This window comes from Sphaerodactylus townsendi, linkage group LG08 (genome assembly GCF_021028975.2).
Source record: "Sphaerodactylus townsendi isolate TG3544 linkage group LG08, MPM_Stown_v2.3, whole genome shotgun sequence".
Lineage (NCBI taxonomy): Eukaryota > Metazoa > Chordata > Lepidosauria > Squamata > Sphaerodactylidae > Sphaerodactylus > Sphaerodactylus townsendi.
In genome coordinates, this window is record NC_059432.1 from 33741406 (window position 1) to 33797988 (window position 56583).

At 42.3% G+C, this 56583-nt stretch overlaps 1 protein-coding gene across 1 annotated transcript; it reads left to right on the top strand.

The window, feature by feature from the left end:
- The first annotated feature begins 15812 nt into the window (after positions 1-15812).
- LOC125438405 (lipase member M-like) lies at positions 15813-46326 on the top strand. The gene is made up of 10 exons (XM_048506851.1): positions 15813-15922; positions 20475-20565; positions 21375-21489; positions 25818-26016; positions 30461-30570; positions 33088-33224; positions 40410-40556; positions 40921-40992; positions 43190-43255; positions 44918-46326. Exons 2-10 carry the CDS (start codon positions 20482-20484, stop codon positions 45167-45169), a joined length of 1182 nt encoding a protein of 393 aa, XP_048362808.1. The 5' UTR covers positions 15813-15922; positions 20475-20481; the 3' UTR covers positions 45170-46326.
- The last annotated feature ends 10257 nt before the right edge of the window (positions 46327-56583 follow it).

Sequence of the window (56583 nt, forward strand, 5' to 3'; positions counted from 1 at the left end):
CACAGTATGAGAAACAATATTAAAATCCAATAATTCATTAGGCAGGGGATGAAGGTCATGCTAACAGTCACCTCGGTAGATGGTGAAAACCTTTACTCCCCAGAGAAAGCCCAAAGTATAAAAATGACTTAAGTAGGCATTTGTGCTGGCAGCCAGCTGTCGCAGTGCTCAGTTTCCAGCTTTCGGCACTGCATTGGCTGGTAAGTGGGGAAGGTCCCTTGATGCCAGCTTCTGCGCCACTCTACATGGTACCAGTGGCATAGCTGCCATGGGGACATTCGGGGACAAACACCCCGGACACCCCTGTGGGAGTCATGTGGGGGGCTGAAAAATTACCCCCACACTTCTGGGAAGGAGGAGAGCATGGCTGGCCTCGTTGCAACATGTGCACATTGCACTGAGACCCCTCCTCTTTTCTGGGGCATGCCCAGGGATTCCTTCTCCCCTCACCTTGCCAGGCCCGGCCACCAGATAAGGTAAGTGGGGCATGGCCAGTGGTGGGATTCAGCCATTAGCTAACCAGGGAGGGTAAGTGAGGAGCCTTTCTGAGCTCCAGAGAGATCCAGGCTCCGATGGAGGTAGGGTGGCCAGTAGCCATCCGCAGGTCAACTGGGTGCCCCTCCAGTTATGGAATGCCCAGCCAGGCCACAGAAGGTTTCTGCTGGCCCACCCCATGTCCATCAGAGCACAGGTTCTGATGTAGGTGTGGTGGCCAGCAGCTTTCCACAGGCCCGCTAGGTGCCCCTCCAGTTGAGGAGCACCCAGCCAGGCCATGGAAGGCTGCTGCTGAGCTGGCCCACCCCACCCCACCTTGCCCCACACTCCTCCCCTCCCTCCCTTCTCCCCCACTTACCTTAGTTCAACCTGAAAAAGTTCAGGTTGAAAAAGCGGCCTGTTCAGTTCAGGCTGAAAAATGGCTTGATGGCAACTACAGGAGCCCCAAGGTTTTCTGGGAGGTATTGTTCCCACCAGACCACTTTGTCAGCTTGAACTGAACAGGCCACTTTTTCAGGCTGAACTAAGGTAATTTGGGGGGGGAGGGGTTGGGGGGCACCATAGGGAGGTACTCATTTTGCCCCAGCACCATTTCCCCCCCTACGCCACTGCATGGTGCTAGTGACACAGACACTGGTTCAATTCTTCTGTAACTTCTAATGCAGCTTCAACCCCTGCCCTTTGGACTGCACAGTAAATGAGAAATACAACCATTTCTTTTTTCTTTTTTGTTCTTTTCTGTTATTTTTATCAACAGATCACTCCTCCATTTTATAAAGTAGAAGACATAACCGTGCCAACAGCTGTGTGGAGTGCTGGAAGAGACAAGATTACAAATGTGAACGATGTTGAAAAGCTTCTTCCTCGAATCACTTACTTAACTTTCTATAGGAATATTCCTGATTGGCAACATGTAGACTATGTTGTAGGCATTGATGCTCCAAAGTACTTATACCCAGATATGTTTAGATTGATGGACCAGTACAAATAAAGTCTCACTTGATAAGAGTTCATTTTTTCATTTCATAACCTTTATTGGCATAAGAAGATTGATAAGAGTTATAAATTGCATATATTCCATATTAAAAGTGAAAATGCTTCAAATATTTTCTTAGGCATATATTTTTTTTTACCCCTTATGTTTTTAGTCCTCATTTCTCATTATCAGTTTTTATTTAATTGAATGCACCAGAATTATGAACCAAAAAAATTAAAAGAAATGGAAAACATGGTTTATCATCCAGTGATGTACCTACAGAAAATGAAGCTCGGGACAAGAACTGATTTTGTGTTGCCTTCCCCCCCACAAGCATCCAGCACCCATCTTGCTGGGGGAGAGGGGCTGGGAGAGCTTGCTCTGCCTATGGATCCCATGAATGGTCTCTGTTATTAAATTTAAAAAAGAAATGTCTTAAAACTCATCAACATGCAACATAGCATAGCCTTTTGGGGTGGTCAAATGGAATCCCTCTTTTCCTTTTCAATTCACATTGTTATATGGTGGTGTCTTGTTTTTTTAGTGTAAGGTAACCCTTTCCATTCCAAAACTTGTGGACCTTGGACTCTCACATTCAATCTGTTTGTGGATTAGGGACTTCTTGTCTGGACGTTCCCAGAGGGTTAGACTGGGAAATCGGGTTTCCTCAGTTCTTACTCTAAATATGGGAACGCCACAGGGCTGTGTGTTGAGTCCTTTACTGTTCACCCTTTATACATATGATTGTACTCCTGTCTATCATAGTAACACCATTATCAAATTTGCTGATGACATTAACGGGTGGTGGGGCTTTCATCTCTGGAGGGATGAGTCTGCCTATCGGAATGAAGTGGACCGACTGCTCTCATGGTGCAGGGAAAATAACCTGGTTCTTAACACCAACAAGACAAAGGAGCTCATAGTGGACTATAGAAGGAATAGCTCAGAAATTCAGCCCTTGACTATAAATGGAGGAATCAAGTGGGAAGCCCTGGGTGGCTAGTTTTAAATTTCTACGTTATGATTAAAAAAGAGGATTTGACCTGGGGAGTACAGACTGTCAGCGGTGGTTAAGAAAGCTCCAGCAAAGACTGTACTATCTGAGACTTTTAAGGAAGCAGCAACTGGATGGAAAACTCCTGGTGTCCTTTTACCGCCTGTGCTATAGAGAGTGTCCCTAACCTACTGCATCTGTGTATGGTTCTCCAGTTGCACAGCATGGCGAATAGAAGCAAGGCGCTCCAAAGGGTGATCACCACTGCACAAAAGGGATTATCGGCCGCCCTCTCCCCTCCCTTGGAAGAAATCTATAATGCCCGAAGCCTAATTAAAGCCCAAAGAATATTCCTTGAGGGACCCGTCTCATCCCAGCACACTCTCTTTTAAACCAAGCTAATTCATCTGGCAAGATCGATACAGGGCCCTCAGAACTAGGACAAAGAGGTTTAGAGACAGCTTCTACTCTAGAGCTGTGGCTATGCTAAACTCCGCTGCTTCATATTGATGTATTTGGGGCTGTGTAGGGATGGGTGGAGGATGATGATGTATGAGTCTGAAATTGTGTGCATCGAGGAATGCTGCTGTAAATTTCGTTGTGCGTGCACAATGACAATAAAATGCTTATGCTTATGCTTATGCTTAACATCCCTGACAGAATATTATGAATTTAATAGAATACCTAAGGGATTACACATGCAAAAAGGACCTACCCTGTTTCTAGAATCAAACACCTTTAAAATCAGGTGGACCAATATTCTTAACTAGTGGGGCCCGGCCACGCATTGCTGTGGCAATTGTCCTTCTCATCACAGTCCGCAACCCACACAGATGTCCATGCAGGTCCAATGATCCGCAGCATAGCCTTTTGGGGTGGTCAAATGGAATCCCTCTTTTCCTTTTCAATTCACATTGTTATATGGTGGTGTCTTGTTTTTTTAGTGTAAGGTAACCCTTTCCATTCCACAACGGAACTGTCCAGAGTGTGAATCCCGCTGTCCATGAGGCTGGTTGACACGCACACCCCTGGCTTGGGTAAGGCAGAATGGGGCAAGGAGGCCATCCCAGTCAGGCAGCAGAGGCAGGATGGTGAGGCGCTCAGATCGAGGCCAGCTCCCTGGGTTCTTAAAGGGCCATGTGCAAATGAAGCAGAGCCAGTAGTGTTGGTTCACCCCCACCCTGTGGATTTTCTTAGAAGAAAAAGGCAACCTCCAGCTCGCTTTTAGTAAAAGAGAGCTGTGGTGAATATGGGTGAGGAAGTGAGTAAGTGGTGGTTGGATGTGAGGGAGGGCAGAGTGAGGTGTGTGAGGATGAGCTGGATGTGCATGAGAATATGTGTGTTGTAGCAGTGGGTGAGGCACAGAGAGTAAAAGTTACCCGCGTGTGAGCGGGGGGAACCCCACCTGACGTCTGACATGGCAAAGTGTGTATGTGTTTCACTTCCACTCGTATTACCTAACAGTATTACCTGTTAGGTAATACTGTTTTCAATGCTCATCTTTGGCAATCTGCGCGAACATTCTAAGAGCATAGCAACCACAGATCAGGCCACAGATATGCTGCATGAACATTCTAAGGGTGACAGTTAAACACAGCCAGCTTCATGGCCTGGTGCGCCAGGAAAAAGACATTTTACCTGGCTCAGGTATGGACTTTTGGCGATTTGAAGGTCTGATTACTTGCCCGCAACAGTGAGGAACGTCATGTGAAAATTTGGGGGCAATCCGTCCAGCCGTTTTGGCATTAGGGCATGACTAACAAAATCACTGTTAGCTTTTTATATATATATAGATAAATGCTCTATAGACCTCATGCTACTCATTATTGAGGCTGCCACAGAGGAAGGAGAACGAGTAATGAATGACATTATAACAGTAGAATCAAAACTTAAAGGAGTGTCCTCACAAACTATATTTGAGGAGAAATGATCAGAAGTGGAGAAAAAATTCAAATCGTTCAAAGACAAACTGTTAGAGTTTAAAAATAAATAAAAAATTATTAAAGATAAGAGAGACTGTGATACCAACAGAGTCTATGGATGGCAGTACGAAAATCCCCCAAAACAGAAATGGCTGATGTGGAAAGACGGGTTTAGCTCATTAGAAATTACTCATTTAGTGTAATAAGGGGGACATTGAACTTGTCTTAATCTGTTGATAGTTGTCTTGCTGGTGTATTATGGAAGGTTTACGAATCATTATAGATAGTGAATAGTAGTGGATATAGTAAATAGGAATTTTTTGTAAATATTAGTGCAATTAATAACAATATGTAAACTTTTAACATTATAATATAATAATCTATATTTAGTAAGGATTGTTAAATTGTCATATATTTATGTTGTGCAACAGCTTGATTATTGATGTATATGTCAGTGATCTTTTGTTGGAAATAAATTTATTGGGGTGGGGGGATGACCTGACAGATAAAGAGGAGGTTCATGAACTATCAGAAGAGGAGGGAAATAGTAGAGATATGAGAGATATGCCAAATAGAGGAGGCAGAAAGGGATTACGCCCAAGACAATCTACATCTTCCTCTTTTTCCCCACAAACCTGGAGAGGGAGGAAGAAGACCTAATAGTCAATCTCTCTTCCAGAACCTAGAAAGAACAAGATACCCACAGAGACCCTTCAATCGCTTTAGTTATAGGAATAAACAAATACTTGATAACCTAGTGCAGGATGAGTCTATCATCTTTAAAGAGGCAGACAGAGGAGGCGCAATTGTAATCCACGATAGCACAGATCATCTCATGGAGGTATACAGTCAATTACATAATACAACATATTATAGGAAGATCAACTCTGATCTCACAGAACAGATAGGTTCCATATAAAAATAGCAATACAAGAAGCTGTGATGATGGGATGGCTACCAGAAACAACAACTTAATTTTTAATAGAGTACCAGAGTACTGGTATTCTATAATATTACCAAAAATACACAAACCTAAAAGGCCACCTCCCAGAAGGCCAATTGTGTCAGCTTCAGCATCCACACTGGAACCCTTAGCTATTTATATTAAAGTCTTTATTTACCATCAATGACCAAATGCAGCTATCTATATTGACATCAGGAGACTGTCCTGATGATACCCCCCAGGTTTGGTGAAGTTTGGTTCAAGGTGGCCAAAGTTATGGACCCTCAAAGAATGACCCCCCTTTTGGGGGTCAATAACTTTGGTCCCCCTGAATGGAACTGCACCAAACCTGGGGGGTATCATCAGGATAGTCATTGGATGATACCCCGAAATTTTGGTGCTGATATGTCTAAATATGCACCCGCTGCAGGCCAAAACGGGAAAAAACACCAAAAAAATAAAAATGCATCTGAAATTCTCAGACGTTCCCACAGTTTTGGGGCACTCTGAATCTGCAAGGTGCGGAATTTGGACAATCCGAGCCCATTGATCTGAATCTGGTCCAAATCTAAATGAATCTGGCTGGTATCAACCAACTCTATAGTAAGTTTAATGTATTTTGTATATTGTAGAGTTTGTTATATAGCACTTTAAGCACTGTGTTCACTTTTGCATTAGTGATATGGTTATTAGGTTTTACACATGTACACATATTAAATAATTTAAGTGGCAGAGTGCAAGATGCTGTAGTTTTCATTTCCTGACTATTACGTTGCACTTATATTGAGTATTTCAAAAGACAAAGGATAGACATCAACCTTCTCATGTGAGAGAGCATTATGAAAGTTGCTTTGGAGGAAGACAAGCCAAGACACATTTTGGCACTGTGCTGCTAGGGTTGGCTTAGACATGCCACTGTGTTCCAAAGCATAATCCCTTTGGCCCACCATAGGCCAGTCTGGCAGCAGCACCTCAGTCCTTGCTGTGCATTTAGCCATTTTCTCTGATCCAGTGTCACATGGTTGAAATTAGCACTTTGAGCTGAGTTGTTGTTTATGATACTAGATAACAACAGAACTGCATGAACTCTGATAATATTTAGAAATTATCTCTTTTAGTCTCTTGTTTTCAACTGGATTACAATAAGCCAGCTGTGACTTGATGGCACTTCACACACAAAAGTAACAAATCATTCACTGGTTACAATCCACAGTATCAAGTCATAGTTAGTTATTTATATGTGCCTCCGTACTGTGGGGAACCCAAATGCTCATTGGACTGTCCCCAACTGTAGGAAGAAAAGAAGAATAGGAACATGATCTTAATGCCACAACTCACACCCTGTCTGAGTACTGGGTGGCCTGCTCATTTCAATCTCACCCAGGGCTTGGACTGCTGGTTTCCAGCAACAGCTCTCATCTGGTCTTGCATAGGGTTAGGGCCATCCCTTGCTTGACCTAGAGGGGTGGCAACACAGGATAGCAGTGATTTGAAAGCCCCATCCTGGACTTTTGCCCAGGCCTGGAATCACTAAGGCAGTTCCTGATATTAATTTTATCCCTGATCAGAGCTGTTTTAATAACCTTCTCACAGGTGATAGAAAGTACTATTGTTTATGTGGCATTGCTGAAGAGTTAAATCTCTGAGACCTATAGACTCTTTGGTTCTTCACAGCTATTTTTATATGCCTCCAGAACCACTGGCAATCTGCTTCATATGCAATAATTGTTTCTTTCTGCTGGTTACATTCCTGAAATTTAAAACTCTTAGCTGGAAGAATTCACAATTCACCTCTCCAAAGCTGCCTAAGAATTCTACTTTGAAATGATGAACGGATGCACTAATACTGCAAAAGTGACACATTCATTCAGACACAGGACAAAAAAGTAGCGATAGTGTCAAGCCTTGTCTGTATTACATGGACCGGGAGCCTACAAAAGATTGTGGCTACATAAACAGCCCAAAGGAAGACATTTTTTCTTGTCATTTTTAAACCAAATATTTATGACATCTGAAGCCAATGTTTCTGGGACATTAGCTTAAAATCAGGTGGGGTTGCTTCTACATGGGGATTCATGGAAACACCCCATTCAAATGGAAGCATTCACATGAGGTTGTATTTATTTTGAGTTGGATTGAAAGAAAATTTCCTTAGATCTGGCTCAGGCCCCTTCCGCACATGCAGAATAATGCTCTTTCAATCCACTTCCAATGCACTTTGCAGCTGTGCAGAATAGCAAAATCCACTTGCAAACAGTCGTGAAAGTGGATTGAAAGTGCATTATTCTGCATGTGGGGAAGAAGCTGTGGCTGGTGAGTTCGCTCCGCCTATAGCCAGTATGGGGAGGAATGGAGTTAAGCTCCACATTTCCTCCAGCTTTGGCTCTTAAGACAGCCAGCATGATGTAGTTATGACCAGGTTTGATTCCCCATTATTCCACATGAGCTACAGACACTTAACTGGTGAGCTGGATTTGTTTCCCCGCTGCTACACACAAAGTCTACTGGGTGACCTTGGGCTAGTCACAGTTGTCTTGGACTTCTCTCAGCTCCACCAACCTCACAAGGTGTCTATCGAGGGGAAAGGAAGGGAAAGAGTTTGTAAAGAGTTTGAGACTCATTACAAGAGAGAAAGGAAATCCAAACTTTTCTTCTTATTCAGTAGGCTCGTTCCCCAGCTGAATTGTACTGTAGCAATGCTAAGAAAAGAGAAGGTAGGTTATTGGGCTATGCGGGGCAGGATGCAGTGATCTCTGTTATGTCTATGCAGGGGAAGGAAGAAGCATCAAACATAGGGGTGGAGGTGCATAGGGGCTATACCCATGCAATTCCTATCACTTGCTACTTTTGCTGTGGTACAGGTGTAGTTTGCCCTTCTTCCATGCAAAAACAGTGAGGTATGCACCAAGGACCATTCTGCACGGGCCAAAAACACTGGTGCAGGGCTGGTAAAAATATTGGTTGGGAGGACAAATTTGCACAGCTACTGCCTCTGAAACAAGGCAGCATCATACTTTCTCCCTCCAACCGTTGGGAAAACGGTGTTTCCGTGACTCGCTAAACTAGCAAGTCTTTTCAAAAACAGCATTTTGCACCCGGTGTCGAGCGAATAGCAGTGGGTCGGAGGTGCTGCTTTTGGGCGCCCCCGTTTTGTTTGTAAACGTACCTTCCCTTCCCCTGCGGAGCTTTGCAGGGACAAGGGGACATGCCTCCTGCCTTCTAACTCACAAAGCATTGCCCTGGCCATGGGGGTGTGTCCCCTCATTGCAGCAGAGCTCCCGGTCCCGGGGCTCCACCTGTCTCATTAATAATGGTGGACTGCTGCTTCACAGGCTGGTGCGGAATGGGCCCAAAAATTTTCTCTCCATGATTTTCCAGAACTTTAATTTTGCTGTGCAGAATGTATAGTTTCCATCACTTCCAGTGTCATTAGGGAATGCTTCATCTGAATTGACAGTTTTGATGTCAATATTACTGTTACTGGTTCTTCTGTTTCTGAGATGAAACTATAGTAGTCTTTCCCTTGTTTTTGATTTTCTCCTTTTAACATGAAACCATGGCAATTTCTCCCCCCAACCACACAATGAAATTGAGGCCGATTTTTGCAACAGGCTGTACAAATATGCCAAATAATGTATAAATGGCATAAAATGGGATTAAAATAATGGTACTACAAATGAATTATGTCAGAAAATACTAGCAGTGAAAAATGAAAAAAATGGAATGATTTACAGTGATGTCTCGCAACATCGAAAGAAAAATGCTATATTTATATATTCCTCTTTTCTGTCATGGTGTGGAATTGGGGGTGAGAAATGAAGTGGTAAAATTTACTGATAACAGAAAATTATTTGGGATGATGAAAAACTGGATCAATTGTGCAAAACTCCAGGAGGATCTCTCTAAATTGGGTGTGTAAGCAACAGTGGCAAATGAATGACAGTATAGGTAGGTGTAAGATGATTCACACTGAAACAAAAAAAAAATCTGACCTAAGTAGTGAATGGAGAGAACTATCACTTCCTTTCCTATAATTGTGGAACTCAACTACACCCAGTAAAGTTGATGAGCAATAGATTCAGGTTGTACAAAATGGAGTACTTCTTTACTCAACAAGGGATTCAAATGCAAAGGTTACTGCCAGAGGATGTAATGATGGCCACAAGAAAAGAGGACTTTAAAAGAGGATTAAACAGATTCTTGGAGGGTAGTTCCAACAGTGGATACTAACCCTGGTGACTGAAAAGTATTCCCATGATCAGAAGCAGTAAATCTCTGAATGCAATGTCAGAAAATAATATTAAGAAAAGGCCTCAGTCTATTAAGAAAAGGCCTATGCTTTAGCTGAGCAGAATAACTGATTGACCAGTATGGCCCCTTCTGCACATGAAAATAATACACTTTCAATCAACTTTCACAATTGTTTTCAAGTGGATTTTGCTATTCTGCACAGTAAAATCAAGCTGCAAAGTGCATTGAAAGTGCATTGAAAGTGCATTATTCTGCATGTGCAGAAGGGGCCTATGTGAAACATACCAGTCTGTCTGATCAAACAAGGTTCTTCTTTTGTTTTTATCATCTTATGCTGTCACATGTCACCTCCATTCATTGGGTGGGGGAGCAGTAAGTTGGTAGGCAATCAGATTAGGATCAAGTCATTTGCTGGAGCTAAGTGTACTGAATATGTTGCCCCTTCAAAATTCTTGTGTGAAAGATGTGCCCTACCTTTATACAGGTAGGTTTCTCAATCAGTCTCGACTCCAGAAACAACCACACCTTGAAAAAGGATTGCAAGAGCAATAGGCATGTTGTTGGCATTTGATTCTAACAATTGGAAACTTGGATACAATTAAAAGTAGTAGAGTTTTTTTAAAAATGCAAGTATTGACTTACATGCACAGACCTATATTTTGGACAGCTGCTGTATTTTAAATGCTTGGGTGGAGAGTAGATCCTACTGCATTTTCAGCGGTAGCTAGCTCCAGATTTTAAGCTCATTGTATGCTTTGTTGTAGCTTTATACAAGGCAGAGCGAAAAGAGTTTCAGGTTTCGATACTTCCTGATAAGGTCAGGAGTTATGATTTATTGTTAGATGAATTCATTGTTGTCATATTTCTTAGATGAGTTCTCCTGACAGACTTGCATAATGAAATGTATAAATTAAGAAATGTATAAATTAAGAGAACAGCTGGTTGTTTCCAGAGGCATCAGCAAGGGGGGAAAGCGCCTGGTGCACCAATGCGTCCTCTGCCCCCGCCCCGGAACATCCCCATCCTGCCACGCCCCTGGAACACCCTCGCCATAGGGGCGTGCACAATGAGTCATCCATCAAAGGCCAAAACAGCCCTGAAAAGCAACATGGTTACTCCCACCTGCCTTTTACTGACAGAAATGGTGCATTACCTTCAGGTCAGATTCTTGATTGTACATATGTTTTCCTCACACCTGAACACACTGCACCACAGTTGAGAGAATCCCCTCAGTTTCTAACAATGGGGAAAGTGCAACTTTTCCCTGCCTTCACAGGGAAAGCTGAGGAGATGGCCCTATGTTACTCTCTCCTCTGGTTTCCTCATATCCTTCCTGCCTTCCCCTGCCCTAGTTCTACAATTTCACATTGATTTGAAGAGCTTTTTTTCATTTTCAGTATGAAATCTAGGAGTCCATCAATGGAGCAAAGGACTATGCCAGCAAAGTAAAACTGGGAAAAGTCAGCAAACAAACATGCAAACAAAAATGGCAGTGTGGAATGAAAACAGGGAAGCAGCGGGTGGGCAGTAGTTCCACTAGGTCTACCTTTACATTTAACAGCAATCTAAAGGGTGGCAATGAAGTTCTACTGCTGAAGCAATGGCCCTCTTTAATCCAGCAAAATAATGCTAGATCAAAGATGGGGAAATAAAAAAGTGCCAAAAGGGGGGCTGGAAGGAAGAAAGTAAGGCAGAAATGGACAGGCAAAATAGTGACACTGTTGGACTTGCATAGGGATGCTTTGCAGCAGGGCAATCAAATCAAAACAGAGAACCATGGGGAATGCCTTGGGGGCACACAGCTGCACTGTGTACAGTGCGCAAATCAGCTAAGTCTTGAAGTTGGTCAGTACGGTTGTGATTTCCTAGAACCCCCACAATGGGCACTGAGACAGCATTTGCAGTGGCGTAGGAGGTTAAGAGCTTGTGTATCTAATCTGGAGGAACCGGGTTTGATTCCCCGCTCTGCCGCCTGAGCTGTGGAGGCTTATCTGGGGAATTCAGATTAGCCTGTACACTCCCACACATGCCAGCTGGGTGACCTTGGGCTAGTCACAGCTTCTCAGAGCTCTCTCAGCCCCACCTACCTCACAGGGTGTTTGTTGTGAGGGGGGAAGGGCAAGGAGATTGTAAGCCCCTTTGAGTCTCCTACAAGAGAGAAAGGGGGGATATAAATCCAAACTCTTCTTCTTCTTCTTCTTAAAACTATAACTGCTTCTTCTATTATTTTAGGTGTTGTAAAAGTTCCTCATTTTTTTGAATTTCAGATTTTTCTGCAAACTTTTATCAGGTATGTAAAAACATCCATCTTGTTTGTTCTGACTCCATTCTCTAGATTTAAGAATCCATAAATTTGCCTTATTTGAAAATTGGACATAATGATAAGTGGTGCTCCATGATACTTAGGACAGGGCCAAATCCTTCACATCTACTACCATTGCCTATAGCCTCTGCTGCCAGGCCCACCACGACTCTTCTTTCCCCATCTCCCCAGCTATCATTTTGATCTCCATCAGTGATAACTTTGAGCCCAGCATGCCTCCTGGCTTCACCCTGTTTCATGTTTTCCTCTCATCACCACTGACAATGCTAGGGCTACCATGAATCCTTTCTGCCCATTTGCTGCAACCCCCACCAGCCCTGCATAGCTCCTAGCCCCAACCTGCTGCCATCCTATAACTCCAACCCCCAAGACTCCCCCCATAACTTCAGTGGGTCTAGAGCAGCTCCTGGCTTCACCATGTTGCAGCTTTTCTCCCCTCCATCACACCACTGCAGATTCTGGGGCTGACAATGGCTCCACCCCCACCCCCATCCCCATTGCCACAACCATCACTGGGCCTATATCCCAGACTCTGCTTCCTGCCTCCCTGCTGTTCCCTTCCTCTACCATGCCATAGTCATTACCAGAGCTGCTGCAGTTATTGGGCACACTCCTGTTGCTGTCACTGCTGCTCCCTGGAGCAGGTATGGGCATTGTCTGCTCAAGCACAGACAATGCTTTTTTTAATTTGAGGGGAAAATAAAATCCCTCAAATTAAAACCAGAAATCTCTCAAAGTTTAAAAAAGAATTTTCTGCAAACTTAGAGGGATCCCCAGATTTGCAGAAAAATCTGTCTAGCACAGGGGTCGGCAACCTTTACAACCCAAAGAGCCATTTGGACCTGTTTTCCACTGCCCCAAAGGTCTACTGAGCCAGAGAGGTGGCTCGGCATGGAGCCGCCTCTCCAGTTCAGCCCCTCCACTCATTTTTCCTTCCAGTGCTGGGAGGCAGAGGCGCCAGGCAGGGAAACCCCCTCTGCCCAATGGAGCAGGCAGCAGAGGGGGGATGGCAGCCACAGCCTGTCCAGTGCTGCCTCCTCTCGTGCTGCGGGAGGCAACGGCGCCAGGTAGGGAAACCCCCCTCTGTCCGATGGGTCAGAGGGGGATGGCAGCTGCAGGGATGGCAGAGGGGGGATGGTGGCTGCTCTGGAGGGAGACGCCCACGCTACCCTCCGACCTCCAGGCCATGTGGAGCCACAGTATAAGGCTGAAAGAGCCGCATGTGGCTCCAGAGCCACGGGTTGCAGACCCCTGGTCTAGCATCAATGTGGATCTAAATCTGCAGATGAGAGCTACACTTGATAAACAGATATTGAGCAAGTGTGGTTAACATTGGTGGACTCTAATCTGTTGAACTGGGTTTTCCCAACTCCTCCACATGAAGCCTGCTGGGTGATGCTGGACTAGTCCCAGTTCTCTCAGATCTCTCTCAGCCTCACCTACCTCACAAGGTGCCTGTTGTGGGGAGGGGAAAGGAAGGTGATTGTAAGCTGCTTTGAGACACATTAACATAGAGAAAAGCACTTAAAAACCATTCTCTTCTACTTCATATACAGATATTAAGCTATTGTGGTGTGTTGGGATAAGTAACGAAACACAGGTAAGAAACCAAGCTCTCCCCTCTCATGATGACATCTAAATATTCATAACTAGGTGAAGATGAAAAACCCATGATATCATATTGTCTGTCATGTACAGGGAAAGAAGACTGCAAAGTTTCCCCTGTACCCTGAAGACAGTTATAGAGAGATTGGCTCTATTATTTTTTCCTGTCCAGGCACAGCTGACTCATCAGGGCAAGAGACATTTATAGGTGGCTTGCTATTGTCTGCCTCCATGCCACAACCCTAATATTCCTTGAGGGTCTCCAATCTCCAATCCAAATACAAACCAGGGTCCGGGCTCATAGTGTATGATTGGCCCAAGGTCACCTGGAAAGCTCCCATGGTGCTAGTGGGAATTTGAATCTGGGTTTTCCAGGTCCTAGTCCAGCATCTTAACCACTATACCTTGTTGACTCCACATTTTATGTATTTATATCATGCCTAATTCCAAAGATCATGGGTGGACCGATAGGCAGTCATCCAATAGCCTCAGGGTTCCCACTGCTTATCACTGAACAATTACATATCAAATTGATTTAAATTAGATAATAGAATGTAGGTACCCACCAAATCTACATGGTCTTCCATAGGGAAGAGTAACTAAGGCATCTCAACATTATTTTTCCATGCCTGATATCCATATTGATTAACTTTCCTGTACTCTCCCAGTCTTTCTACACCCTTCAATGTTTTCTGCAATGTTGTGTCTAGAAGCAGGAATGTTAATGCCCTCTGTGTCTTTCTTCTATCTTGTGAAGTAGAAAAAAACTTGCATATTGATTCTACCCACAGGAGGAATGGAAAGGTGTGTTCCAGCTGCCGGAGGGTTAGAAACTGTATTAGTTTCCTCCATCTCTCTCTAGAAGAGATTGGAAACAAGTCTCACTTTAAGAGATTTCGAAAACTGCTTCTCTGATATAAGAGTGTGGTGAATTCCAGAGAGGGGGGAAATGTGTACATAACTGAGAATCAAACCTGAAGGGAAAGTACACTCAATGTGAAGGAGATCACAAGCGTGTAAATGGCTTTTAGGATTTTACCAGTTGTTACAATACTATTAGACAAGTGTAGTTATATAATTTTTAATTATCTGTTTTAGATCTCAGAAAAGACAACTTTCTTACTGCTAGTTGGTAAGGCCAAGGCCAGGCCTCCATTTCCATCCTTCCCCCACCACTACAAACACCAGCCACCCCAAACAACCCTATTCCCACCCTCCCTTTCACTACCCCAAACAGTCCCATTCTCCCTCACCAGCCTTCCAGACCAGACCATCATCAACAGGTAGGCAGGAGGTGGCCAAGATGGAGGGGGGGGCACATGGTGAGGTACCAGTAAACCAATTGCAGGGGAAAATGCTTGCTCACCTCCCTTTTTCTAGAGGCCATTGCATTTCCCTCCACAATGGGCTTTGCTGCTAGTCAGGAAATGCATCAGATGGAACAAAATGCATCAAGTCATAGATCAGATACTTTATCACTCACACCAGTAATTTACACACTAAAAAGGAGCCTTAGAATTTTTTTAAATGTAGAAATCTAATGGTTTTTTTAATATTGAAATCTCTCTCTCTCTCTCTCTCTCTCTCTCTCTCTCTCTCTCTCTCTCTCTCTCTCTCAGTTAGCAATGGGTATTGGTAGTTAAATCAGAATTTTTTTTGAGGAATGGAACACAGGACAGAGCTAGCCATGGAACAGTAAAACAATGGAAGTGTATGTGTTTATGTAAGCCAGCTCTTCCCTCTAATCAACTCTTCCCTCTAATGAAACCAGCTCTTCCCTCTAACTCCCTTTCCAATTAATTTCAAACAAACACCATAATTCTTCTGAACTGAAAGGTGAACAGGTTTTGTGCCTTAGTTTTGGAATAGTATGTCTTTTGTTTCCAAGGAATCTGACCTCTCCCATTAGTTTCCATGTGGTGCAATGAATTGTAGACATGGCTGGCATTGTTCTGAATGATTATTAATGACTTCTGAATGTCTCCCAAGGCAATTCAGGTAGAGTTGTTTGAATTATATCACCCTGAAAAATTTACAGGATATATAGTATTGTTCTTGCAAACAGTTCATATGGAGAACTTAAAATTGCAGCAATAAAGCTCATACCTAGAGATGTTAATAGATTCCATACTGTGTGTGGATTTGGGATTTACTAACAAATATTGAGTTAGAAAACAATGATGTCACTGGAGTGCACACCCTGGATTAAAAATGCTACCACTGCAGGGTGGAGGGGAGTGGGTGTATGAGAAAGTTAATGCAGGTATATAAAGACGGTTGATTAGGGAAGCCACATCAGTGAGGCTTTTAGAAGGTAGTTGTCACTGCCTGTTCTACTCCTGTTAACTGAGGACTGTCAACTTTTCATTCCTTCCAGCACTTGGTCTTCTTCCAGAGCAGCCAGTGTACTCCGGTAATGTCTTTTGTTTGATTGATACATACCATTTATCACATAAAAATGATGCATTATCATATTTGAATTACTGTGTATACATCTCATGGGGATCCTACTAATGGTTTGACAAGTTTAAGAATTCCACTACTGGAAATGTCTGCTTCTTTTTCAATTGGATGAAATATTTTTGTTTAATTGAGAGTTTGTGGAATAAGACTGCTTCTAGCTTAATGTCAAAGTCATTGTCTTTAGTGTACAGTAGGATGGATAATGAGATGATAACTTTTTCATAGTGCCATCTTAGGCTGAGTTAGGCTGAAGCCCATTGATTTCAGTGAGTTTAGCCTGGGGCAGGGGCATAATGCCCATTGGGCAAGGTGGGCAGCTGCCCAGGGCATCACCTTGTGGGGGGCATCAAAATGCAGGGTTCGTTTTGGGGTATTTTTAGTGGTTTTCCATTTTTTGGCCTGCAGGGGGTGCAGTTTTTAGGCTAGTGGCACCAAATTTTCAGCGTATCATCAGGAGACTGTCCTTATGCTACCCCCCAAGTATGGTGAGGTTTGGTTCAAGGGGTCCAAAGTTATGGACTCCCAAAGGGGGTGCCCCATCCCCCATTGTTTCCAATGGGAGCTAATAGGAGATGGGGGCTACACCTTTGAGGGTCCGTAACTTTGGCCTCCCTGAACCAAACTGCACCAAACCTGGGGGAGCATCATTAGGGAAGTCTCCTGATGAGACCATGAAAGTTTTGAGACTGTGCCTTCAGAAATGTGCCCCCCCAGCATGCAACCCCCATTGACAGCAATGCAGAAAACTCAATGGAGAACAAAGATTCTTGGGCAAATTTCTAGGATATTCCTGCAGGGGGTGCATTTTTGGATGTATCGGCACCAAAATTTCAGGGTATCATCTGGAGATGATGGCACCCCCCATGTTTGGTGCAGTTTGGTTCAGGGGGGCCAAAGTTATGGACCCTCAAAGGGTAGCCCCCATCTCCTTAGCAAAGAATGGGGAATGAGGCACCCCCTTTGAGGGTCCATAACTTTGGACCCCATAAACCAAACTGCACCAAACTTTGGGGGTACCATAAGGACAGTTTCCAGATTACACCCTGAAATTTTGGTGCCAATACATCCAAAACTGCGCCCCCTGCAGGAACATCCCAGAAATTTGCCCAAGAATCTTTGTTCTGCATTGAGTTTTCTGTATTGCTGTCCATGGGGGTTGCAGGCTGAGGGGGGGGTACATTTCTGAAGGCACAGTCTCAAAACTTTCAGGGTCTTATCAGGAGACTGCCCTGATGAAACCCCCCAGGTTTGGTTCAGTTTGGTTCAGGGGGGCCAAAGTTATGGACCCTCAAAACTGTAGTCCCTATCTGCTATTAGCTCCCTTTGGAAACAATGGGGGATGGGGCACCCCCTTTTGGCTCCATAACTTTGGACTCCTTGAACCAAACCTCACCAAACGTGGGGAGTAGCATAAAGACAGTCTCCTGATGATATGCTGAAATTTTGGTGCTGCTATGTCTACAAATGCACCCCCTGCAGGCACCAATGTCCTGGTGCAAAAATAATTTTGGTCATGGTGGAGTGGCCGCCCATGGGGGGAGGCATCCAACTCAGGTTTTGCCCAGGGCTACAGTTTGCCCAGGGCTGCCTCGTTACGCCCCTGGCCTGGGGTAACTCTGCTGGATCACACTGTGACTGTTAATGTATTTGAAAGACTTATATCATGACACCCATTTTAGGAGAGCAGCTAAACACAATGTAACAACACTTATTAAACTTTCTGAGCATCTTTTCTTTTTAAGAAACCTAAAGCACTGAAGATCTAAGATTAGACCAAACTCAGTGACTACTCATGGTCAGTGCAAGCAAATGGTATCATTGGGCCACTGTCAAAGCAATGGACGTAGGTAAGGGGGGGGTTCCCTCGGGTTTGAACCCCTCCCCCATTCATGTCCGAAGCTCCGCCCCTCCGTTTGTGGGTTTTAAAAACATTTTAGTGCTTTTTGGGTTTTTTGCCTGCAAGGGGAGCATTGTTTGGGCTAGCAGGACCAAACTTTCAGGAATTGTTTGGGGAACTCTCCTGATGATACTACCCGGGTTTGGTGAGGTTTGGTTCAGGGGGTCCAAAGTTATGGACTCCCAAAGAGGGTGCACCCATCCTCCATTGTTTCCAATGGGAGCTAATATAAGATGGGGGCTACACCTTTGAGGGTCCATAACTTTGGACACCCTGAACCAAACTTCACCAATCCTGGAATGTATTATCAGGAGAGTTTCTTACTGATACCACCCAGATTTTGTGAAGTTTGGTCTAGGGGGTCCAAAGCTATAGACTCCCAAAGGGAGTGCCCCATCCTCCATTGTTTTCAATGGGAGCTAATAGGAGATGGGGCTACACCATGAGGGTCCATAACTTTGGACACCCTGGACTAAACTTCACAAAACCTGGGTGGTATCATTAGGAGAGACTTCTAAAGATACCCTGAAAGTTTGGTGCTTCTAGCTTAACAATTGCACCCCTGACAGCAGGCACCCCCCAAATTTCCCCAGATTCTTCTTTTAAATCCACCCACTTCGGCATGGATTTAAAGGGAGAATCTGAGGTCCTCAGTTTAGAAGAAGAAGAAGAGTTTGGATTTATATCCCCCCTTTCTCTCCTGTAGGAGACTCAAAGGGGCTTACAATCTCCTTGCCCTTGCTCCCTCCCAACAAACACCCTGTGAGGTGGGTGGGGATAAGAGAGCTCCAAAAAGCTGTGACTAGCCCAAGGTCACCCAGCTGGCGTGTGAGGGAGTGCACAGGCTAATCTGAATTCCCCAGATAAGCCTCCACAGCTCAAGTGGCAGAGCAGGGAATCAAACCCTGTTCCTCCAGATTAGAATGCACCTGCTCTTAACCTCTTAACCTCTACACCACATTGAAAGTGATCCACCCCAAAACAGCATCACTTTTAATGTTGGATTCCAGCATCACAGTGGCTGCCCGGGGGGTCTGTGTGCAAAACTTGGATTTTGCACCAGGCTCCATTTTCCCTCTATGCCTCTGCCCAGAGGGGAGGGGCAGGGGAGGGGAGTCTGCCGTCCCTGACCTCGGAGAACTGCTTTTATCAGCGCTAGGCCAGGGGCGGGGCTTGGGGAGGCATGACCATGCCTTAGGGGTGGGTGGGGGTGTGGCCCCACCCCCGAACCCCCCCATAAAAAATCTATACCTATGTCCTTGGTCAAAGCTTTGCTGACGAGCCCACCATTCTGCAGCAACACTGAGTACAGTCTATGCTTTCTGCCTGGGTGGTGGATTAGTCCTGCTTACCCCTTACCATGCAGGCTACCATCACAGATGAAAGCAATGGTTCTTCTTTTCTTTCTATGCCAGATAGAGGTCAGATAGCTGAGGTCGATGCATGACAGTGTATATTGGTCACCCACCTACTTGAACAAGCAGTTAGGAGCAGCTGCTGCCAGTCACAGAAAGAGGGCAGGTGAAAAATGGCCCCTTCAGCTCCTATGATCAGCAGGCACTCAATTGCTCAAGCAGGTGAATGAAAAACACTAGTGAGCAGCAGCAGCATCCACCCTTTTCATGATTATGCATGCCTGGGAAGGCCCCTCAAAGCTGGCCAGGGCTGAAACAATGGGACAGGGGGCCTGTTTCTGTAACTAAAAATTCACACACACACACACCCAGGTGTTTTTAGTGCTGATAGAGAAAAAAGACAGGCAGGGGTATTGTGTTTGTCTTTTTTCCCTATTAGAGGTGCTAAAAAGCATATGGGGGTTGAGCATTTTTAATCAGGGAAAGAGCACAAGGAAAGAACTCACGCCCTGTCCAGCATTTCTCATTTCACAGTGTTTTTCATGGTAAAATTACACATTGGAACTCTGATCATAGTTCAAGTATAAATTGGACCCAAGACTTATTGGAATCACTTAGGAACAAACTAAATGTTATGACTGCAAACAGCAAAGTGAAAGCAAGTTGTTTCAATTTGCACAGAGGTCAAATGAGCAAATGAAGAAAGAGCTGTTTAATTCTTTCCTTGTTGGGATTGTGTGGTAGATATTCAGAACTGAGCTGTACATTAGCTAGTTGGGAACGCACCACTAGAACTCCCAACATATTCATTATTCCAAAATTGGGTACAAACTAGAGGTTAATGGACAGAGTGGTTAATCCTTTTCTGCACACAATTTCCCCGCTGGGCAGTTACTTCTGGAAATACGTGGGAGATCTTTATAACTGAACAGGAACCAATGGGAGAAGGCAACCCATAATGATACCGTCATCCTGGAACTGCATCCAAACTAAAAGCATGACTTTTGGCCTTTTGAGAAAATCTTTTTTTAAACTGTAATTTTTATCTAAGAAGTAGCTGCAGCTCTCTTATGGACCTGATGCATTTGATCACATTATGATGAGAAGTCATAATATTTGAATTAACTCTTTGTGTAGCCAGTATGTATATAAGGGTAGCATTCATATAATAAACATGTCTGAATGTTTGCCAGTTCCTCCCTTTAGGAAGCTGTTATGTATGAAAAACAACATATTTTTTTCAAATACAGAAACAAAATGTGGCGGTTCCTCTTGGTGTTCTATGTAGCTCAAGCAGTTGTGTCTTCAGAACCTGTGAATCCTGAAGTATACATGAATGTTGTAAGTGTTACTTATTGTGGATAAGCTAGATGCTTCCAACCACAGTAAATACAGGTGATATCACTGGACCTAACAATACCACAAATTGGGTCTTCAGTAGTAAAATGAGGGAGGTCTTTAATTCATCTGTTCAACATATAATAATGTCTTATGACTGTCAAACTTATTATACCTTACAGAAGAGTATTGCCATATTTTCTTAAAGCAATAGAAGCTCTGTATCTTTCCTTTTATGCAACAATTTAGCTGGATGTGCATATGACTTATAACAAGAGAAGTGCACAAGATTTTCAAATAAGGCAGTATATAATACAAGTTGCATGCTTCTTCACTGAATTGTTTTTTTCATCTTCTAGCTTCCAACAAATTTCTGTCTCCTGTCTTCTAACAACTTCATCTGATCCTTAATGACATATTACAGTTCTCCTTAGACTTTTAAAAAAGTTCAACCAAAGTAATTCTATAGGCATTGACTACATTATAGATAGAGGAACATCAGCTACATTGAAAAGTAGATATTGTACAGCAGCACTTTCAATGTCAACATGTAACATATTTCTGCTGCTATTAGAAAATGGTTCATTCTGTCATATTTGAAACCCATTTATTATTATTATTATTATTATTATTATTATTATTATTATTATTATTATTATTATTATTATTATTAATTGTATTTATAAACCGCCCTCCCCCAAAGGGCTCAGGTTCTTGTGGGAAAAGGGGGTAACTTTCTTAAGATTATTTAAGCATCATTTTGTGATTATTATAAAAAGTTAATGGTTTCCAACTACCTATATCAACAACAGAGTGAGATTATTCGCCACAAAGGATACCAAGCTGAAGAATACGAGGTGATAACAGATGATGGTTACATTCTCACAATAAACCGAATTCCACATGGCAAAAGACCACAGTCATCAAGTAAGGAAATATGCTTGATCTGGGGCTTTATTGATGCCGGGAATGAGCTTGAGGAAACATTTACCACAGCATTTGCATGGGGACTGTTCATAAATGTTCAGTACTGAGAACACCATGGACAAAAGGTGCTGTAGACTCACCCAGTTGTGCTCTATTCCTGTCAACCTTCTACAATAAGAATCTCATTGGGTTTTTATATGACTGTAAGTACAATTATCATGATTCTTCAGTCTCTATCAATTTAGGACTTAAAGGAATAGAGCTCAATTATGTACTCATGCACATAACACTACATATCAGAGACTATGAGGAGAATACGCCCACTATTTCATCACACCTACATCATTTTAGGGATTTAGACCCACAGCTTCACATTTAAGAAAGAGTTTTGCATAACATGATTTAGGAATTTGGAAAGAACAGGAAATTATATGGAGTGGAGGGATTAATGCATAGCAGTGCGGTACTAAGAAGAGTTACACCCTTATAAAGGGACTTTTGAAGGCTGCCACCCACTTAGGATTGCACTGTAAGTGTAAGAACATTAATTATAACCATGCTTATAAAGCAGGCTAAATATGCTTAGAAAAATCCAACTCCCTGATCCCAAGAACTAATTTGCTCTCCAACTTATTGCAAAAAACTAAGACCTTTATAGAATTTTCTTTTTCATAATGTGGATAAGCATGAGAGAAGGAAGGAAGGAAGGAAGGAAGGAAGGAAGGAAGGAAGGAAGGAAGGAAGGAAGGAAGGAAGGAAGGAAGGAAGGAAGGAAGGAAGGAAGGAAGGAAGGAAGGAAGGAAGGAAGGAAGGAAGGAAGGAAGGAAGGAAGGAAGGAAGGAAGGAAGGAAGGAAGATTTTCCTAGTGTATCAGATGCCCTGGTATATCAGATTCGTACTATGTCAAATTTTCAGGCCTGTTCAGGACAACATTAAGAATCAGAACTCCAGAGCCTCTGTTGGCAATTCTTCTGGTGTGATCATTTACATATCTGTTCAAGGGCATAAAAAACTTGAAGACTGTGGCTATGTGAATTAGCAAAAAATATAGTGATCCAGGAAAAAAATTCTGATAGAGACAATTACATTTCCCTAACTAAATCAGTGGCTGTTCTCCTAAAATATTAAGTATTAGAATTCCCATCAGTCTCTTTTCTGCATCCATGTTCCTCAAGCTTCTTTTCCATACTATTGTCTGTCCAAGAGTAGAATTGCCAACTTCCAAGTGGGATCTGGAGATCTCCCACTATTTTAGTTGATCTCCAGACAACCAAGATCAGGAAAAGTGACTAGGTGGATTCTATGGCATTATTAAGGTCTCTCCCTTCCCCAAACCCTACCCCTCCCGGGCTCCACCCCCCCCCCCACAATCTCCAGTTATTTTCAAACTAAAGTTTCAACTCTAGTTCAGGGGTGTGTTCTCAAGATGATTTCACAGGAAAGAAGAATGCATTGTGCCCACATCCAGTACATAAGAAGACAAGATACAACTATTAAGACTGAATAGCAGGCGACAGCTTTAAAATAATAAAGGACCTAGAAAAATTCCATTAATAACCAAATGCATTTTATCTTCACAACAGGCCTGTGAAATAGATTAGGCTGAGAGTGACTGACCCAGAGTCACCCAATAAGCTTCCATAAAATCGTGGAGATTCAAACCTGGGTCTCCCAGTTCAAAATCCCCTTCGGCATATGCAGAATAATGCACTTTCACAATTGTTTGCAAGTGGATTTGCTATTCCGCACAGTAAAATCCAGCTGCAAAGTTCATTGAAAGTGGATTGAAAGCGCATTATTCTGTATGTGCGGAAGGGGCCCTAGTCTGAACCTCTAACTGCTACACTTGCTATAGGTGGCTAAAGCTTAACTTTTCTACTTAATTCCTTTGAATGATTGAGCAACCTTATCGTGCTTAGGCCAGAAACAACTTTTAACTTCTCCTGGATTCTTATAGTCAGAACATAAGAACATAAGAACATAAGAACAAGCCAGCTGGATCAGACCAAAGTCCATCTAGTCCAGCTCTCTGCTACTCGCAGTGGCCCACCAGGTGCCTTTGGGAGCTCACATGTATGATGTGAACGCAATGGCCTTCTGCGGCTGTTGCTCCCGATCACCTGGTCTGTTAAGGCATTTGCAATCTCAGATCAAAGAGGATCAAGATTGGTAGCCATAAATCAGCTTCTCCTCCATAAATCTGTCCAAGCCCCTTTTAAAGCTATCCAGGTTAGTGGCCATCACCACCTCTTGTGGCAGCATATTCCAAACACCAATCACACGTTGCGTGAAGAAGTGTTTCCTTTTATTAGTCCTAATTCTTCCCCCCAGCATTTTCAATGAATGCCCCCTGGTTCTAGTATTGTGTGAGAGAAAAATTTCTCTCTGTCAACATTTTCTACCCCATACATAATTTTGTAGACTTCAATCATATCCCCCCTCAGCCGCCTCCTCTCCAAACTAAAGAGTCCCAAACGCTGCAGCCTCTCCTCATAGGGAAGGTGCTCCAGTCCCTCAATCATCCTTGTTGCCCTTCTCTGCACTTTTTCTATCTCCTCAATATCAACTCTAGTTCAGAGATTAACTGCACTGAAAAAGGTATTTCCAAGTAACCCTTATCTTTAGATAAGTGAGTCAGGCAGGCCACAAGATGGCACCAGTTCTAACTCTTCCTACTTCCAGAAGACCTGTGAGTCTAGTCTGAAGAAATGTTCACCTTCTAATAAATACCTTAGCATGTGAATATAAAGTTGGTTTAATCTCTTGCCTTCTCCACAACTGTAGCTGTGTGAAAACTTCACCACCCTGATATACAATTCAGGAAGGAAACAGTGTGGTTGGCTAAAAAAACCCCTTCCCTTTGGCATTTATAAGATAAAAAGAAGGTAAGCATCTAAAAGAAAAGAAAAAGATGAATGCATCTTTAAAAAGGGACAACTCAGGCCCATTCCGCACAGCTAGAGCCGTAGTGAGGGGGAATTTTGCCCGGGGCATGCATGCACCATGTGCCCTTGCCATGCTCCTGCCCACCCCTGCCATGCCCTGCCTGGAATGCCCCCACCATGCCCCTGCACCAGTGCGCACTTGGTGCATCGCGCACCCCCCAGTCTCCTTGGCACTACGCCATTGTGCACATCAAATGTGTAATGTTAAGTAACCAATTTTCCTATTTTTACTTTCACATACATCCATGCAGGCAGTGATTGAAGCCCATGGAAACAATCCAGGTTGCTGTTGCGCCTTCGCATGGAGACATGTCTATTTTAAAAAATTTACTTCCCACCGATGCGTAGCTACACAAACATGCACAAATGAACCCCCACAGCCATGCTGATGTCTCACAATATGACCATCTGCACCTGCATAGCTGCGCAGCTGCATAGCTACTCAGATGACAGCCACAATTTTTTGAAAAGGAAAACAGAGGCAAATAAAGCACTTCCTGCCCAGTTGTGAGCAGCTGCAACCCAGGATTTTTGAAAAGACTCGCTAGCAGCACAATTCTAAAAAAAAACAGTTTGGGGGAAATAACACAAAGCAGACACATTTTAGGAGCGGGATCTGTATGAAGTCCCCCCTCCAAGTTTTTTTGTTACTGTCCTACACCTGTGTTTATTGGACCATGTGGAAGGGGCCTCAGAAGACCAAATTCTATGCTGTGACATGAGCAGGTCTGAAAATGAGCATCAAACTGTAATGCCAAATGCAGAGAATACAGGGGGCAAAATTTATGCAAGTAATATTTCATATATCGTACAGTTAACAGCATCACAATGTAAATTAATTCATTAGTATTTAATATAAGATGCAAGCAATGAGAGATTCACTAAACTTGCAAGCTACCAATGGAGATAGATGGGTGCACCTTCTTTGGGGTCCATAACATTAGAACCCTAATTCAATCTTTGAAAAACTTTGAGGTTATTCTAAGGAGAGTCACTAGCTGCTATGCTGAAAAATTGGCGCTTCTGCCTTTAAAAAGTCCCTTAGAGCCCTGGAACAATTTTCCATAGGTTATAATGGAGCCAGGTTTTTTTTCAGATTCCTGAAACCTCCCCGTCATCCAGGAAAAAAAAAACTTCAGATAACAGTATGAAAATTTGAGAATTTTGGGGAATCCTGATTTTTTTAAAAATTTCAGTTTAGCCTTCTTTCTTTTCTTTCTTTTTTGTCTGTGGTCCACCAGCAGACTTAGTCTCTGATCTACAAACAATCTGTACTTCTAATATTCTATATTACACATGGGATAACAATTGGAGGGGGACTGTACTTGAGGTCCTGTGGTATTTTTGTTTTCAAATGATAACCTCTTTGTCCTTTTTCTCCAGATGAAAAGCCTGTTGTGCTTTTGCTGCATGGTTTTGCTTTAGAGGGCAGCAGCTGGGTTGCAAATATGCCAAACAATAGCCTTGGATTCATGCTGGCAGACGCTGGATGTGATGTTTGGATAGGGAACAACAGAGGAACCACTTGGTCACGAAAACATCAAAACCTGGCTATTAACCAAGAACAATACGCTGCTTACAGGTACTATAAATCTAAATGTATGCAAATAGTTTAAATCAAACAATTTATTTTTCATACTGTGCTTCTTCTGAATTCATACTTTATGGACCATCCCATCAGTTTTGCAGTAGAACTGAAAACATGTTCAGAAAAATGTCCTGTATCTACTTTCAAAATTTAAATGTGAAATGTGAATTTAAGTGAATTTTTACTGCAAAATTTAACATTTGAATGTTTGAATATCAAAATTAGCAGAGTATATGACACACTGAAGATTAAAATTAGTAAGAGAGAATTTTGTAATTCAGTTTGTGTTAGGTTGCATAGTGTGCCTTCTTGGTTGGCCTACTAATAATACCCTTCAGTAAGCTTCTTTCTTAAGGTGCTTTCCCCTAGTATTGTCCATACAGCAGTGGTGTACTGCCCATGAGAACATGGGGGTCACATGTCCCTGGGCACATTTCTCAAGGTAAAGCCACAAAACTTTCAGAGCATTTTCAGGAGAGTCTCCTGATGACACCAGCCAGGTTTGGTAAACTTTGCTTCAGGGGGCGGTGGGAGATGGGGCCTACCCTTTTGGGGACCTATAACATTCAACCCCCAGAATCAAAGTTTACCAAACCTGAATGGTATCATCAAGAGATTCTCCTGAAAATACCCTGAAAGTTTTGTGGCTTTACCTTGAGAAATGTGCATTCCACAGCCCTCCCCCAGAAATTTCCCATTGGCTGCAATGGAGCCACTTCAGAGCACAGAATCTCAAAGCTCTCTAGTCCTCCCACCATAGAACTTGAAAAGGCTCACTGTGTTTCACCACCACTCCTACACATGGAGCCTGCTCAGTCACTGGGCACTGTGTAGTAGATTCTCTCTGAGATATATCTCTGAAGATGCCAGCCACAGATGCAGGGAACTTGTCAAAAACAAGATCTACCAGACCATGGCCACATAGCCCGGAAAACCCTACAGAACCTCCACCTCTTAAAATGAAGCCATTCTGCAACACACTTCAAACAAGGGGCATACTTGGAGCAGAGGGAGGGAAGGTTTTTGTTGGGGACTCAGGAAGGAAGGGTTTTTTTTGTCAGAGGGCTTTAAAAAAATGAGTTGGCCATCCGAGGCCTGATTCGGTAATCGTGCTGATTGAATTGGATGCCACTGATTTGGATAGCTCTGGATTGGACCATTGATTCGGACCTGGCTCGGTCCAAATCTGCCTGAATCGGAGGCGATTTGGACTGAATCGTTTATTCGGCCAATCTGAATCAGCAACCCCAGAGGGGGCTACATTTTTCCCTCAGCCATACAGCCGCACTGAGGTCATAGGCCTTTCCATGGTGGGCCCACTCTGTTGGAATGACCTGCCAGCAGAGGTGTACAGGGGGGAAATGGCGCCCAAAGACATCCATTCTTTTGGTGCTCCCCACCACTATGCCTCCTCCCCCACCCCAAGCCCTGCCCCCTCCCTGAGCCCCACCCTTTCCCAGCTGCCATCTCCTAGATGGCAGCCAGCAATCCCTTCTGCCCTCTCCTCTGGGGAGGACAGAAGCAACTGGAAGGCTCCGTGCTGGGGCCTTTGCTTTTATAAGCTTGGAGGGTGTTTGTTTCTTTGTTTATATTTACTAAACTGCCCACCCTCAAAGAGCTCTGGGCAGTGTACAATAAAATACTTCAGCTAAAATACATCATAAAAGTTAAAAGTCACAACAACAACCAACTTAACACAGACATCAGATGGCGAACAGTCTACATCCCGAGAGCAGAAGAAAACATGATCTTTATCAGCATAGGAGATATTCCCTTATACATTTTAGACATTTTTTCGTGTTAAATACTATCTATACATCATCTTATAATAATTTTCTTTCAAGTTATAATGAGGTGTAAATTTCAAATCTTTTTACCATAATTTTCCCATTGTTCCATTTGTTACATAGTGATTTGAAATCTCACATTTCTCAGATATTTCTTTATTTACAATTATTTTGGCATTTTGTTTTGTATAAATAGCCTCTTCCCCTTTCAAAAAGTTGTTCCCAAAATCAATTTTAATACCTTTAACATAAACTTCCAAGAAACATTATCAAATGCCTTCTCTGGATCCAAAAAAACAACAACACAACTTGTTTGCATTTGTGGAAGAGGCCTTTAATTTGCAGCCAACGTTTCCTCTGGTTTGTTGGCCCATTCAAAAGTTTTCTGTTCTGCAAAACTCAAATTTCTTTCCATTTCCTTAGTAGCCAGCATTGATAGCTGGTGCTGCAGAATCTTAATGCTGTAGACAATTGCACTCTCATACAGGTATTTTTAAAGTCTTTTTCTTTTATCAAGTTCAAAACATTTTATATTTCCTGTTGTGTCAACTTATTTTTTAAATTGTTCTGCAGAATTTTTTTTAAAAAATCATAAACAGTTTACTAGCATTCCACCTTCATGTTAAGTTCTGATTGGCTTAATTGCAGAGATTGACTGAAACTGTTCAATTATCTCCATCCCAGTAGATGGCAGCAATGTATCAAAGTAAATGGGGTTTTTCAATTGCACACAAGAAGTATTAAAATTTTTAAAGTAACTACTGGAACAAATAAAAGTTATCAGCAAGACTGGAGAGAATGATTATTTACTTTTAAAGAATGGAACAAGATAATAGCTTATTTTATTCCCATGGTCAACAAGAAGTAGTTCCATTATGATGGATATGAAGATATCTTTAGCTGAATATGAATTTCAATGTAGCTTCACCCTAAGCCTCCAACAATCATTCATCTTTACAAAAATCCCTTATCTCCACATACACAGTCAAAATTTCAGGTACCTTCACTATCGAAGCAAATAAGTCAGCTTATTTTTTTACCAGCTCTCCAATTAAGTTGTCAATCTTGAATGTGTGTATGTCCAATAATCTTATATTTGCTGAATCAAAAAGTTTGTAATCCACTCAGTATGCTGAACACTTTATAACTATACAAGCCCAGTCCAAACCAAGAGAATAATAACTTTGGTCCAAAAAAGTGGAGCCAATCCTAAATAAAAGTCAGGTTTTTAGGTCAAGCTTTTGAAGTCATCCACTCAGTAACTGTAAGCCTCACAACTGTGCAAGTCCAGACCATGCAAAATGAAAGTAACTCCAATTCAAGAGACAGAATAGATCTTAAATGAAGTCTCTCACATACTTATAACTCACTCCAACAGCTTACCAATTATTGTATTCCACAGCTGAGATGAGTTCCCCATTCAAGAGAGTCAATAAATCATTTTTCATAGCATAGGTTCATTATCCTGTAAGGCAGTTTTTGACCAGGTGGAATTTGGGGGTTTTGTTTTGGACTTTCCACACCACGGAGAAGCCCTTTGGAGGCGCGGGGGTAGTACTGCAATGGTGCCGCAACCTGCCTCACGAGGGGTTTGGATTGGGCTGTTAGAGGATCACCCTAACTATTCCATAATGATCTGCAATTGCACTGCTGCAATTGTTGACTGTTATTTTGTCTGATGCTTCTCGATGGATGTTAATCAGACAGAGAGAGACACCTGAAGGTTCTATCAAGTATCCATGGGAGCTTAATAAAAGTAATCCCTGTCATTCAGTGGAAGAGAAGGTGCATGTTTGTGTATAATTAACCTAATTATAACAAACTCAAAAGCTATTATATTCACTACTATGTCACCTGGATAGTGTCGTAACAGCAGGAAACAGCTTCACAAAGCAAATCCTTTTTTGGATGATAGAGAAAGTGAAGCAGATGTTAATGATGTAGCAATTCTTGCTTGTCCAGGGAGAGCTACAAAAAAAATGATGCCAGCCCATCCACACCTCTTAGAAGATGCAAACGAAGATATCCAGGTTATGCTAATGGAATAAAAAGAGAAGGCTTAAATATGTCCGCTTAAAAAATAAATGGCAAAATTATGTATTAGCATAAAAGAATCATCCAAATTCAGATTTTAGGAAGGAAAAAAATCCTCGGGAACGACACAGGAAAACACTCAAACAACTGAGCACATATATATTTATGCATCACTAATCACAAGTGAGTGTCAGTTGGGTAGTAGTAAAGACCAACAGACTCTAATCTGGATAACCAGGTTTGATTCTTCCCTCCTCCACATGAAGCCTGCTGTGTGATCTTGGGTCAGTCAAAATCTTCTCAGAACTCTTTCAGCACACACAGAGGGAGGTAACCCCTAACCCTAACAATCACCAAATATATTTTGTTGTGAGCCCCTTATGGGGTCAGTTGTGACTTGGTGGCACTTTCCACCACCAATCATAAGTACAGTGACTATTGCACTCTTTGTGTCAACCATTCTCAAAAGAACCCTATGAGCCAGATCATAAAATCATGGTACAAATCCATCTACTTTGAATTCAGACTGATTTCAGATAAAAGTGTTCTCTGGTTACAAAGCAATAAACTGAACATCCTCACCTGTTAATTACTGTGCAATTTCATTCATACTGCAGTTTTGATGAAATGGCCACATATGACCTTCCAGCAATAATCAACTTTATCCTGGAGAAAACTGGAATGCCAAACCTGCATTTTGTTGGATTTTCCCAGGGTGCCACTGAAGGTATGTTTATTATATTATTATATTAATACAAAGCACTGCATAACATAATCACAATCACAATCACAATAACCTTTATTGGCATTAGGTATGAGACAGTGGTTATACACTATTATTAAATTATTAAATTTAAAATCCTATGTTACATCTATGGATTTTGCTTTCCAACTTGACAGTTCATTAGTAAAAATATAAAATGGATTAAAAGGGTTTAGCCATTCAATTTAAAAACAAATTTGTAAAACAGATACCATTTGACTATATTTAAGATCCAACACCAGGAAATATCTGGCACTTCCCGATTTAGTTCTATTTGCTAAAAGGATATATCCACTCCTCAGGCTCTGGAGAATTACTAATTAAAACAACAGGACAATTGAATTTTCCTAATATTAAAATAAGTAAATAAATAACATTGAGCCTATACATATGCATTTTATAATAACCCGAGGTGCCATGGCTGAAGAATATTACTCATTTATACATAGTTTATGTTTGCATGATACTGATTTCATTCAACTTCGCATTCAGTATCTTTGGCTGAAAGACTGCATAACATATATCCTTACTTATAAGTGCTCTTTGAAGAGGTTGTAATGGAAAGTCTAACATCATTCAAGTTTTCTTTTTCAGGTTACGATAAAAGATAAGACCTACTGATTTAACTCACATCAAATAATTTTATTGTTCTTGACTCAAAGTCATAGCGAACAACAAACTCAGAATCATAAAATCACAGCACAAATAGAAACAAACAGTTACATTGTGCCTTCTAATTTATGGGTTTAGTTAATTATTTATATCTTGCTTCTTTCTCCATTATATCATTTCCAACAGTTCTGTGAGATACATTGGCTGAAGATCACCAAACTTCCCTGACAGAGTACAGATTTAAGCCTGGATTTCCCAAAACCTAGTCTTACCACTGTACGCTGTGATGGCTTTTAGTGGTGTATCATTATTCAGTATTTAAAAGGAACAAGAGGCGGACCTATGAAAAAAAAAATGGAGGGAGAGAAAATCCCAATCCTCCCTCACAGCCAGCCTTATGCTACTCCCCAGTTTGTGTCTGTCTTCAGCTGCTGCCCTTTTGCTTGCTCCACTTCCTCTTTGCCAGTACCTGGTCCCAGTGGCGTAGCGCCAATGGGAAAGGGGGCACAATGCCCTGGGCAGAACTATGGCAGAGGCATGGCCGGGCCATGGTGGGGGTGTTCCAGGGTGTTCTGGGGTGGGCGTGGGCGGCACCACAGCAGGAGTGCAGGGCGTGCATGCACCCTGGGCATAGTTTCCTCTTGCTCCGCCTCTGCCTGCTCTCTTCCTCTGCCTGACTCTCCTGCATCCCTTACCTTCTCCTTCTATGCGAGTACTGACATAACTTTTTAAAAATCCCTTTTTAAAAAAAGAACAATGTTTTCCTGCAAAGAGTTGACTATGTTTTGCTACGGAAGGTGCCATAAAATCACAATCAACTTGTGGCATCACTGTTGGGTTTTCAAAGCAAGAGATGATCAGAGGTGGTTTGCCATTGTCAGCATCTGCACAGCAACTCTGGACTTCCTTGATGGTCTTCCAGCTAAATGCTAACTAGGGCCAACCCTGCTAAGCTCCCAAGATCTAATGACATGTCTGCAGAGATCTAAATTGTAACCATGGCTGTGCTTGTTGTAATGATTTGTTTATCTGTTTGTAGTTATGTGCAGATTGTAGTTTGTAGTTTGTAGTTATGTGCAGATGGTCAAATAAAATCAACTGACAACACAGAAGAAATGCACTTGTGAAGCGGAAATGATACCATTTCTTTGCTATTCTAAAGAATAATTAAATGTTGCTTCAAGTTGCTTAATGCTGAGGCTGTTTCCGCACGGCCGTTGAGGCGCCTCCACGCCGGCAAGAATTCTGCCGGCGTGGAGGCGGAGGCCGTTCGCATGCAAGCATGCGGACGGCCTCTGGAGAGGCCGGCAGGCGGCTCCGCATGGAGCCGCCTCTTCCCCCTTCCCCGTCCCACTCACCGTGTCCCCGTCGTCGGCCTGCTGGCCGTCAGAAGTACCACATTTCGCTGCCCTCCGACGGAGGACAGCGTGGGAGGCCGACGACATTGACACGGTGAGTGGGACGGAGGGGAAACAGCGTGTTCCCAGCGGTGCTGTTCGCACAGCGCCGCCGGGAACACGCTGTTGAGGGAAAAACAACCCTTTAAAGGGTTGTTTTTCAGGGCGGCTTGATGCCGCCCTGGGGGAGGGGGAGCGACGCCAGGTCGGCGCTGCTGCTTAGCAGCAGCGCCGCCTGTGCGAATGGCTCCCTGGGGACGGCGTTTATCCCGCCCCAGGGCGCCATTTACGGGCCGTGCGGAAATGGCCTGAGTTTTTACCAAAAGTTTATTAATGTTTAGCAGTTTGATGGTGCCTGTTTTTATAAAGTTGTACATTGTAAGGTAACCCAAATAGGTTTTCTGGTTTTACAGTTGAAAGTCTCAAGAAGCATGATTGCTGAAACATGTTTTCTGTGTGGGTGTTTCCTCAGGATTCATCACCTTTTCTTCTGTGCCTGATGTGGCTTCCAAGATTAAAATGTTTTATGCTCTGGCTCCATTAAGCACACTTAAGAATTCCCCAAGTCCCTACGTCAAGCTACTCTCCCTACCTGATGGAATGATCAAGGTATATGATTATTTTTCACTAAATTGTGATTTTATTTGTTTGTTTATTGAATTTGATATCCCATCCTCTCCATCTGAAGCTGGCTCATGGCAGCTAACACACACTTCAGTTATAATACATCATACGCAATAAATAGTTAAACATTTAAAACATTACAACTTTAAAACATACAATAACAATTTTACAGATGGAACTAAAACCTCACAGGATTCTTACTAGTCCATGATAGGTGTAATTCACCTTGCCTCATTATATTTCTTACTATCGGGATAGGAGAAGAACGGAATGGAAGACTCACAGGGCCAGCATGATATTCCAGAGATTGTAATTTCATGGCAGCTCAAACATATGCCTGGTGGAACATTTCAGTTTTTCAGGCCTTCAGAATTGACTAAAACCCGCAGGGCCCTAAAGTTTGCTGGTAATGAGTTTCAACAGGTGGGCTGAAAAGCCCCTGGCTCTAGTCAAGGCTAGCCAAATGCCTTTGGGGCCAGGGACCACTAAGAGGTTGCCACTAGAAGAACGAAGAGTTCATTGTGGGTAGTATGGGGAGATGCGGTTCTGATGATACGGTGGTCCCAGACCACTCAGAGCCTTAGAGGTTGATACCAAAACCTTGAAAATGATCCAAAATTCAACCACTTGTGGAAGGGAGGAGGTGAGTTCCCTCTCTCTGGCAGTCTTCAAGCAACAGCTGCTTACCAGGGATGCTCAAAGCTGATCCTGCATTGACTGGAGTTGGACTAGATGACATGTATGACCCCTTCCAACCCTATAGTACTATGATTGTTCAATAAGTGTTAGCACTTAAAAATACCCCTGGCACAGGTTTTCCCTTATGTGGCACAGGTGCTTCCTTTATTAAGAAACAGCAGTATGCGAATGGATGTACAATTAATTTATGAAATATTCTGTGTGCCCTATGATAACATCTAAGCCATATTAATTAAAATGATGAGATGAAAGCTAAATAAAACAGGATCAGAATAAGTCCTACATGCAAAATCTGAGGGAGAGTAAAAGTAACAACCATTGAAGCAGGACAAGCAGGAGTTTCAACAACTCTAGTTCTTAAAGTGGTATAGAATAACTTGATCTCATCAGATCTTGGAAGCTAAACAGAGTTGTTGCTTGAATAAAAGACCAGCAAGGAAGACTTTGCAGTGTAAGACAATGGGAAAATACATCTACTTAATCACAGAATCATAGAGTTGGAAGAGACCCCAAGGGCCATCAAGTCCAACCCCCTGCAATGCAGGAACACACAATCAAAGCATTCCCAACTGATGGTCATCCAGCCTCTCGTTAAAAACCTCCAAAGGAGAATCCACCACACTCCGAGGTAGTGCATTCTACTGTTGAACGGCCCTTACTGTCAGGATGTTTTTTTCCCTGTTGTTTAGGTAGAATCTCTTTTCCTTCACCTTGAACCCATTACTCCTGGTTCTAGCCTCTGGAGCAACAGAAAACAATCTTCCTCCCTCATCAATATGACATCCCTTCAAATACCTAAATATGGCTATCATGTCACCTCTTAACCTTCTCTTCACCAAGCTAAATATACCCAACTCCCTAAGTCTCTCCTCGTAGGGCATGGATTCCAGACCTTTTATCATTTTGGATGCCCTTTGATGGACCCATTCCAGCTTGCCAATATCCTTCTTGAATTGTGGTGCCCAGAACTATACACAATATTCTAGGTGAGGTCCAACCAATGCAGAATAGAGAAGTACAATTACGTCCCTTGACCTAGAAACTATACTCCTATTACAAATCCATCTAATAGTAGCATTGTCTAGTCCACATTTTACTAGCTGATTTGCAAGAATATTATGGGGCACCTTGTCAAAAGCTTTACTGAAATCAAGGTATGCAATGTCCACAGCATTCATCTACCAAGCTTGTCACTCTATCAAAAAAGAGACAAAATTAGTCTGGCATGACTTGTTTTTCAGAACCCATGCTGACTTTTTGTGATCACAGCATTCTTTTTTAAGTGCTGGCAGATCATCTGTTTAATGATCTGCTCCTGATTCATTTGCCTCAAAAACCTCATGGAGTCACCATAACCCCATAAGTCTGCTGTAACATGATGGCACTTTATTTACACACAGTCCTTACATTATACAAACACAAATACAAAGAGGCCCTGTCTTGCATTCCATCTGGAAAGACTTTAATTTTATTCAGAACATTTGTATAACCTATTTTTCTCTAAGACCATTGGAACTCCAGGCATATGTCAATAACAGACATAATACAAACATAATCTTCTATTGCCAGTGGAATCCTAAGAACAGTTTTTGTCTGTTGAGGTTGACTGACTTTGACTTGTATAACTTTGGTTAGGACCACACTATACATTCATTAAAGCACAATGTTAAAAACAGGTAATTAAAACAGATCCTCTTAGGTCAGCCCTGGGACTTAATAACTAAACAATGACTTATGTGGTTCAATCCTCATGGCTGTATGTGTGAGGTGAATCAACAGAAACACAGAATATGATTCTAGTCACAGATTGGAGCTTCTGACCTAGAACTCAGTGGTGAAGATGGATTACCCTCCAAAGTTCAACTTCCGGTGTATCTCAAGTTTCTAGCTTCTTTACATGCTATAGACATTATTTTAGTCATTTCTAGGCCATTTCATAGTTGTTAAGTATATGCAAATAAAAAATAACAGCAAAACAACACTACAACTGCAGGAATTAAAACAGTTAAATCATCAGATAAAAAGCATATAAACAAAGATTGACAATGCAATCCAGGGGGCTGCAAATCCCCCTCCAGATGTAGCACAGGCTTCAACCAGTGTATATGCCCTCTCCAAAGTACTTACACTAGCAGAGGGGCAAATCCATCAGCGTCCAGTTGCTGCACCGTCCTCTGCTGCGCTGCTGCAATGTCTGGCTTCACGATGGTGCTTGCATGCCTCCCGCAGCTACACCAGAGTTTCAGGCGTGGGGCTGACTTTAATCAGCCTCCAGATTCTTCTCAGCCCCCATATGCTGGCGGAACTGCCGGAGGAGATACGCCACAGTTTTCGCTGGGAGTTGGCAGACCTTGGCAGATCCCACCAGAAGCAAATTCTTCATCTATGGTGTATGATCATTTTGTGTACTTGCAAGGTCAACCAGGTTTGATGTCAGTGATCCCTATATTGGAGCACCTGAAAGAGACCCAACCACTGACCAAATATTCTTGTCACATCTAGCCTCTTATCAGACGGCAAATAACTCCGAAGGTTCCAAGCAGTGTCACAAAGATAATTTTCTAATTGAAATGATTAACACAGACTTGCTGTTTTTATTCCTTCCTCATTGATCTCAGAAAGAGTAAATGTATGTACAGTAGAGGGCACTGGAGAGCATCTTTTCCATACACATAGGCTTGGTCAATCCAGTCTTGGTGAACTTTGCTTCTGGCAGCAGTGGAAGGGGGTGTGTTGACAGAGTATTGAGAGAGCTCAACCAGCAGGATTCACAGGCAGGAGCGGGGAAACAAAATAAGCCTTCTGGGGGCCCATAAATTTGAACTCCCAGAAGCAAAGTTCACCAAGCCTGGATGCTATTACCAGGAGACCCTCCTGGAGCCACGTTGAAAGTCTGGTGCCTCTATCTTCAAAAATGTGCAGCCTGCTTACACACTCAGAAATTCCCTATTGGTTACAATGGAACCAAGGCATTGAAAAACAGAGAATCCAGGCAAATTTGTGGGGTGCCCGTCAGTGGCACCAAAATTTCAGGATCTCATTTGGAGACTGTCCTGATGATGCCACGCGAGTTTGGTGAAGTTTGGTTAAGAGGGACCAAGGTTTTGGACCCTCAAAGGGGTAGCCCCCATCTCCTGTTAGCTCCCATTGGAAACAATGGGGGATGGGGCATCCCCTTTGGGGGTCCATAACTTTGCCCCCCCAACCAAACTTCACCAATCTCAAGTGGTATAATCAGGACAGTCTCTGGATGATACCCTAAAATTTTGGTGCCACTATCTTTAAAAATATGCTCCCTGCAGGCCAAAATGTGAAAGAACACCAAAAATACAAAAAAAAAATCAGACGGACCCGAATTTTTTCGGTATACCCGAATATTCCAGTATATCTGAATATGTTATTTGTCTTATTCAGGCATACAGGTAATTTTATGCCCGAATAAATCTGAACCCAAATGTTATTGAATTTCTAGGGTATTGACCAAAGTCTATGTGTATGGAAAAGATGCTCTCCAGTGCCCTCTACTGTGCGTACATTTCTGAGACCAATGAGGAAGGAAAAAAAACAGCAAGCCTATGTTAATCATTTTAATTAGAAAATGGGAAATCAGCCAGAGATCTTTGTGACACTGCTGGGAACTTTCAGAGTTATTTGCCATCTGATAAGAGGATAGATGTGACAAGAATATGATGACGTCCTGATGATACCAACTCAGGTGGTATCATCAGGACAATCTCTGGATGATACCCTGGAATTTTGGTGCCACTAGCTTTAAAAATGCGCTCCCTGCTGACCAAAATGTGAAAAAATACCAAAAATATATTTTAAAAAGTCCGAATACCCTGCATTCAGATTCATTCATATTCGGGCCGGCCATATTTGGCCAATTTTGGCTCAAATATGCTCGCATTCGCCTGGATTCGGGCCAAATCCAGTATTTGTTCCACCCAAATCTCCAAGCCTACATACACAACCCACCAAAAAACTTGAGCCACTCTAGAAACAAACACAGACTCCAACTCTGTCACATATTCATTCATGTTTGTGACAATTAGTCCAGTAGGACCTTAGAGACCAACAATACTTTCAATTTATATAAATATTGGCTTTTGAGAGACAAAGTGCCCTTTATCCAACACCAAAGTATTAGGATTTTTTTTAGAGTATTAAGCATTTGTATTTGTTCATTTTTACAAATGGAAATCATGGAAGTCAATAGTTTCAAGTCTGAAAGGCCATAATTGAATCCCTGACATACCTTTGATGCACAGATACAAAATGCTCTCTCTCACACACAAAGAAACCTTTCACACACACATACACTGATGGTGATTCTCATTCTCACACTGAAACAGTCTTACAAATACAACCTTTCATACAGACGAAAGCATTTTCTCTTTGTACATACATCCCTTTCATAGAAATGCATTCTTTCAGTCACAGACATTTCATATTTGCACATGCAGATGACACTTCGGGAGACACTTGTTGGACAAACAAAATATAAATCCAACAAATATTATTTCACATACCCTTCCACACACAACTACACATTAACTTCCTCACTAAGCAATGGGGAGGCCAGAAACCCCAACCAGCTTGTAGTTTGTTTGTTTTTTCCCTGGCTAGTTTGTCACAGGGATTATCAAGCAACCCTGTTTCAATTTTTTAAGTATTAATTTACATTTTAGCCAGTAGCTTTGGTTCTCTGTTTTTCATTGTTAGTTTTGAAGATCTGTTTGTATTGTATACACATATTTTACAATTCTTAATCTACAACTCCTGTGACATACACACCTCATCTCTCTCTACATAACATACATATATAATAGTAATGAGTGATCCAGCATGCACATCAAACAAATCCCCATGGGAACCCCACCTAGGACTGGGTGTATTTTTCTGCAAATGTAGGCTGTGACATCTGTGCTTACACAGATATCTATATATATAAAAAGCTAACAGTGACTTTGTTAGTCATGCCCAAACACCAAAACGGCTGGACGGATCGCCCCCAAATTTTCACATGACGTTCCTCCCTGTTGCGGGCAGGTAATCGGACCTTCAAATTGCCAAAAGTCCATACCTGAGCCAGGTAAAACGTCTTTTTTTCTGGCACACCAGGCCATGAAGCTGGCTATGTTTAACTGTCACCCTTAGAATGTTCGTGCAGCCTGTCTGTGGCCTGAGGGCTTGGTAGAATGTTCGTGCAGATGAGCAGTGAAAACAGTAAATAGGTAATACTGTTAGATAATACGAGTGGAAGTGAAACACATACACACTTTGCCATGTGAGACGTCAGGTGGGGTTCCCCCCTCACATGCAAGTAACTTTCACTCTCTGTGCCTCACCCACTGCTACCACACAACACACATACTCTCATACAAATCCAGCTCATCCTCACACACCTCACTCTGCCCTCCCTCATATCCAACCACCACTTACCCACTTCCTCACCCATATTCGCCACAGCTCTCTTTTACTAAAAGCGAGCTGGAGTTTGCCTTTTTCTTCTAAGAAAATCTGCGGGGTGGGGGCGAACCAACACTACCAGCTCTGCTTCTTTTGCATGTGGCCCTTTAAGAACCCAGGGAGCTGTCCTCAATCTGAACGCCTCACCACCCTGCCTCTGCTGCCTGACTGGGATAGCCTCCTTGCCCAAGTTCTGCCTTACCCAAGCCAGGACTGTGCGTGTCAACCAGCCTCATGGACAGTGGGATTCACACTCTGGACAGTTCCGTTGTGGAATGGAAAGGGTTACCTTATACTAAAAAAACAAGACACCACCAAATAACAATGTGAATTGAAAAGGGAAAGAGGGATTCCATTTGACCACCCCAAAAGGCTATGCTGCAGATCATTGGACCTGCATGGACATCTGTGTGGGTTGTGGACTGTGATGAGAAGGACAATTGCCACAGCAACACATGGCCGGGCCCCGCTAGTTGTATATATGTGTGGAAGGAGAATGGCCACACAAATAAAGCCTTTAAAAGTAGAAATTGTCCAAGGAAACAGATGGATGAAATAAGGACGGGAAAACTAAGTAGTTGGGAAAGTTGGGGAAGAAGAGAAAATACTTGACAATTTTGTGGATTGGGGATTCTGGGACCAAAGACAGGAACCAAAGACAAGCAGAAAAGAGAAAGTGGGAGCCAGATGAATGGAATTATCCTTTTCCCATCAGTCCACACAGGTTAATATAATGCTGACTTATTGATATATCAAGAACACTGAAAAATGTGTACCACATAGGGAAGAATTTAATGCTTCAAGTCTGTTGAGATGAGGTGACATAGAAATGATTAAAATAAGTTTAAATAAAGGAAAATATGCAGGTCTAAGTTGCACAGGGAAGAAGTGAAATCAAAGTGGTGTTCTGTGTATCTGAGATACCAGGAATAAGAAATTACCTAGTTGGTGATGCTACTTACTGTCATGGCTGTAACCATTTCACTGGTATATTTGCAGATGTTTTTTGGCAAGACAGATTTCTTGCTAAGGAGTGAGATGAAGAGAAATTTCACCAGCCGTATGTGTAGATCCACAATGTGGAAGAAGTTGTGTTTTTGGACTCTTTCAATTGCCGGAGGTTCCAAAGAGAACCATCTAAACATGGTATGTATTAAAAGAAAGATGTATTGGGTACCTTTTGGACATCACTGTATATCTTTTGGGGATCATGAATTTGTAGGGTCACCTCAAGTCAGAAATGAATTGATGGTACACAACAAACACATTGGATATCTAAAATAGTTTAAAATAGTATTTCTTTTCTCACGGAGAGAAGGGGGATTAAGGTAGTGATTATGGATATAACAAATAAAAATATATGGATTCATGTGCAAAAATGGAAATGTGAACAGGGCTATGACTATTAAAACATTGTTTTTCCCAATCCCCGGAAAACAGTGATAAGGAAGCAACTAGGAAGGAACTTTATCTCTCCTTAAAAAGTAAACTTCTAGTATTTCTCTTGCAGAGTCGGATTGATGTATACAAGTCACGTTTTCCAGATTCAACATCTGTTCAAAATCTTCTCCATTGGGGACAGGTAGGTGACTGATTATTCAAAGTTGGTTACACTGAAACATAGATTTCATCTGTTTTCTTTTCCCAACATATCCATGTTGCATATTCAGACTATACAAAATGATTTCTGTGTGATGCTGGTGAGGCAAAGGAACCTAGGGAACTTTGTGTTTATACCAAGTCTTATTTAAATTGGGCTGTGACTATTCAGAAGCTACAGCTAGTATAGAATGTTGTGGCTAAACTGCTGGTCAGGGCCAGCTACCAGGAGCATATATCCACAATTTACTACAGCAATTATACTGGCTACCAATCTGCTCCTGAGCCCAATTTAAGTTGTTGTTTATACCTTTTGAATGACTAAATGTCTTGGGACCAGAGTACCTGAAGGGTTTTCTTCTCCCATATGCTTCCGCCTGGGAATTTAGATCACAGGGAGAGGCCCTCCTGACTGTCCCTCTGATCAAGGAGATATGTGGGATAGGCACATGAGAGGGGGCCTTTTTGGTAGTAGCCTCACAACTATGAAACAAACTGCCTGGGAAGGTGTGCTTGGTCCCTTTTGTCAATCTTCAGGGGGCAGTTGAAGACAGTTCTGTTTAGGACTGATTTTGTTTTTCACTAGAAGCCTCAATTAGAATTTTTAAACTGCTGACACTTTTAAATAGCTGCTGTTATACTGTGTTTTTTAAAGTTATTTTCATAATGTCTTATTATCCCCTCTATGATGCTATTTAATATCACCATGCATGCACTTGCCCATTGTCTGGAGTTTGTCTGGAGTTTTTGGCTAGGTTGGGCTGCCACCAGTATGTTAATTATACCCAGTTGTATCTGTGGATGAGCCACCAGTGTCAATTTGGATATATTAGCCAGTTTTTGGAGGTTGGGTTGGGATGGATGAAACAGAGCAGGTTGAACTTAAACCCATCTAAAACAGAGGTCTTATGACTGGGCTGTGAAAGGGCAGAAATAGAATGTCAGCTCCTGGCTCTTGATAGTGTGCAACTGACATCTAAGCCATGAGTCCGGAGCCTCGGCGTGATCCTGGATGCTTCCCTTTCCATAAAGACACAGGTCATCAATGTGGACAAGCTGATATTTTTCCAGCTGTGTTAGGTGAAGCAACTGGTGCCTTCCCTGTCCCAGCACAATCTAGTTACAGTAATCCATGCAATGGTCAGCTCCAGATTAGAGTACTGTAATTTACTTTATGCATGACTTCCCTTGAGACTGTTCCAGAAACTTCAGTTGGTCCAGAAAGCAGTTGCATGGGTCCTGACTGGGACACTGTGGAAAACCTCTTCCTTCTGTTCTTCCTCCTCCTCCTCCTCTTCTTCTTAGTGTCCTTTTTCTACGTAATCTCTGTTTTGAATTAAGTCAGTGCCCTTATTACTTCTCTTTCTGTTTTGATTTTCTTTCTTAATCTTGAAGTCACTTGAAAATAAAACATCCATTGCATTACTTTGCCTTCATATTCTTCTTTTTTTTTTTTGCTAGGACTTAATATCTCCTTGAATGTCTATCATATCTCCGTATGTTATAATGTCAGTATTCTTCATCACCTTATTACAATAGGCCTATGTAAATGACATTAAAGGATATACTGGAGGGCTAATTCTTCTTCATATAGCTTCCCAAATTTTAAATAGTCCATCTCTGATTACATGACTCCTGTTCTGCATTACATTTGTCTTCCTCGATTTTGCTGTCTGTCTAAGGCACTAATTAATGACCAAGGGAAATCAGTCTGAGGGAAATCAAGATACAAGATAAGATTCAAATTTCCCTTTTAACCCCACTCTCAGGATGACTTCTTATCTCTAATTAACTTACATCCTGGGACTGACTGCCAAATAGAGGAAGATAGCAATTGTTTCATGGTTCACACCTAGGCCCTTATCAGTCTGAGGTCTTATCAGTAGTACAAGCTACTAGCTTGGTATGCACTAGCAGATAGCACCATGACACTCCATTTGACCTTCTAACAAATCCTATTCTAAGCCATCTGTTGAAAGAAAACAGGATAGAAAACAAGAAATAGTAATAAAAGTGATTTCTTGACACTGCCCATAAATGATTATGTAATCCCTTTAGACCAAATCCTCTGATGATTTAACTATAGTTTCCCTTAGTGATACTTTGGAGTAATGAAAAAATAATAAACCAGTCATAATATTTCTGTTGCTTAGAATTCATCCTCTTCTCTTCATTTCTAGATTTACAAAACTGGACTATTCAGAAAATTCGATTATGGAAGTGAAAACCAGGATAGATACAATCAGGTGAGAACATTTGCAATATTTAAAACTGATGTCTGGATCCAGTGTTCTGTATGGGATACAAGATACCAATGGTGTATCTAGGGGGGACAAAGGGGCCAGACAACCCAGACGTCACTTTCGAATGACATGTGGAAGACTCATTTGGCTGGTCCTCCCTCCGTCCTTCCCCACAGGAGCAAACAAGGCCTGGTAAGGCAGTGGGGGCAGCAAGGCCAAGGAAGGAGTGCACCCTCCCTGGCCTTGTCCTCAACCCCAATGTCTTGCTGGACTGTCTTGGCACCACTCGGGGGAATGAAGGAAAGTTAGGTGCATTTTAAAGGATCCATTATTTTAAAAATGCAGCTAACTTTCCTCCATCCCTCTGAGCAATGCCATGGCTGCTAAAACACTGGAGGCAAAGATAAGGCCTGTGGAAGGAACCCTCCCTGGCCTTGTCCCCACCCCCAGATATTCCCAGCACTGACGGAGGGATGGAGGAAAGTTAGCTGCATTTTAAAGTCACCAGTGGTGTTTTTGCAGTGGCAAGGGGCAGCTGTGGAGGCAGGGTGTGACACCTGGGGCAAGCCCCAGGCACTTTATTTTCAGTTTCAGGCATTCTACAGGGCATGATTTTTTATTATGCTAGAATTGGAGGAGATGTTCTCATTTTTGGAATTATTTTCAGGTACAGTTTTTGGGTTCTGGAATTTTGGCACCTGAAAAATGACCTATAATTAAAAAGACCCCTCCCCCCAGCACTTTTATTTTATTTTAACAAAGGGGAAGAAGACATGACAAAGGATACTGGGGACACATCTGGCCATTCTTTCTCTGCAGGTGAACCAACCTGGGCCCAACTGCCAGATAATGACTGCGAGTTCTCTAGGCCAGTGTGCAGGCTCCTGATGGCACATTGCAGCTAGGCAAGGCTTTGTGAAGCCTTCATGAGTCTTTTCGAAGATTTACAACAGTTTCTTGCATGTTTAGCAGACCTTCAAATTCATTCAGTTAAAAAAATAACATACCAGTTATTATAATTTTGATTAACAAAGTTATTCTGCTATCCAGGACAATTTCTAGGAGGCTTAGGGTTGCCAACCTCCAGGTGGGGCCTGGTGATCTCCTGGAATTACACCTGATCTTCAGCCAACATAGATCAGTTCACCTGGGGGAAATGGCTGCTTTCCAGCCTTGTGCCAATGTGGGTGCCCACCCCGCTGGTGCAAAGGACAAATGTGCCAGTGAAGGGGCCAGATATGTGGACCCAAGAGCCACACAGGTCTGCAATGCCTGACCTTGGAAGTGGCCACCATTTCCCAGCCCTGTCAATGGAGGATACTGCGTCAACATGGCTGGGGGCATCCAAAGGCATGGATGGGGGAGGAGCCAACTTTAGTCAGCTTCCATCCTGGCTTCCCTCCCAAGATGCCAACGCCCAGGGCATGGTCTTAGTGCATTGAGCCCAATGAAGGACTTCTTGGTGGCATGGAGGGGTTTTTTGTGTGTGTGCTTTGCCTCCCTGCATGACTGAAAAGCCCTCTGGAGTGGTAGATTGACTCCAGGGCACTAGATTGGCCCAGGCTGCCAGCCATTGATCTATTTTTCCTGACTTTCTGAGTTTTCTTTTCTCTTCTTTACAATTTGCTTAGTTTAATTTACAAAATGTCTCCATATTATTTCTAGTCTGAACCTCCTGCATATAACCTGGAACCTATGAGAGTAAGAACAGCCATATGGTATGGTGAAAATGACTGGTTTGCTGACCCTGCTAATGTCGAAGGACTTGCCTGTCAACTTCATGATGTCGTTTATAAATGTAAAATACCTAACTGGACTCATTTTGATTTTATTTGGGGTCTTGACGCACCTCAGAAAGTTTACATGGACATAATAAAGCTGATCACGGAAGACCCGTTTAAGATAAAAGAACACTGATAATAAAGAAGACTTTACATGTTCTAAGATTTTCCACTATATGTTAAATTTTGTGACTGTAATATAATTTTATATCATACTGGCCAAATAGTAATCATTGTACTGGATAGGATAAGAGTATGGGGAGGTTGTTATGGGGAGGGGAATTTCTTTCCTCTAAAATTCACTTTATAAAATAGCCATCGATCCTTCTTACTCTCTTATTTCTTTTTAAAAAGTGTGACTTCTCTATCATTTGAAGAGAAATCAATGTGCTCTTTTGTAACTTCAGCTCTGGCTGTTGTTTTATGTTACAATACAAACCCTGGAATGGGTGCTCTAACAGAAATGTGGAAAGGTTCAGGAAGACATTTCCTGCTTCTAAGCATCTATGAAGTGAAATGCGGAAATTTTGCAGCCCCACCCTTCCTGCTCTTCCTCTCTTTAAATATTCGATAAAAATAGAATTGATTAGAAATCGAATTCAAATTCCTTAAAAAAAGGAAAAGAAAGGAATTGTTGGATTTAATTGAAATATCAAAAAAGGAGAAATTAAGAGAATTTTCCTTAACAGCTTTAGTGAATTACTTGTTTATTGCAAGAACATCTTGGGAAAGCACTATATCTTATTCTTTCTTTGCATGGAGACAAACTATACCATCCATGAGATCTCTGTTAATCACAGTTGGCCAGTGCTAGTATCTGGGATTGTGTCTGTCCCTTCACAGTTTTTTTATCTCGGTGTGCTCTGCTTCTATCAGTACAATACCATCACTTCATAGGCATAACCATCTGCTCTGTTCTGTGTTTTGGTTATAGTGGAGCAAAACAGAGCTAGTTGAATGCTGACACCTGTTTTTGTAATACCATGTATGTTGGGTTTTTGAAATGGCTTTTTTCTGCATATTTAAAGTATGGAGGCCACTCAACACAAGCATTGTGGTTCAGTGCTTGCTAATGTCACCTATGCCATGATGCTTTGGAATGACAGTAAGATTACATCAAGTACTTTTTGTTCTAAAGATGTAATTCTGTTTTTTTAATTAAGTAAACTAAAGAACTAATTGACAAGTCTTGTGAGAGTTTACTTGTACTCTCTATGTATTACTAAGGATGTTCATTATTCACTGTTATTTTCTTATAGTTTTTTAAAAATACAAAATAACTTGTATACCAAATTATGGTTGGTTGTTTTTAATGACACATTGTATCAATGACTGGAACAAAATGCAAATGTGTTTTTGCTTATTTCCAGAATTGAAGTTAACAAGTGGGAACCTACAAGAACTTGTGGGAGGTATCTCATTTTCCATTCCCAAACTATTTTCCCTTTCCCTTTCCTGAAAGCCTCTATAGCATCTACCCATTTCCTGATTCCTCTTCTTCCCACTGAACAGCCAACCTATATTTATCTGCCCCTCTGTCATCAGCTGTCCCACTCCCTTTGCCAACAGCCCCTGTCTAGCAAACCTATGTTTCAGTTGTATGCTGCTGGTCACTGCTCACAGCCCGTTTGTATGGTAGGGAACTCTCAAAGACTCCGGAGGGGGGGACACACCCCACTTTGTCCTGTACCCTCCACCCTGTATTATTTTTCTTTCCCATTTCCTGACAACCCCAATACCCATTTCCTGTTCTCTGCCTCCTTCTCTCCTTCTTAGTCTTTCACCAACTTCTCTTGCCTTGAAAACCCTATTCGGTCATCATTATTTATTTATTTTATTTTTTAATTTATTTTTCAAATTTATATCCCGCCCAACCCCCGAAGGGCTCTGTGCGTCCAGATACAGTTCTGTGCATCCAGATACAGTTGCGCCCACCTCCAACCCCCTCCCCCAAAAGTCATTTCGGGGTTGGGGGGGTTGGGGGGAAGTTGCTGATTTTTTTTTAAAAAAAAGGCTATTCAGATATAGCCAAATAGCTGAATCAAAAAAACAAAACCCAAAAAGTATTTTGGCTTTTTCGCTTTTGGTTATTCCCACAGCCCTACCAGAGGAGCTGCATGTAGGAATCAGTTCAGTCAATCCCTGCACAAAGCTCTCCACCAGTGCCTCTAAAGCCCAAGCAAACTTTGGAGGCAGCAGGGCTGAATTCAGGGACTGCTTCAGCTCATCCCTGCATTCAGCTCTGTGGCTTGGAATTTTTTGGGTTCAGCTTTAAAAGATCTAATTTAAGAAAAAGAAAAAAGGAAACAAAAGCCCGCATGAGGGTAAGGCTTTTTTTTTGCTTTCTCAAAAATGTCTGGGTTTTTTAAAGCTGAATGTGAAAATACTGAAAAAAATGGTCCACACCCCTAGTCACCATAAGTCAGCTGTGACTTGACAGCAAAGATTGGTCTTATTTGTTTTCAACTCCAACCATCAGATTAAAGTATTCACAGATTCGGCTGACTTTGCTATTTGTATATAGATGATGATGTCTTTTTAGCGCAGCATCCAAGTAGTCAATGTCCAGAGAAGAGAATGGAGATCAAGCACATTGGTCCACCCTCCTGTGTACATTTACTAAAATATAGATATGGAGTTTCAGTGCTCACACATTGTGTGCATAGGTGACATTACCATAGTCAAGGAGCAGAGCCATGGTCAAACGTATGTTAGGAAAGGCTAGTTGTTCTTGTTTATACTCTTCTTCTGTGGTGCAGTACCCCACATTCCATATTTCATGTGGGCCTCTGCCTACTATAATTACTATATTTCATGCTTGCTGCCACCAAGAGTTTCAAAAGTGATATTTTTCTTAGAAAAATTAAATACAGCTGTGGGTTAAATCCTACTAGCTTTTCCACTGGTGAAGAGTAGAAATTGTCTCTTTTGGCCTCTGAAAAGGCTATAGGGGAGGGGGGAAAGCAATGAGGAAGGAATCATATGGCAAGATCAAAATGTAGTAGCTAGTTAGAATAATGTCCAAGTGAATCACTGGAATAAAAGCCAAGCAAAGGTTGTGGAAATATGTAGACCAGTGGTTCTCAACCTTCCTAATGCCACAATACAGTTCCTCATGTTGTGGTGACCCCCAACCCTAAAATTTATCCATTTTACAGATAGAGAACACTGATGAAGAGAGTCTTAGGTGACCCCTGTGAAAGGGTAATTCGATCCCCAAAGGGGTTCCAACCCACAGGTTGAGAACCACTGATGTAGACCCTTATTCTAACATGGATATGGAATTTAACCAGTTAGCTCCAATTCTAACATAATAGATTGTAATGAGGATTTTGCCTTTATCTCTCCCCCCAATAAATAAGATTACTTTGCCACTTCAAGAAAATAAATTTATTCATTTTCTGTATTTATTTTCTGTATTTATTCATTTACTGTATTCATTTACTTATTCATTTAATAGAAACTAGTAGAATGCCTTTTCTGTGGCATCTTTCACTTGTTTCTCCATTAATAGGGCTGGATCCAGTATAACTCCCTAATCTTTTAACTGAGTCAGGGAATATCATAGTGAGGAGATGCACCTGTCTAGATTTCTGGACATTAGACAATCTATTTCTTTGTCCAAAGTAAAGAACCCTGGGCTTTTCTAGGCTGCTTGCTTCAAATCACCCTTAATATTGGGAGAAATCTCAGAATAATTCAGACAAGATTTTCCTTGCCTCCTTTTTGTACTTTGCTAAACTTGAACCAGTTTAGGCTCCTGTGTAGTTGATACAGACGCACCACCATAACACCTATTTAATAAGAAAAGGGAAGAAACATAGCTGAGCAAAAATTGTCCAACAACTTTTAACAAAGGGAAAGTAAAACAAGCAATAAACACAATCTTGTCACAATCTTGTAATTGAAACTGACTCTTCTATATTGTTGCATTAAGTAGTAGGTCTAAATATCCTTAATGTTTATCACATTTCTGTTTCATGCAATATTTAGGTTTCTATCTTTTGGTCATTCTTGAGTTTTTTCATTCAAGTTTCTCCTGTTCTTGCAGCTTTCCCATTCAAAAGTCAAAGTTTATTCCTGGCCATCCTTCCAACAAAGAGAAAATTTTCACCCTTTAAACTAGTGGTGGGATTCAGCAGGTTCACACCACTTCAGCAGAACTGGTTGTTAAATTATTTGAATCCCACCACTGCTTTAAACCTTCCAGTCTTACAAGTCTTTCTGTAAGAGAACTCATGGGATATGAGTCTAGAAGTCATAGGAAGCAACTCCTTAGTCTGGTCAACTACACTTCCTTAGATGAAGAAGCATTTTCCTTATTTATCTTGGCAAAGGGTTGGCCAACTGGCAAAACATGATGAGTAATTTTCTTCCTACCCATGAAGGTTGTTTAGGTTAATTACTGGCTGTTAGCAGAGTGCAACATGAATATTAGCTTTCCGAAGGTTTAATTTTTACCAACATGCCTATGGGTGAAGTGGCATTTTATCACAGATGTTTATCAGAGGCATGCAGAGATCTGCCATGGCATACAATTGCCAGGTGAAGTTACCTTGTTTGAACTTCCTCAGTTACATGACAAGTAAACTACTGGCAAAGTTCAGCTTGAGAATGACACTGTGCTGAGCAACTCTGCAGATGCATAGTAATTCTTTTTACTACAGAGTCACACATTGAACCTTGTGGATGTTTTTGCCCTGTCTTCTGTAACCTTGTGGATGTTTTTGCCCTGTCTTCTGTAACTGAGGAATGCCCTTCATGTAACTGAGGAATAATCTTTTATTTGTCAGGCCCCTTCCGCACTCACATAATAATGCACTTCCAATTCACTTTCACAATTGTTTGCAAGTGGATTTTGCTATTCTGCACAGTAAAATCTAGCTGCAAAGTGCATTGAAAGTGCATTATTATGCATTTGCAGAAGGGGCCATAAAGAAGCAATAACATTTATCAAGATGATGGCCAGGCCATTAAATTGACTGATGGGTAGTGCAATCCTGGGATGTGGCGGGGGGGGGGGGGGGGGAATTGCATCACAGCTGGGAACTGCACAGCCATGGTGCAACCATGCTGCCTCTAAAGAGGCTTAGTGCACTGTGACCCTTTTATTGCGAAAGTGGCTTATGCAGCTCAATGGGCTGTGCCACTGATTTTTTCAGCATAAGCCTGTGCTGGTAAATAGGGGTCATATATTATTGAAGGCTTTCACAGATGGATTCAACTGGTTCTGGTGGGTTTTCTGGGCTGTGTGGCCATGGTCTGGTGGATTTTGTTCCTAAAGTTTTGCCTGCATCTGTGGCTGGCATCTTCAGAGGTGTATCACAGAGAAAAGTCTGTTTCACGCTGTGTCTAGTGAGAAGGGAAAGTTTAGTGTGGAATACTGTCCATGTCCCGGGGTGGGGAACCAATCATTGAGTGTTTGGGTGGAACTTGCTATGCAAAGGTGTGGTTGAGTGCATTGTATTGCAGGTGGGGTTATCAGTCCATTTTTTAAGTACTGGGAGTCAAGCTTTGCTAATTTTCAGAGTCTCTTCTTTCTTACTGAAATTCTTGGTGTCTGTCCATTTCAATGGCCTGGTGAGGATGACAGCAGCAACTTCAGCAGGTTCTCCAAGGGATAAAGAGACAAGAGCAGCAATTGTGAGACACCTGGAAAGAAGCATGGGAAAAGTCATTTGCTATCTCCCTGTCCCCTGTTTACAGGAGCCACTTTTGTTTTTTTCTGGGCTGCTACTTGGATGGCTTGAAGGTAACTGAGTGAACATTAAGGGTCAGGGGGAGGGGAGAATATGGGAGGTGTACTATACAAGACATAAAGCAGAGAAAAAGTAGGGGAGAAGAATCAGGGAATAAGAAAAAAATATCCACTCCTCGATCCCACCCTGCTTCCCTCCTTCTACACTAGGAAGCATCCATTTGTGGAAAACCTGCATGGGCTTGAGAGTAGCATCTGAACCCAGCACCTTGGGAAATTGTATGGGTTCAAGTGGCTGGAGGTTCCAAAGGCACTTTTAGAAAGGAGAGGCAATGGAAAGATGGAGAGGGTTGTGGGCTGAGGGGGAGAAGGTGTGTGATACTTTTTACCATTTGCTTTGGGCTTGAAGTTTTTGGAAGTGTATTTTTTTCCTGCCTCTTCACAGAATGCTTCATTGTGAAGCACTTCTAGGTGTTTCCCTTGGCTTTTATCTGATCTTTCCCAAGCTAGTTCTGTTATGGTGCTGAATTTCAAAGCCATATGGCTGCATTTTCAAATTCCACTGGCTTCACCCAGTAGTTGGTTTTCTTTTTCCTACCCTGGGAAAGTGTGAGAGAGGTCTTTTAATATTTTTGTATTCATAAAACCATGCATCTAAAGATGTGTGTTTGTGGGTGCTAAGTATGGCCAATTCACTTCTGACGCCTGGTGTCCCAATGAACCTTGTGTGTAAAGTGCTGTCCAGTTGCAGCCAACTTATGGCCACCTCCAGAATGTTCAAGACAAAAGAAGTTCAGAGGTGGCTTGCCTTTGCCTACTTCTGCATAAGACGCCTGGTTGTCCTGAGAGGTCTTCCATCCAAATACTTGCCAGGGCCAATGCTGCTTAGCTTCTGAGGTCTGATGAGATTGAGATTAGGCTAGCCTGCCTGGGCTGTTCAATCAGGGCACCTGGTGAATTAATGATCACCAACATGTCCTATTGGTAAAAGCCTTGCTCAGGTTTTGGAAACTGAATCAGGCTAAATTGATACAATAATATTAAATTGCTGATTGTTAAACTCCCTGGTAACATGTTGTGAGGGAAAGCAGTAATGTGGAGATCACTGGAGCCTTTCTCTAAAAACTAAATGTGAAGAAGAAGAGGAGGAGGAGGAGGAGGAGTTTGGATTTATACCCTGTCTTTCTGCTCATAAGGAGACTCTGGGGAAGAGGCGGCCTATATAAATCTAAAATATAAATAAATAAAATAAATAAAGTAGCTTACAAGCGCCTTTCCCTACCTCTTCCCACAACACACACCTTGTGAGGTAGGTGGGACTGAGAGAGTTCCAAAGAACTGTGACTAGCCCAAGATCATGCAGGGGGCTTCATGTGTAGAAGTGGGGAAACAAATCCAGTTTACCTGATAAAAGTCTGCCACTCATGTGGAAGAGTGGAGTATCAAACCTGGTTCTCCAGATTAAAGTCTGCTGCTCTTAACTAATACACAATGCCCATAATATATGGGCAGGCCACCATTTAATGCTTTTGCTCCCCTTCAAAAAATGTATATCTAATACTGGTTACTTGAAGTAGACTTTAGTGCCAGTCTATTTAGATCCCAGCATTTTCACGTGCACCTTTTTTAAAAAAAATGCAAACCTGTTTGGCAGGTGATTAAGTCATTCCTTGTGAATCAGGCAAAGAGGATGACTGGGTGGCTGACAGATCGGTTGACACATTTGAATATGTAAGTTTAACTGTCAAACAAGTTCAATGTTAAATCTGTGTCATGCTTAAGTCCTCAGCTCATCTGAACTGTTCAGCACCTCTAGTGAAAAAAAAAGATGAGGTATTGCCCAGAGGGACCAAACGTTCCTGTGGAATAAGTGGGAAGAGGAAGGAAGAAGCCCTTAATCATGTGGGAATGTTATAGGACTGGCAGGCTGACATGTGGGGCAGACAAACTGAGAACAGGAAATGTAGAAGCTAAGATATGAGAAACAGGAAGAGAGACATATAACGTTAAATTCAGGAAGGAAAGCAGAACAACAGAAAGAAGAAAAAACCATACTTTGAGTGTCTGGATGAGGAGGGTCCTGTGACTTCATGTTAATGGTTCTAGTAGAAGGTTCTGTAGTTGAACCAGCTACAAGAAGTTCAGCTCCCATCCCTACTGGTTTGGGAGCTGTTGCCCCCCCAAGGAGGGGAGGAAGCAGTCTGAGGGTGAAGAAGGAGACACAGAAAACCCCATTGTGTGGGAAAAATTTGGCCACAGCTGTTTTATTGGTGTGCTGGCAAAAGGAAGCAGAGGTGCAGCATAGGGGATGGATCCAGCACTGCTGTCCCCTAGTAATAACTTTCCCCCAGACCGATGCATGGAGGAAAACACCAATGCCCAGAGCAGCAAAATTGAGGGAGCCATCTGGGCACTGGCCTCTGGATGAACTCTTCTCGCTGCCTGGGGGTATGAGTCACCAGCAGCCCCGACCTGGGCATGTCTTTACAGTGAAAATTTTAACATCACCTCTTCTATAAGCATTACTTGGTTCTTCCCCTCTGCCTCTCCCAGCTGATTTTCTTTCACAACAATATTCAGCCACATGTTCCCTTCTTCACAAATGAAACAAATAACTTCACTGGTACAATTCAGTCTAAGCACAGATTAACCTTTCATTGCATTTGATGCCTTTATTTCTGCATCTGTATCTCTTAGATAATTCAGAACATAATTCATGTCCAATGACTCTCTGGCCTCAAGCACAAACACGTGGTTCTCAAAACTTTCAGACAAACCCCCCAGGATTACAGAAATCACATCTTCATTCTCCAAAACTTTTCCAGCTGCCCTCATTTACATAACCATGTCAACCATCCATTTTAAATGCTCATTCAAATTGCCCCCCCTTTCATTCTTGCACTGTAGAACTTCCTTTTTAGAAGTCTTATTTTCTTAACTGATTTTCCACAGTATTTTTCTTCCAAAGATCATGGGCTGATTTGTAGCTCATAATAAGGACATTCTCCTCACCCACTATTGTTGAAGCCAAGGGATAGCATTCTTTTGAATCAGTCATTTTAAACAGCTCCAACTCATGGGGATTTGGGGGCATTTCTTGTTCAATCTCATGGGAGAGATTCTGAATAGCAAGAGCAGACTTCATACAAAATTGCCAGATCAAAAAACTTTTGCAATTCAACTGAGGGAGAACAGATAGAGCGGAACTGTTTGCCAGGGCATATTGGTTTGGGGTTAGTACTGCACTCACACTTGCTGAAACAGTCATTGCTGGATTAGAGATGCTGACTGAGGCGCCTTCATCTGACATCTTACTCCTTTAGGAGCTTCCTTTATATAAGCAACTCACTTTGCATCAAAAAGTATATGCAATGGAAACTTCTGTGCCCTTAACTTTTTTGTTGATATTGCAATGAATTGTTAGACTACTGCCTTGTACTGCCCCACTAGGTCCCTCCACATATCAGAAGGGAATCTGCTGGAGGTCTCTGACACACAAGATATCTAGCTGGCCACCACAAGGGCCAGGGCTTTTATGGCCCTGCCCCCAACCTGGTGGAATAAACTCTCGAGTGAGATCAGAGCCCTGTGGGACCTAAACTGTTTCCTCAAGGCCTGTAAGATGGAGCTTTTTCACCAGGTATTCCCATCTGGCCAGCTGGACTGACTTGACTGTTGCCATTATTAGCCTTCTGTGGGTATGGTGGAGAGAAAGGGACATCACCATCTGTGGTTGTTTGTATTGGTTTTATGTATGAAATTTTTTATGGCTGTTTGCCATCCTGAGCCCTGTTGGGGAGAGCCGGATCTAAATGGAAAAATAGAAAAAAATAATAGGGCAGAGATGCAAATGTGTTACTTGTACAGCTTTACTAGATAACAAATTTGCACTGAAAATAGGGACAACAAACTCTACTCTATGCACGTTCTCAGTTGGGGTGACTGTGCAGTCTATCTGTGTCTGTGTATCTGCCTCTCCTGTGATTCTAGGCATGTGACTTCAGTACTGTATCTACATATTCAACAGTTAACTTGCTTGACTGAATAAAGCAAGTGCTTCATGGAACAAGGAAGGCCTTCCAGGGACTGCATAAATAACTTTAATTGTTCCAGGTTCCCTATAAAAAATAATCATTGTTCCAGGTACTTTATAAAATCATTCCTTGTTCCAGGTACTCTATACACTATACCTGTCATGGAAGATGCTATTGCTACAGTAAAGGGAAGTCACATATGACTGTGAAAAGCATCTTTGCCTTTTGATCTCCTGGAGGGAGGACAGGAAACTATGCGGAGGTGCCAGGATGAAACTTCAAAGTCCTAAGTTACCTCATGGCCTGAACAGAGTTTTCCTGAGAAGGGGAAAACAAAGGATTTTGGATTCCATCTTGAGACGTGGTCAGAGAAGCATCTCTGGGCCATGGGTTCCCGGAATGGGGACAAAGAACCAAAAGGAATGTAACTAGCTGAGCAAATCTCTTACTGCATTTATGTTTTATTTCTTTGTTTTGAACTTTTACAATAAATCGTTGAGACCTCAGCTGGTTGGAGTTATTGGAGAAAAGAACCCAGGTTTTACTGAAACAAGCGTGGCTCTCCCAGGCTTGCTTTCATGATAATACCCATTGTGTTTCTAACTGAATTTTGACTTGTAAAATCCTAACAAATTGCCCATTAATGCTAGAATGCTTCTGGCAGCCCAGATGGTAGAATGCATGCACTGAAGGATGGGTATTTAATAAATAAATCTCAGTTTAATAAATAAATCTCAGTTAAATCTATTGTGTCTTTATTTGGGGATGGTGGGGCAATGGTTGTCTTGGTATGCTACTGGATTTACCTGGGTACTGAATTTGGTGCAGAATTTGAACCGGAAATTGCATTGACTCAAAAGTGCTGGTTCTGATTGTTCACTGGCAGAATTTTGGTTGACCTGTGATTGGTGCATCTTTAGGATCCAAATCCCCATTGGTGGGGCAGGAGTTATGCTGGCCATTTTGCACAGCAAAATTGCACCTGTGTGAGCATGGGAAATATACCTAAGCATTCAAGAATTCTGCATGGCTCCCAGAGCTGCAACATGTCTGGCCCGATGTGGCCCTGGTGCCACCCTGCAGAATTGCCTTTGCTCCATTAATTTCAGAAATCGCTAGCAAGGTGGTATTTTTTTAAATACCCCTGTGTGGCCCCACTGCCATGCCAAAACCACAAGAGTAGATCTGGGGCAGAACTATTGTATTTTTCCTGCCTTGCTGTTCTGGCCTGCCCAACGCTTTCCACACTGAAAGTGTGAGTCAGAAATGCAAATGGCAAAGATGGGGGTGGTGGTGCTTTGATCACATTAAGCAGAGGCTTGTGTCCAGCCCAAAGAGGTGGGAGGGAGCCAGGAGCGATAGCAGCTACTACCGCCATAGGAAAGGAGAAAAGTCTGATGTTTGAGAAACGAATGACAATATTATGCCTCTCTGTCGGCATTGCAGGAATGTGGTGAGGGGGAATCTCCCTCTCCCCTCCTGCCTTCCTAAATCACTCATCCCAAAGGCAAGAGTTGCTAAGAGGTCCCTGCTCTCTCCAGCCTCGCGTGCTCCAAACCTTCTGCTGATACCTTCTGCTGAGCTGCAGTGGCAAAAATGCATCTGCTGGAGGAAAAAGGGGGGGATTTATGGGTGGGGGCAGAGAGGAGAAGAGGCAGCCAGAGCAAAAGGAATCAATCCCAGTCCTAGGTGAGCGTGAAAGGAATTGTGGATTCCGAGTCGTCATCTGTGTAAAAGAGCTTCCTCCTCTTCTCCTAAATGGAGTCTTCATTGCAGCTGTTGCAGAAGGGCTGTCAACCCTCACTCATATGCTTTCCT

Excerpts from the sequence above, each read along its gene's own strand:
- LOC125438405 (XM_048506851.1), top strand. The coding sequence starts at position 20,482 with ATGTGGCGGTTCCTCTTGGTGTTCTATGTAGCTCAAGCAGTTGTGTCT. Across the intron at positions 21,490-25,817 it reads CAAAAGACCACAGTCATCAA|ATGAAAAGCCTGTTGTGCTT; the intron begins GTAAGGAAATAT and ends CTTTTTCTCCAG. Across the intron at positions 40,993-43,189 it reads ATCTTCTCCATTGGGGACAG|ATTTACAAAACTGGACTATT; the intron begins GTAGGTGACTGA and ends CTTCATTTCTAG.